This window comes from Aythya fuligula, chromosome 2 (assembly GCF_009819795.1).
Source record: "Aythya fuligula isolate bAytFul2 chromosome 2, bAytFul2.pri, whole genome shotgun sequence".
Lineage (NCBI taxonomy): Eukaryota > Metazoa > Chordata > Aves > Anseriformes > Anatidae > Aythya > Aythya fuligula.
In genome coordinates, this window is record NC_045560.1 from 17,221,248 (window position 1) to 17,293,336 (window position 72,089).

Sequence of the window (72,089 nt, forward strand, 5' to 3'; positions counted from 1 at the left end):
TCACATCTGAGTCCACTGATCTACAGAAATCCCAGCAGCTGTTGAGGGTACTTTCCTCAAGGGCTCCAGCTTCTTCAATAAAAGCAGCAGCATCACTTGTATGCTGCAAAAGACTGTCTGCTCCTCCCCAGATATCTGCATTCCAACCCACAGAGGGAGATATTACAGGCCCTGGAGGGTGGTCAACAAGTGTCCTGCTTCTGTGTCAAAAGTGATCAAGCAAGCACTTGAGGAAGAGCCTCAAGTCCCACGGAAAAAAAAAAAACCTCTCCCCTGTCCTTTTCTGCTACACATCTCCATTTAAGTCCCACCAGAAAATGGGGAATGTATCAAGAATGGGGTCTCCTCGGACCACTGGGGGTGAATCAGCAAAGTCTGCCCAATCTTGGGTAGTTTAGGTGGTTTTAACACAGATATTGTCCAGAGAAAGATGATTAAAACCCTTTACCAGGCTTTGCCCAACCCTAAAGTCCATAGGCCATCACTTGATCTGAGATCCTGGGATTCATATCCCAAGGTTAGATCCATAAACCCTGAACTAGATCCCACAAGCAGCCTGGCAGACTGCAGCTTGCCAGAGCTGTATTTTCAAGCTTTGGTTCACCCACCTCAGGAAAGGTGCTGATGCCTCATCTGTCCTCAGAAAGAGTCATTTCCTCATGAAGAGGAAACACGGGCAAACACAGCCTTAAAACACGGCATGTTGCTTCAACCTGAAGGAGCAGGTGGAGTCCAAAAAGGCTCAGATACCCCGTGCTGTGCCCTGGGGAGCACCCGTGCCAAAGGTTTTGGAAAGCCTCGCTCCAAGCACCTCTCCCCTTGAAGAGCAGACACAACCCTTGCTGATACACGTCGAGACCTTCAGGGCAGAGGGGCTGAGTTGCAATTTGGGCACAGCACGCATTTGGGCTGCCGTTTTGGGAAGAGTCGGGAGCACCTCACATTACTGCCGTGGGTACCACTACGGGATGTGGCAGGCACAGCCCACGGGGCTGCCCTGGCTTCTGCAGGGCTGCTTGTATGGGGCACATCTCACCCAGGAGGAGAACACACATGCACGTATATATGCACACGTGCACATGCACACGTGCATGCACACGCACACGTGCACACGGAGCAGCAGCAGGCTGCAACCCCATGTCCTGCTCGCACTCACTGCCAGTATTTACCCTGGCAGCGAGGCAGGTAACTCTATCCACTTCTGCTACTTTGTGGAAACACGCTGAGGTGACTGGCACCTGAATTCGTTGACAGCTTTCAAGGAAACAATTTAATTGTGCAAACCTGAGGCTGATTCTATCCTTATGCCCCGGGGCACCAAATCATCACTCGGGCACCCAGTGCAGCAAGCACTCACTGCGTGCTTATATCACACCCACGAGGAGTGCTTGCAGAGCCAGTGGAGTAGCCGGTGGGACAGCCAACATTCATGCATACAATCAAATAATGTGCAATTTAGGTCAGAACGCTCTGTCATATTCTTGGCGTGTGTTTAAAAAATAAAATAAAATAATAATAATAAAAGATGAAAACCCACAAATCACATTTAACCTAGCAGAATGATTTATTAAGAAAAAACACTGAAGTACTGAAAGGGATGAAATAGTCTGAATAGAATAAAAATTGACACAAATTTTTACCACAATGCAAAAGGAACTTGAACTATTCTAATAGGAGTTTGCTTTAATGCTCATGCATGTCTTCACATCCTGCTTTTGGCAATGGCCAGGAAAGAACTACCGAAATACTGTGAGAAAAGCTGTTCTCATGTTATTTCTGGCCCTGCTGTAATGCGTGAAATCAGGACATCTCATGAGAGAGACTGATACTCAAGATTTTCAGCCTATTTTTCAGACAAAAAAAAAAAAAAGAGAAGTCTGCATATATATCTAAACTTCTGGTTTTAGTCATGGCTAGATCTAAAAGCAACAAGAAAAGTATCCCCAAGGTCACAAGTCAAACAGTCGTATTACGGGAGAAAAGATAATAGTTACATTCAAATAACTTAGAGGAAAAAAAAACTACAAAGGCAATATTCACTTGACATGCTAGGGCGGACAACACCTCCTTCTCCCTTGAGGACGTTGAGGGATTTCTGAAGATTGTTCCTAGTGTGGACAGGGGCTGTGATTAAGCCTCAAAGACCCCAGTGAGTGTCCCAGGACTGGCACCATGTGTGTGGGGGGCTGTGCCCTATCTGAAAGCCATTCCTGATAAACACCTTCAGGATCCAGAGGAGCGCGGGGCTTGATGAACTGTATGGTTTCTGGTGCCCCTGCCAGCTCTGAATAAATACGCTGTGTGTGGAGCCAAGGTCTTGCAGAATTATTTCCTGAAAACTACTTTAGAACCAGAAGGAATTAATGAAGATGTGCCAGCTATTTCCTTTGCTGGCTCGCCTGCCTCAGCCTCACCAATAATAAATATTAACGGTTTGTACGCGAGTTACACTGCTGCACCGAACATTTTGCGCCCTGCAGGACCCATTTACCCCGTACATAAACAGGAAAAAGCAGAACATGGGCTTGTTGCCTCTCCGTGGGTACTGACTTTAGAGGCTGGCGAGAGCTACCAAAGCCAAACTGCTTTCTGAATCGCTGGCTGCAGCCTCGGCTAGCACAGCGTTTGTGCATTTTAAAACTCTTCACAGAGCTTTAAATTCAGTTCTACGAACAGAAGATAACACAGCTATCTGCACTGGTTAAACAGATTAATAGGATCAGCCTGACTTTTTAATCTGCTTGAATAAACATTTGTTTTTATTATTACTGGAAAACTCCAAGAAACCATCTAAGGCATCAGAGATTTATGAATGATCAATTATGTGAAAGCTAGAGCGACGAGGGAGACATTTTTATGTGACTGCAAGTAATAAGGAAGGAAATTTTCAAACTTGGGCCAAAAACATTAATTGCAAAGCATCTTTACAAAATCTTTCCGCAACCTTATTTTGTCCCCAGACTTTCTCAGGCTTCCTCTGCAGGAAACCAACCCACTGCTGGGGGACTCCAAGCAGAGATGAAGGGATCCCAGCACCCTGGAGGGACAAGCGCCAGCAGCTGGCCCCCTACAGAAACTGGTGTGTTACCTTAGGGGTTTCCCTTCAAGACACAAAAACCCCTCGATTACATCCATGTTGCCCTGTAGCTCTGCCTGTCCCCTCTCAGACCTGACACCCACCCAGCAGCTTCCAGGCAGAACATCATCAAAACCCTGCCTGAACTGAGCAAGGTTTTAGGCAGTGCACGCAGCCAAGAGGCTGAGGATGTTTCGGAGCTTTTTATGCAGCGACTGGAGGGCCATCAAACTGAAGCGTATTATGACTCCGTCTCTCTGTTTAAAATCCTGAAAGTCAGAACGAATTGTGCATGCTCTCTGTCTTGTCTCCGGAAAGCGCCTCAGATTTGGGGTTGAAAGGGAATACAGCCTGGGCTGACACGTCGGGAGCCGCTGCCCCGCGCGGAGCTTTGTCAGTGCAAAGCAAAGAGGAAACGTCTCTGCTAGTATTATTAACATGTCAGTAGCACTGATAGATTCCAACTGAGATCAAGCCCTCTTGTATTCGCTCTGTGCCAAAAAACAGAGGAGGAAGCAGGGAAAGGAGAGGAAGTGTTATTATTCCCACGTTGCAGCTGCAGAATAGAGGCATGGAGATTGTGAAATCCTGGAGGTCACGCAGAAACGCGTGTGGCTTGAGTGGGAAACGGGGTCCCCGCCTCGCCATCGTCACTTCCATTCCCTCACCCCGCTCACACCTCCTCGGCATCACCAGCTGGGCTCACATTTTTGGTTATCATGGGATGCCTAAGTGTCCTGGGGGCTGGCTCCAGTGCCCGTATGCATCTCTGCGAGATGCTGAGCTCCCTCTGCTCACAAGCACCTGCTCGTGCTGCTGTCAGCATGCCCAGGGCTTGAGCAAGAGTTCCTCGTGGTTTGAGCCAGATGATTATTTAAAATGGTGGATTGACCTCTGTATCTGTGATGCTGAAGAATATCGGTGGAAAAAAATGCCTGACTTCATAGCTAGCTAGACAGGAAAACAGGAATAAATTGTAGAGAATTCAATAACACAGTGTGCGATGTTTATTTTTGCACAGGTGGCTGAAGAAAAATTACAATTATTACTATTATTGTTATCAACTATTCAATGTTTATCCTTACATTTTCAAAGCAGATAGGAAATTTCTGCATTGTGACCTGTAGCCTTTAATGTTAAATCCAAACAAATCCACTCTCATTTTTCAAGTGCAGAGCAGACATCATCTATTTGAGACACTGCATTAAATTCAACTGAGTCATTCTCTGACCAGTAAAAGCAGTAAAGAAGTGAATTGCCTCGGCGAAGATGAAATGCAGATTTTAAAACTCAGCTAAAAGCAACATGGTTAGGAAAAGAAAAAATATATACGACAGCAAGTTATCAATGTTGTGTATGTTGCTATATCACATTTAATGAAGAAAACCACTCATTTGGGGATGAATTTCACCTCCTATTTTGTTGTTTTTCTGACTGTTTTGGGGGGTGCAGCTAGAAGTCAGAAGAGCTGGGTTCTGGTCCTTGCTTGGAGATGCTGTTATGTTTTTGTTTATTCATTCTCTGGATGAAACACACAAAGAAGATGCAGAACAGATATACCTCTACCCTCCTAGATGAAGCAACGCTTATGGGCTGGGTTTTTATTTTGGGGGGTCTGTGCTTTGTATGGGGCTTTTTGCTGCCACAAATCCCAGTGCTTTTCCCAGTTTGGATGTCCTCTTTGGTCCTGGGGTTTAACAGATTTATCAGGCCACAGCATTACCAGCACAGCTGGCTTAGGGCTGGTCACACACGATGCCAGTGTGCTTGTTTCCTGCACACAGGTTCCCATTTCACCATGTCCTCCTACCAACGTCTCCAAACCAAACACCCATCCAGAATTAAAATAAACCCATGTTTTATCTTTTAGGTGCTCCTTCAGGTGCTGCTGAAAACCAAATCTAATTTCTCCACAGCTTTGTGCATGTGAGCAGGCCTGTGTTAAGTGGTGACTTCACAGCCTGTCTGCTTTCTAGTAGGCCAACCCAATTACCTCCCCCACAGATGTCCTATGAGGTACAGTGACCCCGCTGCTGTATGTTCTCCTAGGCGAGGTGTCCAAAGGGGAAGATTCTTCCTTCCTTAGGAATATGGTAACAAAACCCCACTGTTACAAGATTTGGCTTCATCCCTGCTTGATGTCTCCCCGGTGCTTTGGGGGCTGACAGAGGCTGGGGCTCTGCGGGGCCTGGAGGCCAGCCCCTGGAGGTTCGGCTCTCTTTGGTGAGCATGTTGTCTGCATCTGCCTCTGGACTGAGCTCAGCTGCTTCCCGGGATGGCAACAGGCCTCTTCCCTGTGAGGGTGGATAACTTGCAGTGTAGATAAGCCCTCGTTTTGCATAATGTTAAACAACTCCTCACCCACACGGCTTCTCAGGCCCTTCGACACACAGTTACTGAGCCACCCAGCGTGCCACAGCGCGGCGTACCAGGGACATGGGGAAATTCTTTGAATTTCAAACATATATGTTTACCGTGAAGGAATCTGCAGCTGGAGGGGGTTGCTGTGAGAATGCAGTGCCAAGGAAATACTTGCTGAAAGCATTTAGAAAACAACCGTGAAGTCATGGACAAAAGCAGCCCCTCCGCTGGCTGCAGCGGGGATGGCACCGGGGAGCTCCACCGCTCGCAGCCTCGGGAGCAAATCCTCCTCTCAGCCTGACAGCGCCGTTGATTTTTTTCCTGGCTTCTCTATGAGACAGTTCAGACCCCAGAGCACCACTTCTAGGCTCTTTCTGCACGATATCCCTTGGAAAGGCGCCTCGCTGCCGCTTTCTGGCGTGCCAGCCCAGCCTGCTGCCTGCCTCAGGCTGGGCACAGGGGCTGGCTTTACCAGGGGAGCACAGAGCTCCTTGCACCCCAATCCTGGCAGGTGCCCCAGAGCCCCCTGTCCCCCAAACCTGGCCCCACTTTGGGGTATGGGGGACCCCTGGTGTTCCCATCAGTCCTCGGGGAGCCAGCCGTGGGCTGCAGCATGCGGCCAGCAGCCATTGACTTACTTTTCCGTGCGTGGTGGGGTAAGTAACCTTAATTAAAACCATGAAGCCCGCAGTTTGTATCACATTCGCGATGTTAAACAAGCTCTTGAAATAGAAACCCTGTTTTCATTTAAGCTTTTCAACTGTGATCTAAGTAATAAAATATGGAGGGGGCGGGCGCGTGTGAGATTTACATGTGATGATTTGGGAGATCTCGCTGCTTTAGAGGCTTGTAAGGCGCCGCGGTGCCAACTGCTCCTGCTGCTGCCTCGCCGCGCTTGGCAGCGCCTGCCCCGCGCAGGCTTTTGGTTTTTTCCAGAGCCGCTTTCCAAATGCTGATTCTTGCCCTCGGCTCTTGCTGCTGCTGCGATTTATTCTGGGTGCGGGTGGGGACGTGCCAGGCCCTCAGCAACCTGCTGCCCTGGCTGCCCGCTCCTCGAGGACAGCCAGGTGCCCTGCACCTCCGCTCAGCGTGGGAGCACCAGCAGGGGACACACCGGGGGGAATTTCTTTAACTGAACAGTTCCCACGTAGGAGACCCCTTTGCTGCCGTGGCACTGGGGAGAATTTGAGTAAAGGGGTGCTGCTGTCCGTGCTGCCCCCAGCCCAATGGGGCTTGCTGCAGGCAGACCCTGCTCACCCACTGTATGCGTGGGGAGGCAGCTGTGTTTTTGTTTTTGTTTTTGTTTTTGTTTTTTTCTGCAGAACAGGCGTCTACACCCAAAGGTGTCCAGAGGGAAGTGGAAAGGAGCATCTTGCCACCGAGGTTCTCCCCTCCTTGTTCTTCCCGAGCCACCACACAGGCAGTGGGTTTCCCTCCTGCCACAGCAGGCAGGCAGGAGGAGGGAGGAAAGGGAAGATAATGGGGCAAGGACTGGCGTGGGGCTGCAGGTGGCTGAGATCACCTTCCCATTTCACTGGCCAGAGCTCTCGGGAGCTCGGTGTCGATGAAGCCTCTCACTTTCTCAGTCCTCTCGCTGTAATGTAATTATAACAAACCTTCCCAGGTCAGAAACGGTTCAGCCAGGCACAGTAATAACCAGAACGGTGTGGTTTGCAGCAAGCAGCTAGGCACTTCAGCCCAGACCAGGAGGCACTCCTGTCCCCGTGTCCCCATTTGTCCCCCAAAGGCTGTTCCCAAGCACTCCGACCAGGGCACCCAGTGCAGGGGGGCTTTGCCCTAAAGCCCCTTGTGCTCCTGTGGTCCCTGCCACCCTGTTCTCATCCCTTCTTCTGGCTGAGGGCCCGGCAGCCGGGTGATTTTTCGACGGGGCGTCCCCAGCACGTTGCTTCTCCCAGCTTCCCTCTCGGTGAAAGGCTGTGGGGTCGGGGCCGTTGAACCCCGTGCCGGGCTGCCCCTTTCCTCCGATGACCCCTTCCAAGACACGCAGGGCTGCGTGACGTCATGGCCGTGACGTCATGCAGCCTTGACGTCACGCTCCCTCCCGAAAGCCGGTGCCCGGCATCGGCAGCCTCTGAATGGCATCCTCGGGAGCGTTGCCCGGGGACAGCTTTTTCGGGTTTCTGCGCACGGGAACAGACACGTTAAGGCCGGCGGGGGGTACGGAGGGTGTGGGGGGCGTGGGGAGGAGCGGGGGGGCCGCAGCACACCCGTGGGAGCGGGCCGGGGGCGCACGCAGGGCCAGCATCGCCTCCCGGCGGGGGCGCGCCGAGGATGCTACAGGGAGCGGGGCGCCGCCCGGCTCGGGCTGTAAGCCTTGTAAGGCGGGGGGGGGGGGACAAAAGGAGGGGGAAGAGAGGAGCTGGGGGGGATGTTTCCTGGTGCAGTCTCATTAAATACTGGCGTTAATGAGCGGCGCGGGGCTGCGCCCTCCGCCGCGTCCGCTGTGCCCCGACGGGGTCCCCGCTGTGGGTAGCGGGACCCCCCCGTATCCTCCGCTGCCCCCCCCCCGGCTCCCAGCACCCCGCAACGCACCGCCCCCCGACGGTGGGGTCCGTGCCCTTCCCGGGGCTTTCGGGGTGCCCTGGCCGGCGGTGTCCCCCCCCCCCCCCCAAAAAAAAAACCTCCCCCCTCGGGAGGGGAGCGGCGGGCCCGGCGATGTGAGTGGCTCTGCGCGGCGGCTGCGCCTCCGGGCGCCGGCTCTGCGCATTTGGTGGTCGTTAAAAACAATTTGTTTCCCTCCCCGTTTGGGGAGGGGGGAAGGAGAAAATCATTCCGGGGGAGGGGAGGGGAAGGGAAAGGGAAAAAAAAAAAAAAAAAAAAAAAAAAAAAGGAGGGAGAGAGAGAGAGAGAGAGGGAGGAAAGCACCAAACCCAACAGAGAAGCCGCGCTCCCAACTATTGCGACACGGAGCGAGGAGCGCGGCGGAGGCTGGCGGCGAGGTGCGAGGGGGAGCGGGCCGGGGGTTTTGGGGGTTTTGGGGGGGCTTGGGGGCGGGCAGGGTTTGCGGGCAGCCCCCCGGGGGTGGGCAGGCGGCTGCCGGTGCCTCGGCGCTGCCCCCCCGGCGGGCTGCTGTCGGCGCTCGGTCGCGGCTGCCCGGTGACCGCCGCCGCCTGCCCGCAGCGCACAGCGAGCCCCCGCACCTCGGAGCCGGCGGCGGCCCCCAGCCCCCCCCCCACCATGAACACCATCGTCTTCAGCAAGCTGAGCGGCCAGGTGCTCTTCGAGGAGGACGCCAAGGAGCGGGAGAGGGGCGGCCGGCCCTACGTGGGGGTGGTGGAGGGCCCGCACCACGCCGAGGTGCTGCTCCCCGACAGCCCGTCCATCAAGGAGAGCCTCAGCCTGCGCAACCGGCGGACGGGGTACGTGCGTGTGTGTGTGTTTGTGTGTGCTGTGTGTGTTGTGTGTGTTGTGTGTGCTGTGTGTGCTGTGTGTGTCAGTGCCCGGCGCTCGGCTTCGCTTTAGGACCGCCAGGTGGTCCCTAGGAGGGCTCCCCGCGCCCCAAAACCGTCCTCCCCGCGACTGGCATCCCGCTGATGCCGGCACCGGGCGGTGCAGACGCGTCCCGACTGGGGGCATCTCGCCGCACAGAGCTCCTGTCTGCGTGCATTTAGCCTCCCTCCTTCCCTCTGGCTCGGGCAAAACCAGAAGGGGGGCACCGCGTTTATTTTCCTCTTTATTCACACCCCCCAAGCAGACGCGCGGGGCTCCCCTTTGGCGAAAGCGGCCCCGGGCTGAGACCCGCGGGGCTGAACGGGACGGGACAGGACGGGACGGGACCGGGAGAGCCCCGGCAGCCGCTTCGGGGCTGGCTGCGACCCCCGCACTTGTTCCGCGGTGCCCGCAGCGCCCGGAGCCGGGCTGGGGCTGGGAATGGAGCTGGAGCTGGAGCTGGGGCTGTGCGCGCACTGCGCTCCCCTCGCCGCCCGCCTCGGCGATGCTGAGAACGGGTTCGTGCAAAAAACACCTGAGGCTGAGCCGTCTGCGGCTGTTTTTTTTTTTTTTTTTTCTCTTGTTTCCTTTTTTTTTTTTTTTTTTTTTTTTTTTTTCCGGTAGTTGTTGTGGAACAGGTGAAAGGGGAGGTGATGGCAGGACCCGGTAGCTCCGGCGTGCTGCCGGCCGTAGCTCGGAGGGTTTGTACCGGCACCAAGCAACCCGGGGCAGCTTTGGAAATTAATGTCCGAGGAGACGCGGAACGCGAGAAAAAATCCCGAGGAGCTATTTTTACTCCCCGTTTCCACCTTAACGATTGCATCAGCTCATACTTTCAGCGGCGCGGCTGCTCGGTAGCACGCAGATTGTGTTTCATCGAAATGTTATTACCAGCTCATCGCGGCGGAATTGGGTTTCCGAGGGAGCCCTGGGCGAGGCGGCGCCCGCGGCCGCCCGGCTCGGCCCGGCACGGCCCGGCCCGGCTCGGCACGGCCCCGCGGCGCCCCCTGCCGCCGCCCGGCTCTGCCTCCCGGTCCACCGGCTTCGCTCGCTTTTCACTTTCAACCTTTTTTATTCAAAAAACAAAACAAAACAAAACAAAACAACAACAACAACAAAAAAAAAACATCAAAACACCAAAACACCTTTTTACTTTTTATTTATTTATTTATTTTCCTATCGGTACCTGAGATCCTTTTTTCCCCCTTCCAACCTTTTTGTCCCGATACGGGCCGTTGCGAATTTGGGAAGGTTCCTTCCCGGAGGCGCGCTCCTCGCCGCGGGGCTGAGCAGGGATGGAGCGCCGGGGTCGCGGCACTTTGCTCGGCCTGGGGGCTGCTTCCCCCCGGGGACATCCCCTCAAGGAAAGCCCCTCTGCAAACACACCGAAAACATGCCCGGCAGTCCCCGAGCACCGAGGGCATCTCGCCCCGAGGCTGAGCCCCCCGCACCCTCCGCAGCATCCTCGCTCCCCGCGCCCCCCGACGGGCAGGGATCGGACACCCCGGGTTCGGGTCACCTCGGGGCTGGGGCCACCCCCCGGGACATGGCACTGGAGAGGCTGAGGGGGGCTCAGGGTGCCCGGCATCCCCCTCCTGAGCGCCCCTTCTCGGCGGCAGGGCTCGGCAGAGCGGCGGCAAGGTGCGGCACAAGCGGCAGGCGCTGCAGGACATGGCGCGGCCGCTCAAGCAGTGGCTCTACAAGCACCGCGACAACCCCTACCCCACCAAGACCGAGAAGATCCTGCTGGCCCTCGGCTCCCAGATGACCCTGGTGCAGGTAAGGGAACCCCCCCGGCCGCCCCGACGGCCCCGCGGAGTGGAGGGATGGGGACCGCGGCCACCCCAAGGTGGGCAAGGGTCTGGTGCCCGCTGTCCTTTCACCGGCCCGGTGATGTAGGGGACATTTCTGCCAGTGCCACCTGCGTGGGAAGGAGCTGGGAGGCAGCAGCGAGGCCGGGGGCCCGGGCTCATCCTCCCCCTGCCCGCCCCAGGGCTCCCCCTCCGTGCCCCCAGAGGGATTTCCCACGGCTGAGCCCTCCTGGCTGGGGAAGGGCTGAAGACAGGCAGCTAAACACAGGTGTCTTCCCTCCTTCCCTGCTAGAAGATGCCCGCATCCTGCAGCCTCATTCATAAGCACGGCAGAAATATTTTCTCTTCGTTTAAAAAAAAAACCCTTCAGGTCAAAAAAAAAAAAAAAAAAAAAAAGCCAATAATGGGAGATTTCAGCACAAAACAGGGCTTGTTCAGGAAGTTGTAGGGAGCTACTCGTTTCCCTTCTGAAAGGAGGCTAGAACGGAAACAGCTATATTGCTCCGATAACGAGCATCACCTGCTCCGCACTATCAGAGCTGCCGCACACGCTGCGCTCGCTGCTCATGGAGCAGCTTCTGCTCCAGAGCCCTGCAGCAATGGTCATCACACGGCAAAGCTGGGCACGGGGAGCACTTGTTTCCCTCGCAGGCACAGCCCCCCTGAAATGACTGGCAGTCGTGGTGCAGTAAGAGGTATAAAAGAAGCTGCAAATGTTTATAGCTCGTACTTCTTTGTTTCCTTTGCCATCTGGCACCCTATTGAAACGCGTGGTTAAATGCTATCAGTTGCTGAGTGATTCTATCTCAGGTCTGGGTGCTGCAAAGATTTATGCATCGTGAGTAGTCTGATTTCCTTGCCCGGAGCTACTGCTGGGTGCATGAAAGGAAACACATTTGCAGGATGGGTCCTCGGTGCTCTGCCTAGCACAGCATGTGTCACTTTGCAAGGGACGTGAACATACCAAAATAACACCAAGTATTAGAAAAAGACATTGGAAATATAGAATTATTATTTTGAGTGCTCCTTCAGAAAAGGCAGTGCTATGAACTTCGCTTCTAGTAGCATTGGCAAAATGGGATCGTTTTATGCTTCCGTACCTCATTGTGGAACTATTGCACTAGCGAAAACATTATCGCTTTGACAAAAATAATATTAATGTCTCAGAAAATGCCAATTATAACTGGAAGATGCTGTTAAAATAACTTCTCTTGCTTTTTAAAAATATACATGAAAGGTTTGCTCAGACTTCTAAAAATATGATTGCATAAACACTGTCCATTCAATGCCGCAATTCAATCTGAGTAGCTCATTGGACTATGGCTTTTAGAATATTCCCATATTTTCGCATGAGATTTAAAACATACATCCAGAATACACGTCTGGAGAATCTCACGTTAATGACATATTGAAGAGTTCTTCTCCTCTTCTTTTATAAATGCCACAGAATGAACATACAAGGGAAAATATCTGGTGGTGTTTTTTACAGTTTTTCTCTCATGGCAGCTTTGATAAATCCTGGTCAGGATATGCTGTGTTAGCCTCTATAAAAGCATCAAGGGAGTCATGGCCATGACTCCTCAGAGCTTTATGATTTATGTAAGGTGTAGCATAAAAATTAAAAAGAGTCTTGGAGGACTACACTTATCCCTGCTAGACCCCCACAACTACTGGATTTACACTGGAGCTGAATTTGAGCAGCCGCATTTCTATGAAATGTAATATTTGAAAGAGTTGTGCGAACCAGCACATCTATCTTCATTTACAGAAGCACACCATCAAAAAGAAACCCCAGATGTTTCTCCCATCACTTGGGCGCAATGCTCTTTTAATCCGGGAGTGCTATAGCATCTGTACGAGAGGTAAATGCCTATGTCTGGCAACAGCAGTAATTCCCGAGCCTCTAAGAACAAAACACAGACCACAGCTCCACTTTTCAGATGCCCAGGGAGAACAAGGCTGCAATCCAGGTCAAAATCCTTATTCTCTGGGAGCAAGAAGGAAAGCACCAGGCTGAGATCTCAGTCACGCTGGGTGCATCCGAAACAGCTTCCCCGAAGCCGGTGCTGGTATAACCAAGAGCAGATTTGGGACTGGGTTTCGGTATCTGGTGGAAAGCTTTGCATCTCTTCCAGGAGGGATGCATTGCAAAGGCATCAAACAGTGTCTCCGGTGATTGCTTCTCTAGCCTAACCGCATGAAACACCACTGGAGAGCCAGGCATCGATCAGTACACGATCTTCTCTCTGGGTTACATGCCTTCATGCTTGCTGACCTGTCTCAGGTTTCCACTCCTCTTCCATTTTCCAGTGCTGGTCCGCAGTGCTCGCGCTGGGGGGAACTCAACCTTGACTACCATCGAGGCAGCTCTGGGCTGACAGCTGCTGCCCACCCTGCATCTCCCCTGTGCTGGTGCTCTGGAAGCACTGAGGGAGGCAAAAGACACTGCTGAAAATCCTCTTGAGTTTCCACCAAAATGTCATTTAGGGAATGGGTGGCTAGGAGTTTTGTTTTGTTTTTCACTCCACGGTCAGCCTTCGAAAAGGTCTTCGGCAGCTGCCTGGAATATGATATTGGCCACAGTGATACTGATAATAAGGCTGTAGCCCCTCTCCCATGCTTTTCGTCTATCTAACAACCCCCATTCCAGTATTTTCCATATTCCAGTACCTGCCATCTATCCAAAGGAGCTTTTGCAGGGCTGTGGCATGGATATAACCAATCCTTCTGTGAGATAAAAAGGTAAACTTTTTTTTTTTTTTTTTTTTTTTTTTTTTTACTATTGTTATTAGGACGGAATCTGCATGTCACATTTTCCACTATTTCATTTTCATTATTTTTGCTCTCACCTGGTTGGCCGATTTTAAATTAATTTCATCTCCCTCAGCAGTACTTTGGCTTAGACCTCTGTTCCTGGGTGCAGTGGGGCAGCAAGGGGGCTCTTCCATCTTCAACAGGAAAGTCAAATTCTTTCAAGGAGGTAGGATTTTGCAGGAATCCTAAACCATCTTATTTCTTAACAAGCAGTAGCAAAGCCTGGTGCAAATTCTGGGCTGACTTATTCATGAGCAGTCCAACAAGATTTTCAGGAGTCCTCAAGGCAAATGTTATTGCAGCTTGCAGTCCAACAGCCCAAAGTTTTCTGCTTCCCAAACTGCCAAAGCAGGAAACCAAAAAAGCAATATAGCTTGAAAAAGCATTTTATGTTTTACTCCAATTAGATTCCGATTCAGAATCCAATAATTTGTCCTATTAATATGCTATTAATATGCTACGTTTTCATTTGTATCGTTACCGCAGTGCTTGATTTATTTTATTTTAAATTTTGTTTTAGAAGTTCTTGTGAAATAAAAAAGAAAAATGGCTTGATGTTCCTTCCAGAAAGAAATATAAATGGTTGTATTGTAGAAGAGCAGCTTTTTGCAATACTGGGATTAATATACTGGTCATGTGCTGCTATGGATTTAATGGTATTCAGATCCATACCGGCATATCAGGACTACTGGGGGAGGAGCATTGGTTGATTTGTTCCCCTTCTGAAACCTTGGCCGCTCTTAAGCACTGTAGCAGAACAAATTACAACAAGTTTGAAGAGGCTCTTCAGAAGCAAAGCCAGAGGGTCAATATTTCTTGATGCTGATATAAGTACTTGATGCTCTCTGGGCTGCTGTAAAGTACAAACACAGGGAAGCACTTCTATTATTGTTCTCCTTCGTTTCTTTCTTTCTTTCTTTCTTTCTTTCTTTCTTTCTTTCTTTCTTTCTTTCTTTCTTTCTTTCTTTCTTTCTTTCTTTCTTTCTTTCTTTCTTTCTTTTCCTTCCTTCCTTCCTTCCTTCCTTCCTTCCTTCCTTCCTTCCTTCCTTCCTTCCTTCCTTCCTTCCTTCCTTCCTCTCTCTCTCTCTCTCTCTCTCTCTCTTTCTCTCTCTCTCTTTTTACTTCTATAGAAGAACTGTATGATTGTTGCTTTGTACAAATAATGAGTTTCATCATGTGTTTTTTCGGGATACTTAGTTCTTGAGAGGTTTCAGAGACAAAAGTTTTCCCACTGTGTCTTGTATGTAAATCATTGTAGATTTTCTGTTTGTTTGTTTTTTTCCCTCTCTCCCCTTCCTGAGATTTTTGGAGATTGCATTAGTGCAACTTAGGACCCTTGTAAAGGGTGGGTGACTTCTGGCAGCTTAGGTTATTTCTTTTTGTAGCGGGTCAGACCCTGAGCAGTAGGCTCACAACTTTTAAAGACTATGTGGATACAAAAGGTACCACTTGGGGATGGTTGAAATTAGTGACAAAACTCTCCTGGGCTCTAAAGGAGCCAGAAACAGCCCCTCACAGCTTGAGACAGGTGAGTGAGCCATCTGGCAAAGCTCCTGGCCCTGCAGCCTCTTCTCAGTCCACATGCCTGGATGGTGGCCAAGACTGAAGAGTTGGGGTAGATGTTGAACCTCTTCATCTCTTGGAGATCTGCAGTTTGCAGCAACATATGCCAGTGCCCAAGGGTAGGAAAGCATCCCAAGATACCACACCACAGATATATCCTAAAAATCTCCTGAGAGGATTTTCCTAACTTACCTTCATCTTCAGCATGCCTTGCTTAAATGGCATTTGGGATAAGTATCTAGTGAATGCTTGCTGCTTTGTGCTTTGGTAGAAAGCCTCTCTTGTAAACGCTGACTTAAAGTTATTTCACAATGATCAAATAACTACTATTGCCTCCTTTCATAAGAGAAGAGAATATGACTCATCTTGTCACATTGATATGCAGGATGCAAAGAGTTGGCATGGGAAGAATGAGCCCAAAATAAACCAAGAGTACCAGGCAAAAATCACTTTTGCTAAATTTAATTGCTTTTATGTATGAGTCACGCTATACTACCCTTTCTTTCTTTTCTGCACATGGCACTTCAGTGATGAAAGATTTCAATGTGTAATGAAATGTAGCATAATGAAATCTTTCTCGTGAGATGGTGGGAAGCAGTTGGCTTTGTAAGATGCTGATCCATCCTGGGCTGATCCATCACGATCATTGCATGTTTGATTTCAGAGCTCCACGAAACCACACAGCAGTCAGGTGACTGCTGCTTCAGCTGAGTGCTCTGGAGTCAGTTTGTCAACGGCATTAGAAAGTGGCTGGGTGCCAAGCCACCCTTTCTGGTTTACTATAATGACTGCTGTGTCAATATGATGAATATAAACAAGTAGCCTTGGAAGAGAATGAAATTGCTTACTCTTCCCTGCCAGCTGGAGTTTTGGTCTTCTAACCTGTCATAGTGAGCTACATGGTTTGTAGAGTTCTATGTTTGGCATTTGAGCACTGATCCAGGGCTTGCTGTGTTTTTGGTGGAGCCCTGTTTCATGTAAACGTGATTTTAAGTAAAGTTGAAGTGACAGGCTTAAAGTGCCACTGCTAGCTTCTGGGTAGGACTCTGAACTGAAGTTCTGTTTCTCCTTCAGCAGATAGTGTTTGTTTTTCTCATAATCACCCCAGAAGAGATTATCGATCCTGAATAATTAGCCAAACACTTCTGTGCAATTTAGGAAGCCTTCACTGCAATAGGCAGATGACAAGACTAGGGCAAAGGTTCAAATTTAAGGTCCATGGCTTGGCTTTCCAGTAGGCAGGGGGTAACATGTGTTGATAAAACATGTGTTAGCTGTCTTTGCAGGTTACATGAGTTAAGCTGTGTGATTAATCCCAGGTCAGAAGATGGCTTCAGCAATCTCCAGCCTCCTTTGCATGCATTTCCACCGCACAAAAACACATGTGGGGCTGTGGATCACCCTGAAATTCTTCGTATTCTCCTTCTCAAGCAATGCCACACTGCCTCCTCCTTGCGGAGGTAGTGTCAAAATACACTTATTCCTACAAGGAACAAATAGCATTTTTAAGACCTGATTTATCATTAGATAAATATTGTTAGAGCTAATGTAGCTTGCCTCTGCTCTTGCTCATAGTTAGGTTACGCTGAGGTCACCCTGTCAGTACCGTATTTTCTATTTTGTATATTTTTAAGTTACAGTAAAATCAAGGCCAGCGTTTTCTAAGGTACAGTTTCAAACAACATCACTGAGAACTGAGAAAATCCATAGCTTCCCATCTTTAGTAGTCCCTTTGTAAGGAATTCTTATTTTTGCTGTTTTTTTTTTTTTTTTTTTTTTAATTTATTTATTTAGGATTTCCATGACAGAAGGAGTTTGTGAAAGTTGCTAATCTGTAGAGCAAATGGATGATTTCTGCCGTGACTCAATGCGTGCAGTGATCTGTGTTGGACTGTCCTGATACTCACTTGCTGCTGGTCTTCATGACCTGATAAAACACAAGGAAGACTTTTATATAACCAAATGCAGAATAGGTTTTTCTGTTCAGCACATTTATTGTAGCCTACATAAATGTCAAAGGCAAATTACCTAACATTACTTATTAATTTTCATTTAGGATGTTATTAATACTTCAAAGATTTGTATTGGAAGATCAGGGCAATATCTGTAAAAGAGGGAAGATGAATATAAAATGAATACTTGAGGACACCTTAATTAAACATTTGTTAATAAATTGTTGAGGCTTTGCTGACACTTGTGAAGGACAGAAAGGCTGAGCCTGCTGAGTTATCCAAGGTTTCTGCTCTGCTCAGTGACAGGTTCACAGACTCCTGGTGCCCCATGGTTGAGGGATGTTTCCCTTATTTGCTGTCTCCTTAGGGCACGCATAAAACTAATGTGAACTGTATGGGTTGGATTTGTTTATTTGCATTGTTTTCAAGGGGAACTAACAGATTCATTTTTAAGCAGGTGTCGAACTGGTTTGCCAACGCAAGACGTCGCCTTAAGAATACGGTCAGGCAACCAGACCTCAGCTGGGCTTTACGAATAAAGCTGTACAACAAATATGTTCAAGGAAATGCTGAAAGGCTTAGCGTGAGCAGTGATGACTCGTGCTCTGAAGGTTTGTTGAGGCTTTTAAAATCAATTTTACACTGATTAAGATATATTTAGAGAGTATCAGGTACCATAAATTAGCTCTGATTTCTCACAACATGCCCTCAGTGGAGCCACCTGTGTGAATTAGGGGCCATTTTTGGCTCACAAATACTACTGGGAGCAGTTTCAAAACACTTGCAAAATGGGATTGTGTAGGTTATTCAAGGGTAACAGTCTGGTTGCATGTTATTTGCCTGCTTTGTGTAGCTTTGCTACTAGAAAGATAATTGCCAGTTCATTCAATTCTACAGGCATGTTCTGCTTTAAAGGAAAAAATGATTTCATTTGTCAGTGTAAGGAAATGAGAAGTCTCTGGGCAGTTATTTTCCTAGATGGAAGAGCTACATCAATATCACATCATTGAGAGAATCTGATTAACTTCAGTGGGGCTTATTGTGTGCTTAACTAGAAATTACTGTATTTAGTTTGTATTTTACCAGCAAGCCTTAAAGTTTCTCTGAAAAATCTCTCTTGCCCAAATTAATGAATGTAGGAACTTTTTAAATAGTAACCTATATTTTTTTAATACAACTTTGTTACTAATCATGTCTGTACTCTTTTTTGCCAGTTGTGAGGAAAAAAATGCTTCAGAACATTGCCAGAAATGTGTATGTGAATTTTTAAAAGAATGGTTCAATTTGTACTCAGCTTCAATTCTATTTGTTCCCATTTCAGTTTGTTCTCACATTTCTTTGGTATGTACTTTCCTTTGAAAAATTATTTGCAGGACAGCTAAAAGAGTACAGTTTAAGAAAATATGCTTAAATTTTCCCCAGTATTCAGGAGAAGCAAATTCCAAGTTATGATAGTAAGAATTAAGTTTATTCAACCAGATATTGAAAGGCTTAACATTGGTTTAGGGCCCTTCTCTTCTTTTTTTTTTTTTTTTCTCTTTTTCCATTTTTTTCTTTTTCCTACCTGCTCTGTCATTAGCCAAGTAATTGGCTAATGTTGAAGTTTAAAATATATTTGTCTAGTTTTAGTTATATTTATAGCAATTTAAAACACATAGAGAGTGCCTCTTGTTAAATATTAGGTATTTGACGTATTACTGTATCTTTCTGCCTTTGTTTTCAGATGGAGAAAATCCTCCAAGAAACCATATGAATGAAGGGGGATACAACAAACCAGTTCATCACACTGTGATTAAAACTGAAAGTTCAGTCATAAAAACAGGAGTGAGACCAGAAACAAGTGCCAATGAGGATTACGTGTCACCCCCCAAATACAAAAGCAGCTTATTGAATCGCTACCTGAATGACTCGTTGAGGCACGTCATGGCTACTAACGCAGCTATGATGGAAAAAACAAGGCAAAGGAATCACTCTGGTTCATTTAGTTCCAATGAATTTGAGGAGGAATTGGTGTCTCCATCGTCATCAGAGACAGAGGGCAATTTTGTCTACCGGACAGGTAAGGGATCCTTTCTGCATCATTTCTAATACAGCTTTGGTGGTTGGAGTTGCTGGGAATGGTGTCACCTGGCTGGACCTTTTACAAAAGTAACTCCTGTGCATCCTCTCCTATAAGAGTGGGAAACTCCTGTCCTTACCATTGTATGAGAGTGGGTAACTCCAGCCTGTCCTCTCTTACAAGAGGGGATAGCTCCTATTGACCCTCACGTTCACTGAAGAAGTCCTCTCTGTAGTGTTGGAGCTCTGTGCTGTTACTGACTGCTAAATGGAGCTACAGGGTGGGTTTTTGAAATGACACTTGTGGGCCTGTTTGTCAGCACTGAGGCAAGCCTAAAGAGGGAGAAAACTTTAAAGTATTCTGGAGTGAAGTACCCTGTGGCTCCAGCTGGAAGGGATAGGACTTTGCATTTTCAAGGTGGCTGTTTGTGGCACCTATATGAGCCATATGTCCCTTGGTGGTGTGCACATGACTTTCTTCCCCTGTTGTACATCTTGTTTGCTGTCCTTAGGGTGCCTTCTCCATTGTGTGGCCCTTCCTTCTTATGATTATGTGGATTAATTAGTTTGGACCAGTTTCTGTACCACTCTACAGGCACAGTGCACTGAGCTAAGGAGCCACAGACTTGGCCATTAAAGATCTTGGTTTAATGCTTTTGAGAGGTTACACATGACTTATAGCTTTTATTTTATCAATAAAAACATAAAAGCATGATTTCTGTCATCTGTTGTGTTACCAGTCAGAGGAAGGCACATGGGGCTGCTGGGTTCATGCCAGCAAATTGCTGTAAATCAGGGCAAGGTCAGGACCTGCTTGGGTCCCTGTGGGTCAGCGAGTGCTGGAAGGCTCCTCTTGCAAAGCTTGTTCTGAATTTCCCTGGGGACATAAGGCAAAGGCTGTCCACTCCTCTTTGAAAAAAAAAAAAAAAAACAAAAACAAAAAACGAATTTCTGCTTCCAAATCTCTGAAGGTCTCAGCTGGCAGCTCAGGATTTCCACTCATCACAGCAGCCCTTTGTATTTTCCCTGTGAGACTGGCCCTTTCACAGGCATCACCACTTCTGGGATGGATGGATAGACATTGCTGCAATGTGCTGGAGGGCTTTGCACTGAATTCACTGTAGATTTAGATGTTGTACTTGGTTCCTTGTGGCTTCCCTGGCAGCCAGGCTGGGTTGCCCACCTCCTTTGCAGCCTCTCAAGTCTGCAGCCTTTGTCTGCCTCCTCTCTCCAAGCATATTTCACATGATTTTGGTCCCTGTGAAGGGGCCACCAGCTTTTCAGAAGGCCAAATGCTCTGGTGGGCGTAGAAGAACGTTGGTACGTGCAGGTTGTCAGGAGATGACCGAGGCAGGAGTGGAGGCCCCATAGAGAAACAGAATCTTGTGGGGAGCAAGAACACGTTGCATGCACGATGAATACATTTCAAAATTAACTCTCTCTATTCATTTAGGGATTTTTTTTTTCAACATACCAAATGCATTTGGTCTGCATTATGGGTGTGTTGTCTGCCAAGTTTTATTTTTAAGTGAAAAGTTACTCAAGAACAGATGCAGCAGCTCAGATATGTAAACTTCTGTTTTTCTGTACTTTTATACCGTAACTTAAAAATGGACACAGTGACTTTTTAAAAATTGTAATAAATTTGCTACTGGATTAAGTTCTTCTTGCCAAGTTCCAAGCTGCACTGAAAAATATGGTCTCTAATGAGAAGGCTGAGACAGGCACGTTGTAACTGCAGTGAGTTCACAAGCTGGGTTGGAAAGACTAAAAACCAGTATATTTGTCCTTAAACTTCATAACTGGCATACATGGAACTCCTCTTGAGATCGTAATTAAGTCACTTCTTAAACATCTTTGTTAATGCTTTGCAGTGCCATGGCCTCTGGTGAGAACACACTAGCAGCTCTCAGGATGTAGTTTTATTCTTTTTACACCCCCAAAGCAGACAAGCAGTAGCTTGCCAATAGAAAGAAAAAGTTCATGTGCATGCTGTATATTTTGATATATCCTACCCATATGTGAGTGCACATGCAAGAAATAATAGGTACAGCAGGCTTTTTTCAGCTATGAGGTTACAACCCCACTAATGGTTTTCTGATGATGTTGTAACATGCAGGAATTGACTCCTTCATGAAAAAGTAAATATTTTTAAGTTATCATCCCTTCATAAAACCTGTTTAGAAATAGATGAAATCAAAGAAATGATTGCTAGGATGGGAGAAAATAAGGGCATTTTATTTTTGTTGTCTTCTCTGTGTAATTCGAACACCTGGGATTTCAGCTCTCAGTGCAGTCGTACAGCATACTTGTGTCCGTGTTCTCAAAAATAGCTGCAATCCATGTTGGTTAAGCAAAATAACAGCGTGTGTCCGACTGTGCCTCTCCTGGTAGCAGCAAGTGGATTTTTCAAGCGAGGTATCTGTGCTTAAAATGACTTTGCCTCTGTAGTCCTTTGTTACACGAAGCAGCTAACTTTTAACAGAAAGGGACTGAAGTGGAATTTTGAAGTTCCTGATAGATGTTTTAGTTTATGAAGATATTTTGAATAGGATGTCAGAAAACAGAACATCAAAATTGATTGACATTTTATTTTTGAGAAATGTTTGACTGTGTTCATAGGAGCGGGAAGTCATTTGTTTTGAATGAAATTCTTTATTGTGCTTTCCTGAAAAAGCACCTTTTTGTAGCAGATTGTGAGCAGAAAGTTTACTGGCGGGGTCTGCTCCACACCATGGGCCAGGCTCTGATTTCGGTCGCTTCAGTGCCTGCAGTGCTTGGGGTCAGCCTGGCCACAAGCGGCTCAGTAGCCTGCACCAAATTAACAGGATATGAGCGCAGCGTCCGGTGACAGAAACAAGAAATTGCAGTTTAAAGTTTATAAGGAAAAGGGGTAGTACAATTTCCCATTTCAGTCATTAACATGCTTATAAACACTGGACCATATGCTACTCTGGGTTCATGCAACCGGGAAATCCCGTGTAAAGATCAAGGACAGGCTGTATAACTGGCAGTCGGGAGAATGGCCTCACTTTGTACCTCTGCACGATTCCCGTGAGCTCGTGAGAAGCAGCTTTAGTGCTGGAGCAGAAGCAGCAACCACAAAATCTCTGTCCCTGCACAGACGGTGTCTGCACCGCTGCCTCCCCCAGTCCTGTCCTCCCTCTCAGGCTGCGGAGCTCATGCAGCAAACGTGCACAGAGGGGATGCGGTGTGGGATGTGGGGGGACAGGGTACAGCCAGCTCAGAAAGAACAGACCAGAACAGGCTGTGAATATACTTGGATATGCCACATATGTAAGCGGTTCTGTCGTAAGCTGATACGCTTATATATATATAATGTGGCATACATGAATGTGTTCGCTTAAGGCAGAAATTTTCAGTTCAGATTAATCCTTGTGCAGGTATAATATATAAATATATATAATTGGCCAAATATGTCTTAAACTGACCGCTGAAAGGCTTGCTTCAGTATTTTTGTTTAGTTAAAAATCCATGTTAGAGAAGAAGTTTTCATTAAGTCCTTGGCAGGCTTTCACTCGCAGCAGGTTCTCTGTATGACAGGAATAACTAAAACCAGACTCGCCTATCTCTATTTGTTGCCCAAATGCACATTGAAATTACAGTCCGGCTGCAACAAGCACTTCAAAAAATATATAGCAAAAAGACCTAATAATGTTTGTAGTGAAGGTGGATGTAAATCTGAAACACCCACCCCATTCTTTGTTTCATGGATTACCAAAACACCGACTTTGTTTTTGTGGTTATGGTCGGTCGGTGCTCTGCAAGTCCTGTGTCGTTGGTCACCTGCAGAAACAAAACACTCTGCATTGTTACAGTTTGAGGAAATGAAAAAGCCCAACTTTCTGAGATATCGCTGTCTGGTGAGCTGTGTTGTGTAAAAGAAAGCAAAAATTAAACCGAGAGGGAGAGAAAGAGAGTTGAAATGGCAGGACAGGGAGCTCTCTAACTTCTTTATGCAGGCAGTTTTCGTTGATTTCACTTTATATGTTACTTAGCACAGCAAAAAAGCCAGAACAAATAAAAATAGTGAGGAAACTAAAGACTTACAGGCCTGGGAAGGAAGGTGGCTTTAAAAAAAATCTTGAATGGCTGTTTGATTTTTGAAGATGTTTGATCTCTATTTTTAGGCATTTATACTCAGGAGTGTGTTTAGTTTCTGATGTTTTCATTACTGCTGCCTTTTTCTTTCCTCTCGCCTTCCTTTTTTTTTTTTCTTCTTTCATTTGGATCCTGCAAAGTCTGTGATTTATAAAGCATGACCCTGGGATGCTTACTGCAGCACACTGAGCATCTCTGAGGCGGCGCTCAGCACGCTGCAGGAGCAGGCCCACAGAGAGCCCCACTCAGATATTAGGGTGTAGGCATTCACATACACACTGTGCAGACACAAAACTGGAGAACAGCCCTGTGGTTTTGTGTGGTCCTTGCCAAATTTTCCTCTCAATTTAACATTTTTAGAAATTAACATGTAATTTAAAAACGAGCTATAAAATTTAAAAGCATAATGTGAGCACAATGGAACCTGTTTTCAGAAATGACTCGAGGGACCAGCAAAAGCTGCGAGCATTAGTGACTTTTGCAAGTTCGGTCTAAACGGTGCTGGAGACCTTGGGGATACCTTAAAATAAATGCAAACCTGGGAGAGCTGAAGGAGGTCCTTGTTGCAGATCCTAATGCTCTCCAGAAGTGAAATTGAAAAGGGGAATGTCGAATACAGTACTAAATGCACAAAGCAGCGCAACTGCGATTTGAAGGTTGCGCATTTAAAATTGTATTTCTGCAGAAATTTTCTTATTACATGGCCAGATTCATCGACACTGAAATAGTGTGGAATTGAGAACTGGGCAGCGGATTGCTTTTAATTTGTTGTTCTGTTGTTTTGTTTTGTTTTGTTTTTCCTAAAGAAATATTAAAAGGAAACTGCTTTGCTACAAGGACAGTGTCAAGTTTAATATTTATAATGATAGCCCAAACTTGAGAATTTTAAAGATCCTGCCTGCTCCCCTCCCAGTTAAGTTGGTTATTTGCTTCTTGCACTTCTTTCAGTCTGAACAGCGGAAATCAAATAAGTCCTTCTTTTTAGTTCTTTCCAGCCTCCTCTAGTTTCTTGATTTCTCAACATTTATCTTGCAAGTGGAATGGGTCATTATTTCTACATGACAGAATCTTTTTTTAATTTTATTTTATTTTTTGGAAATGTATCGGTTTCAACCAGAATGTCTCAGGTAGCAGCATGGAGGAAGATCATGCTGTGTCGGGCAGCTCAGCTGAGAGCGCAGGGGCCGAGCATCCTCCCCAAAGCCTGGGCACAGGGGCTGCTGTGGCAGGGGAGACCTCCCCCTCTTAGGGACGGGGGAGAAGCTCCTCTGTTATTAGCTTTTTCTCAGCTATTTTTCTCCACTCCCTGTTTTGAAACAGGCAGTTCTGTGGGAAATTCTTCTTGTTTTCTCAGAAGTGCTCAGTGCAAACACCGTGTATCCATGTTTTTTTTGTGTGTTAGTTTTCAGATGCAGATGATTATGCATGTTTTGGGCTCTGTTTTTGTTTTTGTTTTTCTAAAATCCAATGTTTTAAAAATTCTGGAGATTGGGTCAAGTGTTGGACTTCTGATAGCATGTTCGTGGATACAACTGGATGTCATTGCAGTGCAGACAGCAGGGAGCAGGGAAAGTGCCCGTGCACCTCTGCTGCTGGTTTTGCTTCAGTTGATGCTGCAGTGAATTTTCTGTCTACTTTGGTAAAACCGAGCTCACGGCAGCTGCTTGGCTGCAGAGCATTTTCTCCAATGTAGCTTACTTTAAGGCAGCAGCACACACACACAGCAGCTCCTGACAGCATCACAGAGAATTGCGTGAGTGATTTGGAGTGGAAAAAATTACAAGATTTGACAAAAAAAAAAAAAAAAAAGTGAGATTGAAGAACAAGGGGGTTGGCTGTGTTTCCATGGCCCAGCATTTCTGCTGCCTATGCCCTCACAGCAGCTTGCTGGGGCTTCTCTGAGACCATTAATATTTCCCCAATGCAAATATTCTCAGCAGCAGCCAAAAAAGCCGCACATCCCTGTGCTTGCCCAGGACCTCTCTTAGACATAGCAAGGAAAATGTATGGTGCTGTCACCAGTTGCTAACAACTGTGTACTTTAATACTCCTCTTTAGAGTTAGGAAATGCTCCAGGCCAAGCCTCAGGATTTCTTCATTTAGCAAAGGTGTGTTCAAGAGAAGAAAATATTTATCCCCATTTCCCAATTGTTCAAAACAGACTCAAAAGTATGCTTTATCTTAAAACCTGAGGTCAGCCCAAATGTGAATGTTGCAGGAAATTGTGTGTGTGGAAAAGTACATGAGCATAAATCAGAATGTTTTCCAGTTTAAGCTGTAGGCTACATGACTAATAATGAATATAATAGGGAAATTAGTGAGAAAATTAGCAGTTAATTCAATGAATATTTAAAGACTGTGTGTGAAACTACCACCTGGGAAAACTGATTCAGTGAAATGGATGTGTCTCCTTCTGCCTTTCCAGTGCTAGAGCAGGATTTTCTTGGGTAGCCAGATTTCTGAGCAGGTGACTTAAACCAGGAACGCCAGGCTCACATGCTGCCTCGCCAGCACGGCTTCTGCCCTGGTGCCTACGAGCGCCGGCGGCTGCAGCTGCTTCTGCTGGGAGTGGTGGTGGGCTCTGCAAAGGGAGCACTTTCCTCCCTTCTGGGGAAGGTCCTCTATAATCACACATTTTACTCAATATATCACTGACAGGAAAGTGATTTTGAGTGTACAGCGATGCCTGGAGGCAGATGGCCCCAGTACTGTGTTGTGAAACGTACCCGCTCTGCACCTTGCGGCACCTGCATGAAGAAAGAGAAATTCCAGGGACAAAACCCATCGTTTTTTTTGCCCAGTGAGTTACTTTTACATATGAAATACATATCCTTCATGAGCAAGCACTGTCTTCGGTGCCACATATTAACACAGTTATCTGTAGGCAATACTCTGAATGTGAGCAGGAGGGAAGGGGTACGGGAAAGCCAGACGCAGGCTGTTCTTGTCCCATCCTGCGGCAGTAAACGTGAAGGAATGGGGAGCCCATAAAAATTTTCACTTCTCTCTGGAAAAATGTCTGAAGTGAAACTTCATACCTGGCGTGGGGTTCCTGCGTGTTCCTGTATCCCCGCTCTGCTTGGGATAAATACGGCGGCTTTTGGTAACCTCCTGGTGCATCCCGCACGCGGTGTTACGGCGCTGCTGTTCGTGTTGCTGCAGTTAGGGCTGTATCTGTGTTTCCATTAGAACCCTTTTAATCCACAAATTTATGACCCAGCTGTAAAAATTCAATCCAGACTGAAACTTGGCACGGGCAGCGCTCGTTCTCCCATCTGTGGAAGGGATTTAAGCAGGTACATCCCAGTCATAGCCATTGCAGCTAGGCCTGTAAATCTGGAGCATGATGACTGCTGAATAGAGCTGTAACCTTCTTAGTAGTCCCAGAGTTTGAAATAGTTTATGCTCATGATGAGACTGGCAGAAAGCAGCTTGTTTGTGTTCGGTCATATACATAGTAAATAAGGATAATGTTTTGAGTTCAACTGTGTTTGCTCACAGGCACAAGCACATGCACTTTCCTTACCATGTTAATATTTTGACATGGGTGGCAAATGCATGAACGTCTGCAGGATCTTGTTCCAACGCAGGGTCTGATCACTCTCAGGTAGCGCAAGAAGCTACCAGCACTAATGGAAGAATGTATATTTTGATCATAATTAAAGAAAAAATAATAATAATGAGAAATGAAAAGACCAGGTTGTTTTCTCCTGAATTGGATTTTTGACTGAGATTCTCTTAAAATATCTTCAAAACTCTTTCAATATTGAACTGCAAAATTCATTTTATTCACCATCTCTTGTTTCTATTTATTTATTATTATTTTTTTTCTAAAAAGCTACAAGCTGGATGTTGCTTGACCAGATAGACTAGTAATCTTATCTGATCCAGCAAATCCTATTTCCCTTTGCAGGTTTGTGGTTTTTGAAAGTCATTCCACAACTTAAAAAACTCCTTTATGTGTTTAACTGAAATTTTTTAGGTCATTTGTCCATAATGTGAATACCAGAAACGTAATGATGAAAGCAGTTCAGTGAGACCAGACTTCTGATCCTCCGTGCGCATTCACAGCAGAGCCCTTGGGAGGGCTTTGGCACAGTTTGACGAGAGGATTGAGGGGGACCTGGAATATCTGCGTGGGCTGCAGATGGGTCTGTACCCTGCAGCTTGGAAAACTTCTTGGTCGTGTTCAGAAAATGTGGGGATTCTGTGGGTGGTGTGTATGAGATTTTTGCCAATTTGGTGGAGCAAGGGGAATGCTTGTAGAAACACCTGTTCCCCCCCTCAATGTCCTGCATCTGCCTCTCTGAAGTTCAATTTCTAGTTTCTAATTATCCCAGAACAGAAAAGCAGGGCTGGATTATGTTTCGTTCAATCCACTTCACTCCAAATGTAAAAATTTGGGTGTGAGATACAACGGGTAGGCATGGAAATTATCGACGGGTCCTAAAGACTATTGCAGGTGTTGTATACTTCATGGCATTAAAACGGCATTGGACAGACATTTTAGATCTGTTAAAGGAGAAATATGTCAAACAGTCAAAGAGGACAAAAGGCAATAATCTAAGTAAGTTTTATGTAAGCTACAAAACAAAAGGAGCGGGTGTTTAAAGCAGGGAATTACGCTGGAGAAGTAAGCGGCATTGTAGAAAATCTGGAAAATGTAAAAACAATTCAAACAGAAAAAGATCAGATAAACAGCTAGAGCTGGAACAGAAACACACAAAAATAGGTAAAGCAAAATTGCAACGAGCCATGAAATGCGTTTTCCTTAATTTTTCACAGTGGCCTTGAAACCTGATGTTGGAGCCTCTATCTCTGTTCTTTTGCTGATGGCCAGAAGCTGAGGTTATGGTGACCAGATCGTTTGGTATGGCACTGACATTTCAAGTTAAAAGAGATTGCCAAGACTCTCAATTATGACACTAAAATATACCGTTATTTCTAAGGCCAGTTTTCGGTCCCTCCCTCATGCCTCCACATTGATTTAGGCAACAGATGCATGAAAAGCAAAGCAGCATTCAAAATAATCCCTTAGCTGAAGCTGGAGGAAGGCTGGCTAGTGGGCTGTAGCCAAAATTCCTTAAATGTTACAATGTTTTACATTTCTAAATGTAAAAACTTTCTTTCCAATGTGAGGTACCAGCCAAACGTCTTAGTTACGGTATCTCAGAGCAAAAGCTGGCATGAGGCCTTGCGGTCATTTGCGGGTATTGACAGATTTACACCATTGAAGATCAAGTTAAATGTTGTCGGTTTCTCCATCTCCCCTTTACTTTGTCAGGCTTTTTTTTTTTTTTTTTTTTTTTTTTTTTTTTTTTTCTCTCAGTTACTATTTGTCAGCTTAAATCCAGTTTGCTGGAAAAACGAAGGCTCCTCACGACCTGGCTCTTCAGGAGCGAATTGCCTCAAATTCTTCCTGCTCGCCAAGCTATTTTGTAATGCATTGCAAAACAGCAGCAGGATTGCTCTCCCTGCACTGCATGTACTTTGTGGGCTAGACACTGTGGTCAGTTATAATGAGGTCTCGGTGTGCTGGAGGATTTGTCTCTGCCCCTGACTGCAGGAGTTTCATCCCAAGTCCTTTCTCCTCCAGCTACTCCTCCCAACCCGAGGAGCGGGACGTGGGGCTGTCCCGTTGTGGTCAGATCTGTGGGGAGCCTGGATGCTTCCCATTGCTCCAGCGTGTGCATTGCACCATCTGCTCCTGAACATTTACAACAGCTCTGCTCCCAAAGACAGGGGTGACAGATTGCTTGTTACATGGGCACACTCAAACTCATCATCCTACTTTTCTCACTTTTCTGGTGGTTAGCTGGTGTAGCTCGTGGTTACTGCCTAATTCCCTTCCCTGGCACTGACTTCACATTGGTGCTGTTTGTGAGCAGCATGAAGCCCGTGACCCTTTCCCCTCAGCAATATCAGGAGGTGCAGATTCCTAATTGTTGATGCTCGTAGTACTGGATGGTTAGCGACACTTTTTGAAGTGGGGAGAAGCCAAAAAATCTGTTTTGCTCTCAGCTCGAGAGACTATAGTGATGTGTGTAGACTGTACAATCTTTCACATACTTATATATATATTCGTATATTCATATATCTGTTAAATATATTCATACTTCCATATGTATATACCTCTCTCTCTCTATACACACATCTCCTCAGTGCTCAGCAGTAATCTCTGCTGTTTTGCAGTCTTGCTGCATTTCCTCCTTCAGCTTGGAGCTGAGCAGCATTTCACACAGGCAGTGAACTTTGTAACAATAGGGGAAATCAGGCTCCCAGTTGTATTATCCACGAATTATTAGGTATCTCCTGTTCAAATCCAATACTGAAGTACTTGCCCCAGCTCTCCTAGAAAAACCCCAAATCCCGTTCATGGTGGTTAGCAAAGAAAATGAGGCTGACCTGCAGGTAGTGATCCCAGTGGAGCTGATATTTTCTGCAAAGGCCTTTTTTGCGTGCCCAGACTTTGGCTAAACCAAGGTAAAGAAATGCTTGTTTAAACATTTTAAATGGAATAAAATGTCAGGTATCTTTATAAGCCTGTTTTCCTTTTAGTACTGCCTCTAGCATTTCTGCTGCTGTTTTCAGTTCTCATCTAACAAGACTCTGAGTAATAATAATTTCTCCTGGCTACCAGCATGTGTAAGAATTAATTTGTGTTTGTTACACTTGTTGTGGATCTCCATATAGAAAAGATCACTAATATTTCTGAGTCCTCTATACCCCATTCAGTGCACTTACAGATTCATATCCCTGACTCTCTGCCACATTATTTCAAAAGGGGCTAATAATTACATCAGACGGACAATTCAGAGTGCCTGTAGCTTGACCTGGTAATGAATGGACAGACACTCAATGTTTTAAAATCAAGCCCTTAGAAGTGCTTGGTGTTGGACCAAGCAAAAATCCAGTGTGCCAAGATCTGGTCTGGTTTTTTGAGTGTTTTGGCCACAGAGCACGCTACATGGTTTGACACACAAAGTTCATGTGTTTGCAAAGCTTTCCAAACTTCATTTGGTGAACTCCTGCTGCTTTCAGTGGGATCTTTGCTCACAGATCAAAGACTGTGACCCTTGGAGAATGTAAGTGCTTATATTTGGGTACTGCTCTTCCTTCATTCCTTGCACAAAATAGGAAAAATGAAGGCTTTATTCAGCCCCACATTACTGCTGCACTTGCAGAGGTTTGAGAAGCTCTGTCACGTCTCTGCAGGAATCACAGCTGCTTGCAGACACCCCATCCCTGCCCAGAGCAGCAGCAACACCCGGCCCCATATGAGCCCTCCAAAGACCTCTCCATCCTTATGGCCATGTCCTCTTCCCATCCCCTTGTCCAGACTGCCTCCCTGCAGCAGCTCTGCACTCCCACCACGTCCACCCTCACCCACGTTGAGGCTGAGTGCCATCAACCCGCATTACCCGTATGCAAAAAGGAGGATTTGGCAAAAAGTCAAGTCTGGGTGAGTCTGAGAAAAGGGGAGCAGAGGGGGTTGTAATGAGGTGCCTGAAGTGGGAAGGGCAGAGACCTGGGTTCATGCTGTCCATCAGCCCCTGTGTGTCTTTACAGATGGATTATGTCTATAGGAAAGTCAAATGCCCCAAAATCTCAGATAAAGGGTAAAAGTTTATAGAAGAGACCAGGAGATAAAGAAAATCAACAAATTCCTATGATATATTGTATGTCATCTGTACGTGACACTCTGATACCTTCATATGCTTAAACTAAAGACTTAAATATAATTTAGTTTGTAAAAATATACCTTAGTTATAATAAAATGATAATAGTGGAACTTGGCAACAGAGCAGCTAATAAATACTACACTTCTGAAATGTGCCTGGGATCCAAGTACATACTCTTTTACTGTGCAGTTAAAGCATGTGGCAGGACACGCTAGACCAAGATTTTCTTTTTGTCTTTCCAGTGGAAAACTAAAGTTCTTTGTTTAAGTGAAGCCCATTGGGAATTTTTCTTAAGTAAAACAAGGAGCTAAAGAATTCCATTCCTTTTTGCCAACTTTCTTCCTTCTTCAAGCCAAATTATCGATTAATGGGGCATTAAATATCAAATACTGCCTACTTATATTCATACCCATTTTCATTTAGGTTTCTTCAATACTCTCTCATTGGTATTTCAAACACATCTGAATTAAAAGATGAGATACGGTATTGGGAAAACGCTACCCTTTCCAAACCTTTTTGGCCTTATAAAAATAAAGGTCAGAAATATAAAAGTCATTACTTTTGCATACTTAACCTTACTTCTGATTTTTTAAAAAAAAAAAAAAAAAAAAAAAAAAAAAAAAAAAGAGCTCCTTTAAGATCTTCTTCCTGAGCTTCATTCTTTGCCTTCTTCATTAGCTGTCTCCATTTCGGTACCCTATAGTTTTGCCAGCAGAGCAGCCAAGTGAATGCTTGACCATATTTTTGTCTGGCTCTAGCAAAACCGTGATCTGACAATAGAATACTTTTCTCTGGGTTTTCCTTCTTCCCCCAGGGAACCATACTTCAAGGGCAACCTGCTTGTCCAGCATATGAACATGTGGAAAATCCACTGCTATGCACTAATGATTTTCAGATGGGCCATTGTTGCTGAAAATCATCCCAAGAGCAGCAGCTTCTCCATTGTGCACCTAACCGCTTTGGGATAGCATTGCTCATAGCTTATCTGGAATAAACCCTTTGCATTTACGTATAGTGTGCTGACATGTGCTGCAGCACACATACGTAGTAACAACATTTAGGGAAAAAGTGGGTAAAAGTTACTGTTGTGGTTCTTTTTTGGCCATTGCAACATGCATCAAAATCTGACATTTATTTTAGCGTGAAAACATAAATGTAGGAAAAAGTTGAGCTATGCCAAAGATCCACGACAGCAAGGCAGAAGCACCCGAAATACTGTCCACAAATGAATCACTTTCAAGCTTTTGTTTTAAATATTTACAAGGAGACTTGTCACACACTGGGGGAGACAAGAATGAGTTTTAATTTTTAAATAGTTTCTATTACTGTTCTTCTCAGAATTTGCATTCCTTTTAAACAACTTTCACTTTTAATCTGTAATTAAAGCCAAAGTTTTCTTTTAATTTTAAAAGCTTGTCCTTGGACTAAAATAACATGGAACATTTTTAAACATTGATCCAAGCTGCTGTAGATACATTTTATTTAAACCACAGAGCCTGCAGTTGGATTCCTGGCGTTGCCAGATAGACTACGAACTGTAAGTGTGGCAATGATGACTGCGGAGTTCTGGATGCTGCTCTACCAGCAAGGAGGGTTGTTTTTCTGGAGTTGTTCCTCCCTTTGGGTCCTATTCATGAATGACTTAATCTCTGCGTATGATCAAATGTCGTGCAAGTTACTGTGCACAGAAAATCAAGGAATGCTTCTCTTCCCTGTGCTCCTTACATGGAATTGCTGTGCCTGCCCGGCGAGCAGTTGGAGAACAGTAAGGTTGGGAAGTGAACAGCAGCAAAAACACACACCAAAAACCACCAGAAGTAGCGTAAAAAGAGAGAGACAAAGCAAACAGAGAAACCTTTGAAAGATTGGGTGTGCAAGTTGGATTGGGCCATGCACAGGCGGCTCGAGCTTGCCCAGGCAGCACCAGCTGGAGAGGGAGCAAGACTTTTGTGTTACAGGGGCGATAAATTCACCAGGAGAAACAAAAGTGTTCCCCAGTATTTTCTCTGGAGCATTGGCCATAAAGATGCTTTCCAGCGCATGTTTCTATTAGCTTGTTTCATCTTGGAAAGCAAACATTTACTGTTTTGATGGGCAGATCTCAAGAAATTCAGGGAATCAATGCAGCTTAGTCTTTTTATCCTCTCAACCTAACTGCTTGCGTGGTGTAATTCTGTCCCTTCAAGGGATGTTAAGCCAGGAGTGATTTTCACCCCCTTCCCTTGAAGCCAAGACAGAGACAAGTCTCACAAGATTTTCATTAGCTGTGATATTAATTACACTGTACATGTCATACAAGGAATTTTTCTCATGATGGTATGATATTTTCTTAGAGATCCAGCAGAATACAAGGCATGAAGCACTCTCTGTGTTCATACAGACCTCTTCCTAATTCTTTTAAGTTTCAACAGAATTTTAGCTTCTTTTAGGTGCTGTGCTCAGTCAAGAGGGAAGAAAGGACTTACATTATCCGAGTTGTTTTTCTCATCACCAACACCCTGCGGCCACTGCAAGAAATTCTGTCTGTCTTACCATGCCCTGGTGTGGGGAAAGATTGCTATAGCAGGACTTGTGCACAAAACAGTGACTGGTAGCAAATGGGGAATTACTTGACTCAGGTGCTGAACTTCTCCAGCTGTCAGTAGCAGCTACACTTGTTTGTCCGGGGCAGGGACTGGAATAGTCATTTAGCTCTTTTCGAGACACTTTCCATCCCTTTAGTACTGACAATGGACTTAAAAGATGTAAATCGCTTTTCAGGTAGGTTATTGCTGGAGTATCACGTTTGCTCTGTGAGGCAAAAGATAGAAAAAAGGACAGAAAGGAAAGGGAAAAAGGAAAAATTGCAGCCAGGAAATAAATACAGGTGGGAAAATGAAGGACAGAAACTTTTGCAAGGTAGTAAAGAGTGGAGAGTGGATGAGGAAAGAGGAATGCAGAATCAAGGGTAAGAACAAAAAGGAAGAGGAGAGGGAACACTGATGGAGGGGAAGGAAGAAAGAAAAGAGATTGAAGGGATGAAGGTAAGAAGAGAAAATACTGGGAAAATGTTTATGATGGAAATACTGGTAGGAATCTGGAGTGTAATTGGAAGGGCTCTAGAAAAAATTAGAGAAGCATAGGTGATATTAGTATTTTTCACAGTTCAAAATGAGGTTTGACATTTTTCCCTTTCAAAGTGTTTGATATACAAGGACAGATGTGCGTTCAACAGATATATTTTACCACTCTTCTTGGAAGGCACCTTTGAATGTAATTACTATGTCTTGGCCTTTTTTTTTTTTTTTTCATGTTACTTTGGCTAGGAGCAAATTCTCTTCTAGAAAAAGGTATGATCTTGCTTAAAATGCAAATTATTTAAAATCTGAAATCTTAAAATGTTGCTCAAAACTCAGTGAAAAACCTGAACTGAACTGAAGCTGAGAAATACTCTGGTTTTGGTGGTGAAGGGAGGGCTGTTTGTGTGGGGTGTGTGGTTATTGATTTCCTAGTTTCTCGGTACACCCACACTCCCTGACAAGCTGTATGCAGATGTACAGAAGAAATTCCACACATTGGCTTCATCATACCCAACCCAGACGTTGGAGAATCCCACCAAGACCTATTTTGAAAGCTGTAACTACTTTTCAGGCTACTGTAAGACAGTTTGGCAAAATGTGGAGGCTTCTCTGACCCAGTGATCCTGAAAGTTTGAACTTCTCCCAGGGCTGCTTCTTTCTGTAAACTTTTCAGATCAGATCTGTTTGAAAAAATTTCAGTTCACCATTTGTAGTTACAGGCAGAAAATCTTATTAACCTACTGCATAGTTGGCTGGGGACAGTTTCTTTGCGCTCCCCTGAGATGAGCATTGGTCAGTCGCACAGAAAGGACATCACCTGGGATGGACAGATAGTCTGATCTGGCATGGCAAATTATGCATTCCTATATAGTTCGTGGTATATGTGAACCTGAAATATGTAATGCCAGATCAGATTATACATATAATTTTCAAGTTCAGCAAAAGGCTTTGTTTCTTTTTCCTCCATCATTTTTTAAAGAAACAGAATTTATCTGAATTAAAAACATGATTGGTGATGACGAGTGGGTGGTTCTGTTTACCCTGCCACATTATATAGTACCACTTTTACTCCTTGTTTGGATAGCAGTCACAAGACCCAGATATCAAGCTGTGAAAGTATTTTTCTTGCAGCAGCCTTTCTTTTTTTGGCAGGCAGTGGCTTTGGAGATGCCTCGCATTTTGTCATGTGATTGGACTGCTGATGAGGTTTCTGTGCTGCCTCATTTTCCTGGATTCCATCTGAATTAACTCTTCTTTGGGTTGCGACCATTAGCACACTTCTGGATGAGCGGGGTTTTGCATCACAGTGGAATGAGCTCCTAACGCATGGCCTGTGTAAGAAAACAACCCCTATAGAAGGAATTCACTGTTAGTTCCATGTGACAGAAATCTGTTTTCTGTACCTCCAGCTGTCCACATCCAAAACACATTCCATCTTCACAGTACTATTCCTTCCTGAATCAAGGGAAAATGAGAGGAAATGACTAGTATATAATCGTTCCATCTAAAAACATTCAGCTTAGTCTTGTAAACACATAAACTAGTTCTTCGTAAACAAATGTCTTAATTTTCTTTAAACTGAATATTTAGATGTCAAAGATAGAGAAGCTGGATATGTCAAACACATATGGTTCCTATTGCATCAGAGGCTTTCTTAATTTTGGTATTATAATTGAAAAGACATTTCTGAAAGCATTCTAACCTTACAGAAACTAATCTATCTGTCTCTCTGTCTGGTCTAGGTTTTATTCTTCCATCTGTCATTGTACTCTAGAAACATCTTCCACTTTAAATGTACAACAGTTACAGTGTTCCTAATGGACTTTGAATTGCTCTCACTTCTTCCAGGGCTTGATGTGGAAACACTGTTTGGGGTAGTCAGTGCTGGGGAGCTGACAGGGGCTTTAAGAGGAGAGAACTAGGAAAAGGCATCAAAGGAAGAATGGGAGTAGGATCTATACTTTGATTGTAAGTTTTTACTTTATTCCTAGATAATTTATAGCACAAAGTGCCTTGGGCTAAGTAATATTTTTAACTAGACACAATTTCTATCCACACCAGAAAGCAGCAGGTCTGCTTTAAAATATAAGTTATTTTATAAATGTCATGAAACATCTATCTGCCTTGGATAAGGCAAAACTTCAGTTTGGCATCCAGAAGCACGAACAATATGTATTCATTTTTCCTCCTACATATAATAAGCAGAAAGCTATTAAGTTTACATCTGAAATAAGTACATTTGAAATAGAAAACACATTTGTATCTCAGGCACTGCCATTAGGTTTACCACTAGTGTGGGCTTTAATGCAGGTGCATACTCTGAAGACAGCTCAGCACCATGCATTTGTTTGCAGGTTGCTTTGGTGGGATGCCTCATGCAGCTATTTGCAGCACGGGGCTGTCTCTGCCCTGTTGCTGGGAGTGCACCAGATGTGCCATGGGCATTGGATGGGGGCAGGCCTGAATAAATTCACATTTTCCAAACATACAGAAGACTTAACAAAAAATTACTCTTTTTTTTTTTTCTTTATTTTTTTCGCTCAAGTGAACAATGTAAAGTCCACAAGGGTCATAGAGGTCAATTTATTTGTCAAATGGAAATACTGGAATCCAAAAAAACATTATGAATCATTTTGGTGTTTTAAGTTCAGGATGCAAAGTAAATTATTCCAAAAATAATGGTAGCCAAATGTCATTCCCTCCAAACGTTTGTGTAATATCTATTTATCTGTGGGCAGATGACTGCTATGTATAATCAGAGGCAGACTTTTGTCAAGTTGAGACTAAGTAAACACAGCTGAGCACAAGCAAGTTGGACTATAACTTTTTTGAGTTTTGCCAGCACTGTTATGACCTTGAAAATGAGCATTTTTACAGAGCAATCTGCTTTCAATACGGAAGAATTCTTTGTGTTTCAAATTAACAAGTGTTGATTGGAAACTCGCTCTGTTTGTTTTATTATATTTTATTTTATTTTATCGTATTTTATTTTATTTTCCAAATGAATGAAAAGTGTGTATTTGCCCAAAGCAGGGCGTCATTTCTGCTGCTTAGAAATTAGGAAAGTTTTGTAAAGGAATGTGTCTTGCACGTATCTTTAAGAATAACAATGGTTATAGAAAGAGCTGTCAACTCATCTGAAGCTTCTTTGTATAATCAGAGAAAATTTTCTTCTGTTTTCATGAAAGAGAAATGCATATATTTAAAATGTGCTATGCAAGTACACAGAGCATTTAGGCAGCAGATTTTATACCCCTACATATCTAGATACAATTTTAATGAACCTTGAAAAAGTCATACTTCCATTTATAACTTTTGTCCATTTTTCTAAAATTTGCTCTCCTATTTAACATTTTCCACAGACACAATTTTTCTCTAAGACACAGGAAGAAACCGGTCCCATTTTATTGTCAAACAGTAGTACAATTTAAGCCTTCATTTTAATATGCTAATTTGCTATGCCAGTTATTTGAAGAGAAAGCATTTTACTCTCTTGATTTTAGAGGCCACGGCATTTGGAGTCTTGAGGAGGCTTTGGACAGAAGTGAACCATGCAAAGTCTTGCTCAAAACTTTGCCTTTCAGTAATTACAGCAAATTAGTCTCAGCCCTTGCCAGTATCTCTGCTTCCAGGCACTTCTGACGGGATGTTTTAATCATTTTAAGTGCTGTGTATAAGCCAGCCTCGACACTTAATGGAGAGGGAGGGTACAAGTAAGCAAGGTACTATCCCACCAGGTGGTCTTGTATGAAATACTGGCAGTGGAAGTCTCTTCTTGCTTCAGGTTTTTCTATCCCTACCATTGTACCAAAAGAAAAGTAAAAATGCAATTGAAAATAAGGCTGAAGAGGAAGATGTTAGAAAACAGTATGACATGACTGAGAAGCTATCTTAATTGAGAACTGTGAACAGGGGGCGTTCCTGTACATTCCTATACATTGTTCTCTGTACCAAAATGCAGATTTTGGAAACAACACAGAAATTGCTGTTCCCAGGCCTGTCCAAGCAATTCAGCTTCTTAACATTAACCAAAATCATCTGGAAAAGGCCACGATGCCATGTTTTTTACATGTTTTCTTGTTTTCTCTAGGCAGCTCCTCCATGGGGGCTAAGGGTACAGGCACACATATAAACATCCTATTTCTTATTTTATTCTGAAATTTTTGCTTCACCACAAAGACCTGTAAAAAAAATATTAAATCATCTTAGCCAATGGAGAGGGAGCATGGAGTGTGCCAGGCAGGTACTAATTGCAAAGCTTAGCAGCATCATGGAGGACCTGCCACGAGCATTATCTTCCTGCAGCAGCTGGCTGTGTTGGAGGTGCGAGGGGAAGGGAGAGCTCTGGGTGGTCTGCAGCCTTCAGGGGGCTTGGAGCACCCCTCAGGATGCTCCTACCCAAGGTGGGAGTTGCCTAAGAACTGGCTGGGTGGGCCGCTGGGTGGGCTGTTTTTGCCTACTCTTCATTAGTTTGTTAATCTGAAGTAAAATGGTTTGTGGTAGCCAACTATGTGGGTTGTGTGGGTGCTTTGTGTGTCCTGATGAATCTGTACCCTGAAATACAATGTTTGCTGTGGCTGCCTAGTGTTGCGGAAGGAGAACAGGGAGGAAAACAGGCATTGTCCACACGTGGGATTTGCTGTGCCCTCTTTGCAGACCCTTTGCAGGTCTCCATCATCTTTGCAAACTCTGGTGTACAGCCTGTCACTCTGCAGGAAAGCTTTGGCTAACAGGCAAAAATAAAAAGCAAAAACCCTTGCAAACTGAAAGAAAAAGCTTTTATTATTCTAAACATGGAAACAGAAGTACTACTAATAATAGCAATGAGTTAATTAGAGAACATGAAGCATTTAAATCCACAGACCTTGAAGCCTTTGTGTTATAGCTGCCTGGCTTGCATGGCTGCTCCGGGTCCTCCTCTCGTCTTCTGTCCAAAGACTCAGAGCCTAGAGCTGGATCGTGTTGGAGGCATCAAAGCGTCTCTTTTTTTTTTTTTTTTCGTTTTCACCGTAGTTATTCCAAAAATATGAATGTTATTTATGTTTAGAGCCATGGCTGCCTCTCTTACTGCTTTTCTTTATTGAAGTGGAAATTTGGGCTCTTAATTCTTAAAGGGAGATGAGCATGCAAGGCTGTCTGTACAAATATATGATTGTTCCATACACTGGTTACCCTTCTGAAGACATCTAACCAGAACGGGGAAGACACATGAGCAAACTACAGAAGTGTGTGTTACTCTGGGATAAAGTTAATTTTGTTGCTACATGATCAAAAAGACCACAGTGATTTTTAATTGCATCTGTGTGAGGAATTGTATTCTATCAATGCAGACATTTTGTATGTTCTTATACATATATCTAAGCCCACTTTCCCCTGATTGCAAACCCTGCTGGGCAAAGGTCTTTTAATTAATGGTAACAGGTCTGGTTGTTCACCCAAGCTGATAAGGCTTCTGAGTTGATTTTGATCTGCAGATCTTTTGAATTATTCATGTTTTGCCAAAAGACTCATTTTTCAAAGCATGTCACTTGATTTAACCATAAGTACCGTATGGCTTTATCATAAACATGCATGTGTTTTTTAAATCTCTGATACAGTAAATTGTAACAGAGGAGGATTCCCTAATAGAAGTCTCTTGACTTCCAGGAAAACTTGTATGAGCTAATGTAAAATGATATGTAGTAAATGTGACATTTTTGCTCTCTGCATCTGTCTTGCATATTTTTGACGCATCCTGTCTCTGAATCAGCAATCTGACATTTTTAAGAAAAGAGTATTTACTCTATTTGGAGAAAAAATGTTTTGAGGGACTGCTTTTGGTAACACCAACTTTGATCTTGGAGGCTGATCTTTAGAGGAGACTGTTGGTTTTAACTCCCTTAGATCATGTTCACTGTTGTGACTACACTGGTCAAGGTAGTCAGTGCCTTTTGGGGAGAAATATATCTAATGTTGCTGGATAATATGTTTGTCTACTGTGGTAATATTACATCATGCTGTAGTAATTTGTTGGTTTATTAGTACAAAGGCATGGATTCTTTTTTATCACTTGTTATTTAAAATAGATGTGTTATTACTGTCACTATTATTATTACTACTACTCAGTTTCCAGTGCCAGTGAAGCTTTTTCAGGTGAGAACTGTTTGCAGTGATCTCAGAGAATCGGCATCTTCACTCAGAGAAACAGCCTGGGCATATTGCCCATGGTTCAGATGCTCTCTATTTGAAAGCAAATCTGTTTGGCTCGAAATACCATGGCTTAGGGTCCTCTACAGCTCAGCAACTGCATCTATGCAAACTGTTCTTCCTGAGATCAGTGGCTTAGGATCTGACTATACCTTGCTGGTAGGCAATCTATTCTGCAGTTAGAGGAGCCAAGTGGAACAGCAATAATCTCTGCAGCATAACGGAACAAGTTTTACAGGGGCACCCAAATTCATGCAATCCTGCTATACTGAGAGCCACAGGCAGTAAGTATATCAAGGTCAGCATGAACTGGTAAGCCCTGCCTTTCCACAGCAATCCTTGCTACAGTATAGGCCCCCTGATATGGCATAATGTTGCTTTTGTGGCTCAGGCAGTGTCCCCACATGGTGCTGTACTATGCCACGTGGGTAGGCAATGCCCCGCTCTGTGGTGCATGTTTATTCAGGCGTGCCTCATGCCCTGAGTGCTGAGAAGTCTGAATTCAGCCCCATGTTGTTATCAGTTGACGATGCTTCCCTGCTGCTGAAAGCTGGTTTCTTGAAAATTGCTGTCTCCAAAAGCAGCAGTGTGTGTTGAATAACAAACCCCTTCACATTCAGACTCTTCAGGTTTGGGAACGGAGCCAACATTCTTGAAGAATGATTTAGTGGCCAATAAACATCTGCAAAGTCTGTAAGACTGTCAGAAGCAGTAACGTTGAAAGTAAAGATCATATCAGTAGCAATTCCCCTGTCCTGTCAAGGCATTCAGTGCAAATATTTGTTCAGTCATCCTTGCTCTCATTCCCGTTATCACAGACGGTTTCACATGTTTTGCCAAAAGAGCAATTCCCTTTTTCTTCCACAAAGCTGTTCACATCCAAGGCCTTTGCAATGTTAAATGCTGGCCTACTACTGTTTCAGGACCTCCCACACATGCACTTTTGGAGTGCAGGAGCCTCATCTGTCTTACGCAAAGCCTCTGCTGTGAAGGGCTCTTACAACTTTCAATTAGTGAGCATCTGCAGTGTTAAGGTTTTGCTGCTCCTTGAGGATTCGGGCTCAGCTTGGGTGATTTATTGCACTGCACCAATCTCCGTGATAGCCAAGATAGTCTATCAGCTCTTCCTGCTGAGTAACTGAAATTGCACCGCACTAGGACTCAAAGCATTTGTAAATACAAGATGATGTTTCAAGAAGAAAGAAGTGTTTCTTCTTCTTCAAAAATTGTTGGCAATCGGGTACAACTTCCTGAATAATTCTGGGCACAGGGTTCTTCTGCTCCAAGAGCCTTCCCCCCTTTGCCTACTTTGTTGCACTGTCTTTCACTGGCTCGGTGAATAGGAAAACTGGAAACACAGCCCTTCTTGAGATACCTCCCAGTTTACTCGAATCTCTGCGGGCCTGTTCAGAAGGTGTCTGGGAATATTTAGGTTTGGGAAGAAATACTGTAATGGAAATAATAACAGTATGAGTTGTGGTGGGCAGGAGCATGAATGCTGAAGTAGCTTCACAAGGGAATGCAAAGGCAGCAAAACTTAACTAAAAATTGCATTCAAACAGTAGAATATTTTTTGTGCAGTTGGAGAACAATCCACAGGCAACTATTCCCCCTGCAGTTCATTCAGCAACGTTACTTTCTGCTATCTATTCTATGTAAGTTCAGGCGTGTGTGTAACTACAGCTTTCTGTGTAGGTTCCTGTAATTCCTCTGAATGCAGAATAAAGGGGTTTCCATCACATTTCTAGCTAGATGAGGAAAGGGATACTTTTTCCTTTTATATGTGAGGTAGCCCAGTTTCGAAGAAGCATCAAAAACCAGCTCACATCCTCACCAGGTGCTCGTTACCCCTTCTCTACTGGCAAAGCAATAACGTGAATGCAGCTGAGCATCTCTGATGACAGGATAATTAATTTAATGATGTGCTGTTCAGTGCTTTTTGATACATTCCATCTGGTCCTTCACAAACTTGAATAAAGTTGTTTTCATAAGATGTCTGTAGGATCTCACAAATGGGGAATTGAGGCAGTGCAGAATTCTGATTTAAAGTCATTTTGGCCCAGCTTTGGATACCTAAGACTTCGTGGATTCACATAATTTCATGCCTCTTTATACAGTCAAAGCACAACTCTTGTTGACCTCATTTACACCTGCAAATGCTCAGCACTGCTGAAGAAGAGAGCCCAGGCTCTCCAGTCAGAGTCCAGAGACTGGAGAATGTTTAAGGGCCATCTGTGAAATATCTGGTTAGAACAGGTCATCCAGCCCCATGCACAAACTTGTGGCACAAGCAGAGAAGACTGCCAATTGTTATCATGATTTACTGGCTGGTGTTAAAATCACCTGAACATCTTTTATCTTCTTGAATTCCCTCCTGCAATGGCCTTGCAGTGGCTGCACCATGATGCTGAGGTTATGCAGGGAATGGTCTTGGCTCCCACCTTGGGTTTGACCCCAGAGCAGGTCCATCCTGTGTCTTCAGGAGGTGGCCACCATGGCAAATACCATGTGTGGTCATACTGCTGTGTCTCACAATGTGCTTGGTGGGAAGGCAGACTGCTTAGGCATTCTCGTCGTTATGCACATATAGTATAGAAACAGACACAGATACAGAAATGTATAAGAATGCTTCCTTATAGACATAAATTTATATATTTTAAATTTCACATGCAATCCATCGATTTGTTGGATCTTTTGTTGTCTGGGATTACTGTGATGCTCTTCCTCAGCTTACAACTAGTTTTACATCTTTTTGACTGTTGGACACCTATATGTGCTTATGTACTACCTTACAAGCTACTTGATTTTTTTTTGCTTGTGGTCACACAGTAAGTTTGAGCTACAACTTAGGTATCTGGGTTTTATTATTTGGACATAAATGCTGTGTACATCCCAGTGGATGCACAATTCCCTGTGTAATGGCTGGAAGTAGGTAGGCTTAAAAAGATAATATTTTTCTGTCTCTTCTTTATCTTACAGTTGAGTGAAAGAAGCAGTGAATTTCCTCTTTCTTACAGACTTGCCCATTCTTTACTCTGTTCTGCTGGCTAAGTACACCCTGGAAATCAGTTCTGGCATTCATGCAGAAGTTCCTCCACTTGCCTAAAAATACAGCACCTTGTAATTTAAATTGCCTTTGTGCAGCCTATGCCATGTCTGAGATTGCTTGGCAGCCCAAGGGCAGGAGAGGAGCTGGCTCCTGGAGCAGTTGCAAAGAGAGACACAGGAGCCGGGGGGCACATTTCTCCGAATTGTGCAGGAGGCTTCTGAAAATATCCTGTGTGCATGCATTTATATCATAACCTTACACCGCACATGTAGGGTCTGCTCCCAAACCCGCAGCCAACTAGCATAACAAAATCAGATTTTACTGCTGTAGTGTCAGCCTAGGGTTGAAATATGGCTTTGAAACCCTCCCTTTCACCCTGCATTTTTAATGAAAAACAATCGGAATGGAGTGTAATGGTGCTTACCCTGGCTGCATTTGACTTTAGCTTTTTACTTTTAAAGCCTTATTTTAGGCTTTAAGAGCTCCCAATTAAACTTTTCAGATCCAGAGTGAAAGACTGAACGTGCCTGCCTGCACAACAGCGAGATTCCTGGGTGGGAAAAGGATATTTTTATATTAAAATAAAGAAAATGAACACACTGCTACATTTTCTCCTTTCATACTTCTTACTCTTCTTTTTCCTTATGAATTTTCATTTGCCATTTTCTCATTTCCTTTTTTTTTTTTAACATCTACCATTGCCTTTCCTTTATTTCTTTTTTTTTTTTTTCCTTCCTCTTCTCCTTTCTTCTCTTTTCTTTATTTCACCCTCCCCCTCCTTGCTGCCTAACTTGGTTCTTACTGTTAACCCACAATGGTTTGCAATAAGAGGGCCAACTACTTCATCCTTCCAGTCAGCACAGCACGTGCTGTAAATCCCTTTCCAAATAACACCAAAAAATGAAGCCCAAGTCAGATATTTGTTTATCCATTATGAAGTGCACACAGGAGACTATCACCAAGGTATCTGACAACATTACACGATTAATTACATGCCAACCCAATGAGGAAAGATTTGATTTCAGTCAGCTTTGCCGCAAACCTGAAAAGAACATAATACCATATAACCGTCAGTTCGTTAACAACTCGCCTCCAAAGCTACATGGCACAGACTCCCATTATAAGCTGTACTAAAGCCTGGCTGAAAAAACAAGTCTCACACAGTGCCCTGAATCTCAGTAAAGAGAACACACTGTCACTGGTCATGGGAAATTTAGAGCTGGCCATGACAGCCCAAACAATGAAGTGATTTACACCAGGTTTGTATCTAGTTTGCTAACTAATAAATTCTTACATGCAGGTGCATAGCCGAAGACTGTGAGACCATTTGCACCGAGCCTACTATTATGTGGTGTTTTCAGTGCACTTATTAATGCAAATGTTAATATAGACCTGCAAACTCAATTCTATTTTATAGTTTATAAAATATACCTATCCTGGTCTCTGTGGGCATGTACACTCATTTCATAAAAATCACATGCATTAAAATGTAACTAGATGCTTACTCCCAATTCAGCAAGCTCCAGACTACACATGGAAAAATACATCTTCAGGTTTTTAGGTATGCAGAGGGAAAAAAATGAGTGGTACCAGTCCCTCACAGTTAAATCTTATATCTGATATTCCTGTGCAAGAAGCAAATTTCAGAGAGAGATTTCACTGAAAAGCCTTGGTCTGGGGCATGATGGCAAAGTGAGATTTCCAACTTCAGGAAGACCCCACCTATGGGTCTTAACAGAAGAGGTCAGACCAGTGAGAAAAACCCAGAGAGAACCCGAGAAAGTATTTGCTGTTACTCTGACTGTGAACAGAAGTTGTCATTGTGCAGTTTGCTTATCTGAATGGATGATGGCTGGTGACAGGTCAGTCGTTATTCTTGGTCTAACTGTGAAGCCAAAGAAGCGAAGTGTTGGGGTTGTGGGGTGACTTCACAGCAAGCTGCTCCACCACCTCCTCCCAGAAGAAGGAGTGAGCAGTGGTAAATGAAAGCTTTGCTGAAAAGGAGCTTTCTCTAGAGCTTGGGCCTAGAGCTTGATCCTGCAAGTTTCTGACAACTTTTCTCCTCCTACCCAAAAAAAAGGACATACTAATAAATCCTTGTCAGCAGAAACCCAGTGTACCCCCCAAAATGGGACCTGCTTTGATGGGTGCCAGGCATACATGGAGGCCATGGCCTGATGATGCCTCAGCATGACTGCAACCTCAGGTCTTCTGAAACACAAATGGGGACTTTCTTCCCTTTCCTGTCTGTGCTTCTCCGTAATTCATCCTTAACAGGTCTGGTGTTCACAGGGAAACATGGGAGGATGGTGTGAAAAGGGCTTTAAGAGCTGCCCTGCCAGTTGCTGGATCAGATGAGTCCTGCTTATGTCTAGAAAGTCTTTGGTGGGGTGGTTCATTGGCTGAGCAATATCTGCATTCAGAAGTTCCCTTGTCTGTCCACATCAGGCACTCAGAATGGGAGTACCACAAGTGCAAGCATGGGAAGGCCAACTCCTGCTTCCTCCAGTTCAAGCTAGAGGAGCTGAGGCTTGCTGTGCTTGGATTTCTCAGAAGGTGCTACAGTCTTTTACTGAGGCTGAATGACATTTCTCGTAAGAGGAAAGGGCCTGGCCTGGAGCTCTGGGCTACAATTTCCCCTCTCCCGCCCTGCTGAGCAGCCTGTGCTAGGCCACTTTCCCTTCCAGATGTGGGAGAGTGTTTGTGATGTTGTGTGATAAATCATTTACTCTGGGATCCTCTGTGAGGAAAAGAAGGTGGATCGATGTAGAAGAGCAGGGAAATATTAAATACAGCTAACCCAATTTTGTTCTTTAGAACCAGAGATCTGAAAGTCATATATGTCCTGAAATTGTGGTTTGGAAAGTGCTAGACAGTCAAGAGATGGTGTGTGTGTTGTGTGTGTGACCTACAGAAATACCTCATCTCACCACTAATTTACTCACATATGTAAACTTCATTTTTCATTCAGCTGCCCCATTTATTTCCTGTTACTCCCTCTTTTTCCTCCTCTTGCTTGTTTTGAAAATGCTAGTCAACACATGCTAAGCCAGAGTCTCCAAAACCAACAAGAGAAAGTTCAGAAGAGGCAGAGAGAAACAGCTGAATAACACTGCCAAGTTTTAAATGAAGATAAGTTATACAGGACCTTTTATTGAACCGACAAATATTTTATAGTATTCACCATTTGAGGCCAGCAGTTCTTTTTTTTTCCCCTCTGTTTTGAGCTAGAATAAGTGGTGTGTAAGTCATAAGGAATCTGTACATGTTTAAGTAACTTCAAGAAATATTACAGTCATGTGGGACCCCCTTACAGCATCTTGATTTCCATGTCCTTTTTTTTTTTTTCTCCCCACTTTATAATATTTAGTGCCCTTTTCTCTCTGTCTCGTTCTCTCATTCACACATTCTTTCCCCTCTTGGTTTCAAGCCATTTTTGCTTTCTCAGTGTTACCTGATAACACCAAGTAGAGGTTCAAGCCAGTTGTTGCAGTTCAGTTTGAACTGTGTGGAAGTAACACTGAGTAGGAGAGTAACGTGGATGCTTCTTGGTCCTACATAAGTGGTCAGTCTTTCCTTCACTGTTCCCTGCAGGGCCTTTAGCTGAAGTTAGTTCATCATCACACACGTGATATTCTTAAATCAAAATTCCTAGATCAAAGGGATAAAATGTAACTGCAATTAACATTATTTACTACACCCCTAGAGGCATCCAAGTATATGAAAGTTATGAGTCTGGGCTTAGAGAACTATGAGGGTCTGAATTGTTCTGAAATACTTGAACATGCTACAATGCTGTGTAGCCAGAGAGCCTTTGTATGCTGTAAACTGGAGTAGACACATGTGCTACAGTATTTATACACTGGCTTTCTTCTCTTGTACTGGATACAGTATTTAAAAGTGTACTGTGTATGTATACAGCTGTAGATTTCCTTGTAAATTGTTTGCATATTATTTTGATAAATAACAGTCAAATGTAATAGCAGCATACTGAAGGAAAGTGATGTTATTGTCCAGTTTGTGGAGAGTTTGCCTTTGAGAACACTGGAATTTATTTTCCTTGGGTGAGCCTTTCCGATAGCAGAAGAAAATAGAAAAGGTTTTAAATATGGGAGAAAACCTGGAGAAGTCTGCTCTTAAATGCTTTTGAAATGGTCAAAGTATTGCCTAGCCATGTTGTCTTTGGACTTCTGACACTCATTTCCATCTCTGCTAAAATGGGACTGCAAGCTACCTTGTAAGCGAGCTGTCAGGATCAGCTAGTGAATATTTATGAAGAAATTCTGTGGTGAAAACAAAACAAAACAAAAAACCCTACATATATATATATGTGTGTGTGTGTGTGTGTGTTACATGTATTATTAATAATTAAGTGAGTCCTGAAAAATACCATACTGTATCACAAAGCTGGTATTGTCCAGTGACTACACTCTTGGCACTGCGTGCTATGGTAAACTGTATACTGAAAACTCCTACTAATGGAAAGGTATACAGGATTCCATCGGTAAGTGATTTATAGTGACTTCCTATTATAAACAAGAGGGAACAAATATCCTACCTCGTTGGTTTCTTTGGGCGGATGGTGAGAGCAGAATGAGACATTCCTGGCCAGGCAAAACTGAATCTCTGGATGCTTACAACTGGAAGCAGAATGAAACAGCAGAAAGTGAAGTATAAACGACAATCCCCAATTATAGGTGGTTCCATTTTCATAATGCTTTAAGATTTCCATTTTTTAAAGTGATTTCCACATTTTAAAGTGATTTCAGAATTTGTAACAAAAAGATGTATAATGTTAAATAGATTTCCTTTAAGGATGTCAGTATACATGTATGCTAAAAGTCCCTTGCTTTCTGAGGCAGAACAAATCACCTTCATCAGCAGCTGATAGATTTGGGTTTCAGGTAAAAGCACAACTATAGTTTGTTTGGGAATGTTATTATATTAAAGATAACCACAGTGCTTGGGGAGGGCAGCTATGGTTCTACCTTGTATAATAAAACCATACTGGGAATGCTGTTCTTCTGTTACATTCATGCAGCAGTCTCACCATGCTGCTTATACAGTTGAAATACACTGTGTAATTGTTTTACATACACGTAAATGTCAGAAGTTTTAATTATTAGAAGCTTCAATTTGTAGCTGGGGATAGAGCAGGTAGATTGCAGAAGATGAAGACTAAGCTAAATGTTGGGCAAGATTCACATCATTATTTAACTTGATAAAATTTTATCATCAACATTCTCTCTCTTGTCAGTGAAGAGCCAGACATGGCTACAACTCTTCCAGGCTGAGCTAAGCAGTTCAGGCCATAGCTACACCACTGGCTTAATCTCCAGATGTGGTCCTCCTCTCATCTGGCTCACAGTATATGCATGTGGATGTTAATGCTGCCCGTGTGAAGAAGTGGCCATGAAGGAGAGCTGTGCTGTCTGGTTTTGCAGGAGAGCTCAGGGATGTTGGACTGAGGTGTTAGATAGGTGAGCTGAAACAACTTATTGGAGGACATCTCTCTTATTTGTGATTGGAGTCCAGGCAACTAGCATAGATAAGGATATATAACTTTTTGATGGCATGTTAATGGCAAGTGAGATGAAACCCACGACTATCTCTTCATTCTGAATTGGATCAAGTTGGCTTGACCTGCAAGATCAGGTCTAGGAAGATCAGTTCAAGGAAGGCCTAGGAACATGGGCAATGGTCTTTTCCCTCTGAAGTCAAAGGGACGTGGAGATCAGTGTTCCCTGCAGAACCATTTGCCTTTCTCAGTATGGCTATCCCCATCCACAAATGGTGATAATACTCATTTCCTTCACCAAGGGCTGTTCAGACAGGTGTGGGCTCCTGGGACAGTATGGCAGTGCCAATGAAGATATGCTGTCATAGGTTTGGTATAGCTGAAAAGAATTTTTGGCAAGCAAAAGGGGCCCTGTGCATTTAAATGATGGATTTTCAGACTTCGTTGTACTAACATGCTTTTACAGCAGTTATTAGCAAGAGCTTTGCAAATTATCAGTGATAGTTTTACTGTAACCTAGTTTCAAATTTCTTTGACATAAATTATTTGTTTAAAAAACATAAAATCTGAATGGAATTAAAAAAAAAAAAAAGTCCTCTGTCCTCCAGCAAAATTAAAGAAGGTGTAACTCTTTGCTCCTGGATTGTATTTTTTTAGCTTTGGTACTGCTTTTTTATACTGTGGGCAAGTCGCTTTCTTTTGGAGCTGGCTAAACACCACTAAAAAATATTTGCAAATACTCCTTCAAATAAACGCTGGAATTGGAATGTGTGTCACCATTCACACCTACTTTCCTCAGAAGTTTGTACAAGCAATTTTTTTGTTCATAGGAAATATTTTCCAACAGCAAAAGAAACTGACAGATGCTTGAGAGAGGTGTATTTATATCCAGGTTTGCTCTGGCAATAACATTCTCTATTACTTGCCATTTCCATTTCTATACCTACTGACCTATTCAATCCTAAAGCTCCTCTTTAAAATTGTCTCTATTTAAAAAAATAAATGGAGCAGGGCTGAAAAACAATTTCTAGCCGAGTACAGCATTAAGGAGGAGATTTTTGGTGTCATTCAGTATATCTCTGCAGATCAAATGTTTCTTTTTTTCCCCTTCAATCTCTCCTCTGCATAGGTTGAACTTCCCCCCCCCAAGCATTGATCTAGGGTAGCTCAAGAGATACTGACTTAAGATGTGCTGTTTTAGAACAGAATATAAACCTGAGGACTTGGTCATTTGTGGACATTTATAACTCTGTTTTGCAAAAGCCTGGAGTCCTGTTAAATCAAACAGCTTGGCAAACATCTGACCTCTGAAATTGCAGATGGTCTGCCTGCATTTCTTCTGGTGAGCCTGCGGTCTGTGTTGCTCACCTGCAAGTGCTGAGGAGCGCGGCTGTGCCGAGGTGTTTGGTATGTTGGCTGCATGAGACAACTGGCTGCTCTTGTGGGGTGCAGCCACTCGTAAAAGTAGAGCTAGCAAGGGCTGCAATGTGCTTTGGGACCCACTCTGCTGGAAGCTCTGTTTAAAGAACGGATCAGCTTTTAATTTATAATCCTGTTCAAATCTAGCAATAAGGTGAATTTACAGTTGGGAATCTAGCCTCGTGAAGTGGTGTACTTCTTTATGAGATTTAGGGGCCCTTTTGGTTGTGTAGCCACCAGTGTTCATGCCAAAGCTGTTTCTTTTGTTTGACTCACTCTCCATAGGTATTGCAGTTAGGCATCAGCTTCTCAATCCCCTATAATGCGTTTCTGTGTCAGGATAGCAGACCCACTGAATAACGCTTACACATTTCTGCCCGGTAAATATTTCTGGCTTCTCTGCGATGCGAGGACTTAATGAATGAACAAATGTGACTCTTGATGGGAAAGTGTAGCTTATGCCTGTGATGCAATTTCTCCTTTGAAGGCTGTTAGCCACGTGTGCTTGTTACTTGTATCCCTCTCAGCCTGCCTTTGGGACTGAGTTGCAGCCTGGGCAAGGGTCGCCTTAAAAACCACACACATCATCTGTGTATGGGTAGAAGTCCTATTTTTAGTGCATACAAGAGGGCATTCACTACAGGGCAATGAAACTGATTTTTATTTTTAGTTTTTTAATTCCTTATGTCTTTGGGATTTATGGATGAAAAAATTCACTCCATCACCCTACAAAACTTAAGTGAACCTCCAAGACCGGCTTTATTCTCACTATTGCCAATATAAGTAAAATACGTTTCCCTGGACTGGGCTGGCAATAGACAAGGTTCAGCACTGGTTCTACTGGTGTGGTGCTGGGAAGGATCAGTGAGGCTCTGCCTCACCAAAGCCTGTTTTTATAAGGTCATGGCACAGGAGCCTTCTCATGGTAGAAATTTCCCCAGAGTGGGGTTTTTTGACATGTGCTCTGCTCCAAGCTCAGCACGAATTTCGCCAGAGAGATACTTGGGTGAATTTGACCCTTTATGTGTGTTCAAGCAAAGATTTTATTTGGTATCTATTTTGGAATTAACCTTGGATTATTTTTCCATGTGACCGTTTTATGAAATTGCATGTTTAAAAAATACTAGAGGAAGATGGACATAATTTTTTTTCCTTCTGTTTTCAGAAACTCTGGAGAATGGACCAAATAAGTGTGAAAGGTGAGTAAGGAAATTTGCCATTTTCCAAAATTATTGTTATTACAGTTTTATTAGCATCACATAGCCACTGTAGGTATGTAAGCTATATGTGTAAATATTTGTTATTGCTTGAATCTAGCGCAGCTAACAGAAAAGGAACCAGCAAAGATGAAACATACTGGAAGGAGATCAACGCAGCCATGGCCCTAACGAACCTCGCCCAAGGGAAGGAAAAACTGCAGGGAACTACCAGCTGCATCATTCAGAAATCATCACATATATCAGAAGTAAAGACTGTCAAAGTGCCATTAGTTCAGCAGTTTTAAGAGATGGGTCCTTTTTATTTTTCCTGTCAAGCGGACATTTTCCTTACAGGATTGGTTTTCAGCAAAATCAGATTCACAGATATGAGGCAAATGTGGAAAATAGGCCCCCTTTTACAGTATGGTCAGTTTAAAAAAAACAAAACAACATTCCTTCCGACTCAGACGTTTTCATTGTATTAAATGAAATGTTCAATTGCTTCTATAAAAGGCATGTAAATTATAAAAAAACCTGTTTTTATCAAAACATTAACTTATTTTATGTTAATCAAAGTGCGCATAAGATGTTTGCATTGCTATTACAGTAAGTGCCTTGCTTTCAAAAAATAAGCTATAACGTGGGCATAGTACAACAGTATTATGCCTCAAAATGACAATGCCATAATGCTTAAACTTTGTATATTATTCCAAGTGGGCTTAAGCAGCCTAGGGCTAAACACATTACTGCTGGAAGCCCTGGAGAATTGTGCTTATTAGACTTGAATGAATTGACAAGTCTTAATGAAATTGTTACATCATTTTCTCTCTCTCTTTTTTTAATCAACAGTGTTATAAAAATTGTACAGTATGTTTTGTCAAAGTGACAATGAGGTTGTTATGCATGTTTCTTACCTGTATATGCAGTATATTAAAATACCAAAATCATTCCTTTGAAAAGTGCAATACTCTAGAACACACAGATTTAGGAAATAAGTTAATTGTTCAGATTATTTTGAACTTCTTATACATACACTCCCAGACATGTTGCTTATTAAAGATTTCTAGTTGAGGAGGTTCTAGCCAGACTAGCTGTAAATCCAAGTTGAATTTCTATTGTTTTAAAGCTTTGCTAGTGACTTACTGAAGTTTTTATACAAGTAAACAAAATCAATCTCTTCTTGTACAAAACTGAATTTATAGTGCCGTTTATTATTTGCAGTAGAGCTCAAAAAGTTTCCATGGTGGAAATTATTACTTCAATGTGTTCTGAATGTTTTTATTTTGTAGGTACCGCATACATGAAAACAGTTGGTTGACAGTTCACATTTCAGTGAGAAAAAGCTATAGTATACACTATCAAAGCCCAAACTAAAAACACAAATGGGACTTGAAGCATTGAAAAATCCCAGCATTTAATGTGAGAGGGTTTTAAGTAGATACTAAAATGTATTAAATGTCATGTCTGTAAACTTGACTGCTGTTGAGCATAATAACTAGCATAAAACCAGGTTTATGTTTAAGGGTTTTCTAGGGTGTACAAGTTATTCTTAAGTCATATAACAATAGTCTAATGAGGTTTACATTGCTTGAGTGGAATTTACATGAAAGCAATTTACAGTGGCAAAGCCAAATATGATTTATACTGAAACAGTTACAGAAAACTGGAAAAGAGATGATTGTTGCTAAGATCTGGATTCTTTTTTTCCTGTGGGTATCCTGTCAGGTGTTTTCCTACTTATTCCTCTCCCCTTTTCTCTTTTTGGTGAGCCATCAATGAACAAGATAAGACTTCAGTCCTGCTCCCACTGAGTTTAATGGCCAAATTCCCACTTCAATGGAAGCAGGACTGTGCTAACGACAAAACTAACTTGCAAGTATAGGCTGTTCCAGTTGCACTAAAATAATCAAGATACATTGCAAATATCAGCCTTGGTGTGACTTCTTAGAAAACTTCTTGATGTAACATAACATGTTGTTGGGTTTATTTAGTGTACAATGAAAATGATTTGATATGAAAATATTTTGTACATATATATTTTTACTTTGTTTTCTAAATTGCTGATTTGCATTGACTTAAAGTGCCAAGCAAGAAATGTATGTCATGACTGTATGAACAGTTGAAGTATGTTTTACTGACTTGCATCATTATGTGTCTAAGATACCATGCATTAATTTTTGATACTTTACTGGATTTTGACATAATAATGTGAGTTTATAACTAATAGCAGAGAGTTAATACTTCACTTTTGTTCATACTATTATAAGTTATTCTGGTATTAAATATTTTATGACAATAAATTGATGGTTTTGAAAAACTTTTCTGTTAGGAATACTCACAGTGTTTTTGTCTGCATAAATGACAACAAAATTTGTTATGTAAAAAAGGTACCTATGGTGACTTCTCTGGAGTAAAACTGGAGAAGACAAGCCATAGTATAAATAACTTGTTCATGGTTCTTTTTTCAAGTGATCAAAGCACAAAGAATAATCTGTAAAACACACCAAGTGGGTTTTAAATTTAAGAATACTTGGCATAATTTCTTGTTATCATTTCCTTTAATTTATTTTTTTTCTACTGCTGCTTTAGAGTTTTCTGAAAACACAGATTCTAATGAATTACTTGTGTGTCTTTTTTTAAATAACAAGAATCACGATCAGTGCTGAGCCAACAGCTAATGAAGACTCAATAATTATTTATGATATTGGAAAAACAAACATTATTACTATTGCTCTTCTTTGTTTCAACATATGTAACCATTTTAGTAAAATAAATAACTGCAAACAACATCTTGCTGGTTTGAATTAAATATTCATTTATCTGTCCTTAGTCATTTGCATTTCTGGCTTCCTGTTATAGGCAGGATTACTCCATAACAGGATATAAGCATGTGATAGGCAAAGGCAAAAGAAGAGTGTTAGCCTTTTAATACAGCTTGACAGGCACAGTTATGCAAAGTAGTTTAGCATGTTCCCGATGAAAATGCCCACCGAGTTTAGGCTAATGACTGCTAACGACAACACGGCATGATGCTGAAAAATCCTCCACATTTGAGGACTGCAGAGGGAAACCATAGCTAAACACTGTCCTGAGTCATTGGAGAAGGTTCACAAGTTTGGAAAGGCCTTAGTCATACAGGGTATTTTCTGAATGTGGACTACCTTTGTCCACAGTACCATGCATGGATACACTGTGGCTGTGGGGTCTTAATGACAAAGGAGGTGCAATCAGCCCATCTAGAAGTTCAGAGCTCACAGTAATGACAGCCCAGTGTAACCAGCCTCCTAAATTTTGTGCCTCAACAAAGTTGCTCCAGTTACATGGGAAGGGTGATAATTAAAGTTTTTGTTGGCAAGTGGCACTTTAAGGTTTTATGTCCTCCTTACCTCTGATATTGGTATGCCACCGTAACATCTGTGGCCATCCAACACAACAGTGGAGATTCCAATATTCAGTTGGCACGTGAGTTCCTAAGGGGATACATACAGCCTGATTTTTGCTGTTGGGAACACACAGAAACTCCCACATCAAAATGGTGCTCAGCTTCTTGCCATCTACTTTGTGTCCAAGTCTGAGGTGATGAAACCGACTCATTCTGTTCCTGCCTATTCTGTCACATCATTTGCAAGATCAGAGCACTCCTGGCCAGAGCATTCTCAATAAAGCAGTGAAAGCAAGGGGAGCTCCAATTCTGCCAAGCTGCTCAGTAGGTAGCGTATAAAATGGGATCAGTACAACAGTTTTCTCCTCCAACATCATACAAAGGCTACAACCTCTAAGCAATAGTTCTCACTTTGTAGCCTCATGGTGAAGCAGTTCCACCAGAGATACTGAGAGCAAGTGCCAAGACAACACATAGGCCATTGGGAGGACATCTGATAATTTGGTGTCTTGGATTTAAATTCTAACTGGGAGTTTGGTAAAGGACAGCACCTGGACTTGGATGCCCACATGTCACATGCATGAAGTAATCACCACACTGTGGGTTTGAAGGAGAAGGTGTGGAAGAGAAGTTGATAGCACCCCTATATTGTGCAAAGAAGAATGTAACTTAGCTTAGGTACAGACAAGGCTGTATGGGCTTAAACCTGTTTCTTCATTTTCATTTCACTAAGGTTATTTTTCATTATGTGCCCTGGTATTTTATCCACCTAAACTATCCTTCAGAGGAGATACACAACACCAAGCATGAGATGCTATTCCAGGAAGCGGCCTTGATTTAAAAAATGGGCGGGATCACTGATAATCATGAGCATCTGGAACTCACCAGAGCTTCACACATCTTATTCACAACTTCCACATTCAAAAGAGCACTGAGGACCTCAGGGCAGCTCTAGCAACGCCAAGATCCCAGTACTACCAGGAGAGAGCAGCAGCTGCAATAGCAAAGCTTTTACTGCCCCAAATGCATGCTTACATGTAGGAAAGGGAAAGGTGCAGCTGTCTTCTAGCACAGCCAACTTACTCACACACATTAACATTTTTTGCTGTGAAATCTCAACATTTTGCTATGAAGCCCTTCATCTCAAGGTGTCCTTCATCCAGTCCTTAGGGCAACTATGCTTTCTTAAACCCTGGCCTTCTGCTTGAAGGAAAATGGAGTCTGGACTCAGCGTGGACTGAGAATACCAGACTCTAGTACTCCAGAAAGCTCTGAAGTCCAGTGGGGACCAATTCAGTGGTCACAGCAATAGTATTAATCATGGCAGATCCCAGTTATGTTTCTGTTTTACTGCAAACAATCTGTGAGACTCTTGGAGAATCAGAAAGAACCTCAAAGGGAATGAGGCTCCTAACCTAACAAATATAACTATTTCTGAAGATCTGTGGGCCAAGGCATGTTTCCAGGGACAACTGCAGATTGCCACATGCCTGATCTAAGCTACCTGGGTAGAAATGTGTTCTAGGTCAGAAACTGGGTAACTACTTTAGTATGGCATCAAGCCTGCGCTGCTACACCAAGGTCCTTAGCAGAGCATGGACTGGAGTCAGTACAGTATGGTATATCTGTATAGCTTTTGGACTGTATAGCTTTTGCTGTATGCCTGCACTTGTCCACAGCACTGTCCTCAAGTTTCTGTGTTCTTTGGTTTAGCATTTGAGAGGTTAGTACCACAGCTCTGCATGGCTGAGTTGTTGTATGTAGAAGGGCATTGCCAATTGGAAGCTGCTCTGGTGAAATACCCACCTAGAGAAGCTAGCTAGGGCAGGAAAGTGAAATAAAACCTGATGCAAAGGGCTGAATTGCCTGAGAGCACTGTTTTGACACTGCAAGAGTCAACAAGAGTCCAGCCTGGATGTGAGTTCATGTTGTACAAGCTGGTTTGCCAGTATCTGGGTGTACTTGGTCTGTTAGTAGCAGAACTGGGACTCAAACCTGTGGCTTTCACAGTGCGGACTTGCTGAGCCAGTGTTTAGGTTTGGGCCCCATCTTGAAACTCCTCTTGTTTAACAAGAAGGGAGGGGGCTGGCTAAAATACAAGTACTTTGTGAAAAAAAAAAATGTGGAAAAGAGACATGAATGCCTAATGCAACAGAAAAAAAAAAAAAAAAACTAATCCCAAACCTCCTTAATGTTGCTGTTATGTCAGCTTGGGTTATTGGCAGTGGAAGTGGTTATTGGCAGCGGAAGTTAGACCTGGCTCGAGGCTAATATAACTCGCGCACCTGACTTTTTAAAAGGAGCTGAGATCTGGTTTCTTTATGGATGGGCTTTTTTTCATTTGTGGTGTTGGTCCCTTCTTCAGGTTTCCTTAGCCTTCCTTTCAGCCTGTTTTGGACTTGGTTCTCCTTCTATCTTTCTTCCTGTCTGAGAAGTCTCCTGTTACATGCAGACAGCAATGGGATCCTTCATGCCAAAGCTCATACTTCTGTCTGGCTTTGCTGTTTCTAGACCTACATAGGTGAAGGATGCATGAATCAACAAACTGGTGTTCAGTGACAAAGTCTGATATCTCTCTTCTCCTAGCCCAGGGTCAGTGAACATATGAAGTCTCAGGAGTGTGCTGTAGAGGTTCTTCAACCAACAAGCTCTACCATCTATCATTTCACTCCTAACTACTACTGCTTTTGGCTATCTTAACTCCCAAAAGGACTGTCAATTTAACCATAACTACCTAGGAACTGCCAAGTCTCATTTTATGAGCTGCTGTTGAGAGTTTAGCTATTTAAGGCTGATTTTAAACAATTTTTATTGGTACTTCGTGGCATGTGCCTGATTTACAGTGCTGTAAATAACCACAAATTAGGGACATTTCTTTCTTTACGGTAAACATGCATTATCTCGAGTGTAAGAAAGATACCATGTTGGTGACTACAGGACTACAGGCCCCATTCTGCTGCAGGCTTCCTGTGTGAGTCCTGGCAAGCTTCATCCAGGGTTTGGTCCATGTGGAGGGGCTGACACTTCCCCCTGGGGCTGCTCTAAACACTGTGGAATGCCAGGGGGTGGTAGGATGTGGATCGCACCTACAAGATGTTCTTTGCAGCTCACTCTGCTGCTATGAGGCTCTGAAAGTAGGAGAGGGCAGTGCTGTTTTGTATGTGGCACACTCAGTTTGGTGCAGTTAAGGAACTGTTGGTATCAGATGCTACCATAATTGAAAGCTGTATCTTGGACACATGTCCCAGAGCAGGCACACCTTCTGCAGCATTTCCATCTCTTCACTTCACTGACTGCAGCAGGAGAATAAGCTGCTAACTGAGACCAGAAGCCCAAACCAGACACAGCTAAAGTCAGGAGAGACAAGAGAAACAGGTCATTATGTCCTACACCATGAAGCAGCCTGCTACACTCAGGCCAGCACTATCTACCTTTCTCTGCAACGTCAACTGAGAAGCACACTGATGCAACTGAAAAACCTCATCCAATGAAGGGGAAAATGTCTCTTTCCAGCTGAAAAAAAAGAAAAAAGGCCTTTGGCCATTAAGGACTTTGTGGATGTAGTTTAGATGTAAGATGAGATGTTTCACTCAGAAGCATCCCTGTGACTTGGGGATGTTCATCAAAGCTGTCTCATCTTTCTCATGGTCTTCTTTTTCATTCCTTTCTTCATGGTCATCTTTCTCATTTCTCATCTCATTTATCTGGTGTGAGGATGGTAATCTTCACTCTAAAGAGTTTTATGTTCCTTTTTCATGCCCTTTTAAGAAATTGTCAGCTAGATCTGAGACCCATGGTCTAAGCTCATTACATTGAGAAGAAATGCATAAGTCATGCAGCAAAAGACAACTCCACTCTGTGCTGGCATCGTGGGAGAGGACAGCAGAGCTATAGACAACATACTGGGGCCTTCATTGCCCCCACTACACTGTACAGATGGGTTCCACTTCAACAGTACCTTTTCTATTTATGTTTGATAAGTCCACATGCAAAGATAAATGAAGCCAGACTATTCAGAAGGAGGCATGGAGAGGGGTATATCACTGATCTGGACAGCTAAATGCTTTGGGCAGCAGTTAAAATATGAATCTAACTTTGGTTAGAAATGGCCACAAAACATGTGGCTAGATATTAAAAATTTCAAATACTCAACAGCAACCAGTGTAGACATCAAAAGTGGTCAGCATCGTTTCAGCTAGACTTTTGCAAATTAAATGCCAGGTCAGCAAAATAGATTATTTATTTATTTATTTATTTTGTGGAACACAACTACTTCATTTAACTTCTTTGAATTTCTTTTAAGAAAGCTTGGAGATGATCAAAGCTCAGTTTTTAATTTTTTTTTTTTTAAGAAAAAAAAATCCATTTTTCTGTGGTTTTTTTTTTTTTTCTTTTTTCTTGCAATGTAATATAATTATAGTAAGAAAGGTTGAAATCAAACCCAAATAGAAATCACTGAAATGTATCAAAATATTGAGGTCACCATATTATGTTTACTGACTTTTTTAAAGTGTTTTTTTTTTTTGGTTCTTCGTACTCATTTGTTTATATGTTTACACTTTCCAATACAGTTTAAAACAAGAAAGTTTTGACAGCTCAAAAATTTCCACGGGATAGAAAAATAAAGCCCCCCAGAGTGGCATGGAAGGGCTTTTAATGCTCAGCGTACAGAAAATCAAAGCAGTTTTACATGGCGATCTGTGGATATCTGAGTCTACTTCCAGGTACTGTTTTGAGAGTACTAGTTTTGGTGCTGAATCATTTCAGCAAGCACAATGCTGCTTTTGCTGAAGGACACGCTTGTGTCTGTGTCTTGCTGCCTTCAGAAAAATACTACTTTAGGGAAACCATGAGACTTTTCCTGTTGTTTGGGCTAATTAAGAGAATTTGCTGTGACCAGAAAATGAAGACAGCAGGTAGAGACAGCATTTACTAGTACTCCTCATCCTTGGATGATAGGTATCTGGTGTGGTGATGGTTGAAACTGTGTGATGCACGTTTATGCCTGTTGATTGCAAATAACAAAGAAACTAAGAGAAAGTAGAGATGTCTGACTAAAGATGATATCCCCATCTCTAAAAAAGAGAATAATAGCAATAATAACTGCATTTCTCAGCTGGCATTGAACATTGTAAAGGTAACCACAAAACTCAAAATTGTCTAAGATTTGCCACAACATTTCACTAGCAGTGAAATGTAAAAATATGGAAACAAACAAACACAAACAAATATAGCAGTGACTCTCCACATTTCAAGATGTACAGCAAACAAAATCTCAGCCTCTTCCAGTTCCTCAAGCCCCTGACTACATTTCTGAAGCTGATGTCTGCTGAACAGGACGCCTATAGTTGGGCAGCAGAAGGGTCTTCCTGGGAGCAGCCTGCCCAGGCTGTCACCAGCATGTGATGCCCAGGGCCGAATCGGAGGGGATTCCAACTGGAAAGTGGTGCTTTTGTCACTTTGAAGTGTGAAGTGTTATACAGTTATAAGTTGTATTTACTCACCCTCCCTCACATTCTTAATAAAAGCTTTCCTTTGATCTAGGATTTTTGATCCTAGAAAAACACATTTCTGTAACTGCTATCTCAAACAAGGCTATTTGCAATAAAAGTGTTTACTATGCAAACAACTATAAATACTTCTTTATGTAGTGCAGTTGATATTAAGCATCTTTTAAGAAGCATCAATCAGATTCCCTTTCAGGAACAAAAATACAAAAATGTTGCAAACTTTTTAAATTTCCTAATGGGCAGCTGAGGTGGGAACTCTATACCCACTTTATAAGATGAAATACTCCCTGTATCTGTTTCACAATGGCATGTACCAGCATGAGAGTGGGATTTGGTAGAGCCTAGATTTACAACTGGAAATTAAATACAGGCATGTAGAAACATTACTATGTAAACTAATACTTAGCTACTTCTTGCTCCATTCCCTCAACAGCAACAAAATGGTAGCATGGAAACCAAATGCCAAGTGTAATTTTTTTTAAACCTGTTCTGTGAGAATTAAAAGAAAAACAGTCCTATGTAGAATGGGGAGGACTTGTTGCTTTTTTTCTGTGAAGTCTTAAATGTCACAGCCCCTGGGCTGAATTCTTTTATCAAAACCAATGGAGCTTTGATATCAGTAGTTTGCTCTGCTGGCTCCCATTGCTCAGGTAGGTCACGTATTCCAGAGAGGCTGTAGTTCAGGGACAGACAGAGCCACGAGGCCCTGGGTGCTGGTGATTCGGCATCACTCTAGCCTGAGGCACTGCTACACCAACCCAGACAGAAGGGCAAAGTGCTCTAAGATGCAGCCAAGTTCCCTTCATCTGTGTTTCACCTACTTCTTCAGTCCTTGAAGATCAACCAGGAAACCACCAGAAAAAAATCCTTAAGGCTCATCTGCAACCAGGATCTGTTCACACCTCCTCTGCGATGCAGTTACAGACAGCCTCTCTCAATTCTATAGGTCATGTAGGCAGACCCATTTTAGAGAGCAGCTGCACTGTACAAAAGTGCCTACTGCCTCTCCAAAACATGTTCTGTCTATCTGCATATGGAACAAACTGGGGAAGTCCAGGGAGTTGGCTGCTGTCTCAAGAAACTGCAGGAACATCCAGCCAAGTGGTGTGTAAGCACCTAGAGGACAGCAAAGTGATAAAAATAACACTCATCATGGGCTTCTCATAAGCAAATCACATCAAACCATTTTAATTTCCTCCTTTGTCAAACTATGTGGATGGAAGAGTCACAGTACACCAAACAACCACCCTGACTCTAGCTGGCTTTTGGCACTGTCTTACCTGATATTTTCATAAATAAGTGGAGGAAATATCATGCAGCTGAAATTACCATTGTGAGTGTATAAAACATGTTGAAAACTCAGAGAGCTTATTAGGAATTCATGGTCAAAATGAATATGAAGTATAGAAAAATGAAAACAAAGTATATATAGATCAATGAATGTATAGAATGAAGTATAGATCAATGAAATTAAAATTAAGTATAGATCAAGGACTTCCACAGAGGTCTGTCCTTGATTGGTTTTGTTCTATATTTTCAATGGTAGCTTGGCTAGTGGAATAAAGCAGAGGTTCTTCAGCCGCAGGTGTGGTGCCACTGATGGGCATCTAAACTCTACGCTTGCTTGCTTCAAAGGAAAACAGGAAGAAAATGCAATGAAAAATTGGCATTGTCTCAAGGGTTGAGATAAGGACAGGGAGATCACTCACCAGGTACCATCACAGGCAAAACAGACTCAAAGTAGGGAGATTAGTATATATTTTTTGCATATTAATAACTGATAAGAACAGTGAGAAACTAAAAACAAACTAAAAGATCCTTCTCTCCATCCATCCTCTTCTCCCTCTTCCCACTGAGTGGTACAGGGGAACAGGGAATGGGGGCTGCGGTCAGTCCCTGACGCTTTGCTTCTGCTGCTCCTTCATGGTCCCTGCTCCCCATGGGGTCCCTCCCATGGGATGCCGTCCTTCCCAAACTGAGCCTGCAGGAGCTGCCCATAGGCAGCAGCTCCTCAAAAACTGCTCCCACACAGCTCCGTCCCATGGGGTCCATCCCCCAGGAGCAAACTGCTCCAGCACGGGTCCCCCATGGGTGGGGGCAGCTCCCCCCAAACACCCTGCTCTTGCGTGGGCTCCTCTCCACGGGCTGCAGCTCCGGCCCAGGGCCTGCTCCTGCAGGGGCTCTCCATGGGCCGCAGCCTCCTCCAGGCCACATCCACCTGCTCCACCGGGGGCTCCTCCATGGGCTGCAGCGTGGAGATTTGCTCCATGTGGGACCCATGGGCTGCAGGGGGACGGCCTGCTCCACCAGGGGCCTCTCCGCAGGCTGCAGGGGAACTGCTGCTGAGTGCCTGGAGCACCTCCTGCCCTCCTGCTGCACTCACCTTGGGGGCTGCAGGGCTGGTTCTTACTCCTCTCTCTCCCACCTGCTGTGGCGCAGCAGTTGTTTTTTTTTTCACCTTTCTTCAATCTGCTCTCCCAGAGGCCCAACCATTGTCACTCACTGGCTCAGCTTTGGCCAGCAGCAGGTCCCTTTTGGAGCCTGCTGTAGCAGGCACTGATCTAACATGGGGCAGCTGCTAGGCTCTGCTCACTGAGGCGACCCCTGCAGCCCTCTGCTAGCAAAACTTTGCCATGTAAACCCAATACAGCAGGATATATGCTATTAGTTTTATAAAACCAGTTCATAGGGGGCATATAGCCCTGCTAAGACCTCTGGCTGCTATTGCCAGGGCATGCTCCCTCTGCCACTGCTTTTTGCCATGGTGGTCAAGTAGAGCTGTTCAAGTAGAGCTGCTGCAATGCAGAAAGCTGTTACATTTTTGTTCTCAGGTTAGTGTTTCTTGCAAGTACATCAGAGGTCAGGGTTATCAAAATCATCTTGACATAATGAAGGTATGGCCTAAAAATAACAATATGGCCTGAAATAACAATATGGCCTGAAAAATGAACAGTATTGGAAGGGCCTGTGGAAAATATTGATGAACTGCACAGAGCAGTGTTTTGCAGGAGAAATTACAGCTGATCACAAATGGAACATGATCCAAAACCAACCTGTTGTTCCAAAAAAAAAAAAAAAAAAAAGGAAAAAAAAGAAAAGAAAAGAAAAAAGAAAAAAATGCAACACTGCAACAATGCAACACTGGATTGCATTGTTTAGGTGTATAAGACACGTAAGTTAATTCTTCGGCTCTGCAGAGTTCTTTTGACGTTGTGCTGAAACGTGTTGAGCATTGCACTTAAAGGAGATATGAACCAACTGGAGGGGCCCACACTCATGAGATGAAGAATAAACATGATCTGGGAGGGAAAACTGATTGATCTTGGGTTATTAAGCATAGGGAAGATAACAATCTTCAAATATATGTGGCCAGCAGAAATATGAAGGGGATAATCTGTTCTTTGAACCACATCACAGCTGAGTGATAATGGGCTTTAATTGCAGCAAAGGAGACAGTAAGTTACTGGGTAGGACATGCCAACAGAAGAGGGATTAGATGGAGAAGCACTGGAATACATTGCCTGCGTGGGTGGTAGACTTTCCATCACTGAAGATTTTTTTAAAAACAAGTTAGAGACATATTAATCAGGAGTTAAATAGGTGTAATTGATCCTACTTGGGGGCAGGTTGGCCTCTTGAGGTTGTCTCTCCACCCTTATTTTCCATTTCAGCAGCCTGCCTTATAAACATGGCATGGAAGTCTGTTGCTCAATAGATGGTTAAAAGAGTGAATAGCAGCTGGTTTATCCCTCTGTTTTTAGGAGGTATGTTTACATTCCAGGCGTAAGAGTGGAGGGGAAGGACAGCGAGTTCTGATCCCACCAGCCAGCCAGCAGAGGAGACCGGGCAGCCATCCATCAGAGGCTGTTTAACTTTCCCAGCCTTTCAGAGCCTAACATAAAGGACAAAGGTGGCTCCCAGATGGAAGACAACAGACTTGAAAAACATGGAAGCTGACAGAGAGGGATGTACATTTAACATGAAAGTTAAAATTGCCAGAAGAAGAAAGCTAGGAAATTTCCAGTTAGGTGCAATGGAACGACTCCTGAAGGATCTCTGAGCTCTGTAAGTGTTTTTGGCCTCCATAGAAAATACTTGGGCAGAAACCCTCCAGAAGGTATGTTTGTTTTGAGCAGAACCTGGAGTTCTTGCACTGAGCTTTCTGAAGGCTGCACTGCAGTACTAGCCTATATTCCCCCTATTCAGTGTCATGGGAGACTGAACATTTTCACTGTGTTCTGGAGTCTAACACAGGCAGGCAGACCACAAAGAAAAACACAGGAATAGATCCTATAAGCTGCTTCAAATAACACTTGCTCCAGAGCCTCTGGTGATTGCTGAGAAATTCTAGTTTCACAAAAGACGCCAACAGGGGAAGAAATTATTTCACAGTTTGCCTCGAGCTTCAAAAGGGGTTGCTGAACATGGTAACTGACACCCTTTTTGACAGACTGGTTTGCGGTCAATGCCGCTAACTAACAGGAAAACAAATGCCTGTAGTCCAAGTCGGCAATCGCACTGCGCACCACAAAGCCAAGGAAACTGCTGCGGGAGAATCCCCAGAGCCACTCCACGAAAGCACGCTGGCCAGCAGGATATTTAAAAAACATCAGGAATGTTCCTCATGTGACAAGATGGATCATTCAGAAGTAAGACTCTGCTGGGTATGAAAAGGCTTGGTATATTAACTCAAAGGGACACTTTGAATATGTTCCTAGGTATGAGCAGCTTACTGCAGAAAGAAACGAGTGGATAGGGAAATGGGGAGGCGGGAGTAGGAGGCAAAGTCAAACGTTGTACAAAGATGGAGATTGAGCCAGAAATAGAAAGAGGGAAGTAAAATCAGAGTCTAAGAGTCTTGCATATATTCAGTATGATAAGACTTTTTTTTTTTTTTTTTTTCTTCCAAGGACGGGCAATTCCATTATCCAAAGAGATACATAATCACTTTTGATACAGAAGAGACGAGAATTTTATTACCATTGTATCAGATCCAGTGACTAGAGCAAATACAATCCCCTTTCTTTGCCAACTACATGATTCACAAGGTGTTCGCTGCAAAGACTGACAATCTGACTGCTAGTCTGTGCCGAAGGCTGAGCTATTCTTGATGCAAAGGACTCTCATAAGTGGTCAGAAACATTCAGGAGGACGATGAAACGTGAAACGGATCCAAGTGTAGCATGATAGAAATAGGCCTTGGCTTTCAAGGTAGGAAAAAGGAATAAAACAGATATTGCTAAAGAACGTTGATTATTAAACTGAACTCCTGCTCACTAGGAGTCAGATGTCCTAGACTTGAAAGATCTGACCAACACTGCACACAATCTGTTAGTGACAGAATGTGTATTCCTTGCTCCATCTCCACCTTGTGCCAGAGATTAAAGAGACTGACTATGATTGTCAATATTTCAGTGAGTCTATCAGTGAGTGTAGGTCTATATTTTTTTAGGCCAACATCCATTTTCTTAGATTAAGATTCTGCTCCTCTAACAAGAGTTACAAAAACTGACTTGTGAAAACATACTTATGTATAGAAATGGCTGAAATGTCTCATGAGGTCCTCACAGGAACAACACATTATACTGATACTGGTGTTTGTCTCTTGGCACCAACTTTTTATCAAATGGCTTTTGAGAGGACTGTCTTTGAAGAAATTACAGTCTTTGAAGAAATTACAGCCTGGGAGTTTGTAATGGCAAGTTTTTTCTCTATTATTTCTTAGAACTGCTGGACCACCTATTTTTCAAATTGTCAGCAAAAGCAACACTGAATGTTCCAGTTCCTGTCAATCATTATTAATAATTATTTAGTTGATTTCTTAGCACTACTGAATTAAAGTGGTGGCTTCATTCCTCAGTTAACTACAGGTCTGAATCATCCCTGCCTTATAGATCAAGGGAAAATGTGAAGCCCTAAGCCATCACAGTACATTTACTTGCAACTTTTTCTCCCTCACTCCTCATGCTTCCCAATCTGTCCTTGCCACTTTGCAGACGAAGGCTTTTCAGGGTTAGGTTAGCTTTTACAGAGCCTGGTTCTATAGGACATAACGTCACATTAAGTGATTACTACTAATCAAGAATAAGCTATTCCCTCAGGATTTAAGCACAGGTAGATCTTAATTTACCAAACACCGACTGTGCTGTATTTTTCCATTGAGTGGAGGCTGCATTTTATGATGATGGGGTGGGGAGGGAAAGGCTTCAAAGGAAAAAAGCTATGAACACATGGGTAAGATTTGTATTTTGAGTGCTGCTAAGTATTTGTGTGGACAAAAAGATGATGACTGTGAGATAACACTGGAGCTCCATGGAGGGCCTGAAAACATAAAAACCAGCACCAAATGGAGCCTTGAAACACAGATCCAAACCCACAAGTAGCATTCATGATCCAGCCAAGAGTGGCTTTTTAGTTACTTTTGCATGCCATTGGGTACAACAATTCATTTACTCCCAATACATAAATACACACACACAAGACACTAAGTAATATCCTGGTGATCCAAAATGCTCCATGGGCCTCATGCCCTCCCCACCACCTCTTCCGCTCTGGAGCAGAGCAGCCCTGGGGTATATAACTGAGAAATCTCCGCTTCAGACAAGGGAGAAAGCTTCATGAATCACCAAACAACACTTCTCAGGTGGGAAAAGCACATTCTTTGTTCCTCTATGTGGAATTAGAAAAATATGTGTAGAAGTAAAGCCCTGAAAGCCCCAGGAGAGCAATTGGTTTTTCTTTTTTCTCTTTCTTTCTCAGTTTTGTGGAGCTTGTGAGTTTTGGGGTGGTTTAATTAAAGGTCTTAAAATTCTTTAACACTAACAATCAAATGCTTCATATTTTTCCTCCGGTCTCACAGAGTTTCCGTCCTCCTCTCCCTCTCTCTCTTATGTCACTTTCACTCTGCAATAAAACAATTGAATCACACACTGGTACATAAATATTGGCAGTTTTTTAGGTTTGCTGTTTTTTTTCACTCAGCCTATTGGGCAAACAGCCTAGAAAGGCTAAGTTATTTGCCAGAGTTTGAATTTCTGGCAAACAGTGCAGATCCAGTACAAATCTCAAATCATATTTCAGGAATGCTGTGCTTCTACCGCACCTTTCCAACTCTTTTCTCTGTGCACTAATGACTATTATGGGGAAATGCGTTCCAGAAATGTGAAAATCAATGTAGTGGGAAATGTACCAAAACCACCTTTCCACTTATACAATCTCAGTTGTCCAAGAAACACAATTAATTAGTGTTATTGAGCTGTTTAGCTCCCCAATAAAAGCTTTTTGAGTGATTATATGAAGAACCATTGGTACTGGAGACTTCATACTGAAGTAATTAATGGAAGTTGATTATATTCTGACAAGTTAAATACACGTTTGTTTGATATTACACACACATGGAAAACACATGCGCTGTTGAGCTCAGTACATAGGAGTTTAGATTAATGGTGTTGATGAATTATGTGGAGATTATATACTTTGCAGACACATAACGGACCTGATTTTGAAAAGCAGGGTCTCATTTTGCTCCTGCAATTTTGAGGGTGTGAATAATTGCAGGTGATTTTCTAACAGCTAGACATCTCACTGCCTGGTGGAATTCCTTCAAGCGGAGGTCATGCCTGCCTTTGTGCAAGGCACCAGAAGGCACTGTGAGAGCTCGTGCAGACACATGAAGAGCAAACCTGCACTTGTGCCGTGTGTTGGGACCACAGTGACCAGCAAGGACAACAAGTTTCATGCGCACCTGTGGCAGTAGATTTGGAACCTTCAAGAAATATCTTCTCTTTCCACATGTAGGAGCAAGTTATCAAGTTGAGGTTCAACCCAGCTCCAAAAGATGAAGGAGGAAGCTGTCACCAGGCTTTTTCCTACCACCAGGGAGAGGCTGGTGACAGACCCTGACACCAGCTGCTGAAGCACTCTCCATGGGACATCTCTCAGGTTCAGACTAAAATCTTTGCCTATCACTTGGTGTCTTTCTCTTGAGGATCTGTCTGAAGGTAACTGGATGACACTGGGATGAGGGCAGAGGTGGAGGCACACATGAGGGTTTAATTGTTGCAGAATATAGTTGGGAGGTAGAAGGCTAGGTTCAAATGAGTAGCCTGATTCAGGTAGGAAAAGGACTAAGACTTTGGCGTTAGCTGCACTGCTCTGTCATGTAGAGCAACCCGCACAGACTGGTCAAGTCCAGATCTGATGGCTTCCCATCTTGTTTACAGACAGGAACACACAAAGGTGCCCCTGGAAAGCCACAGCTGCTATTACAGGGCACTTTCTGGGTGCTTTGAGCACCATCTAGGCACATTCCTTTGGGGTTTTTCCTAGGAATATGCCCAGAGTGAGCTGGGACTGCAGACACCCCAAACCTGCGCTACAAAGACAGGATGGCAGCAGGCTGCAGTGGGCAGCCTGGCTTCCACAGCACCCTGGGGCCTGTTTCCAAGGTCTTGAGCCAGTCCAGAGTTAGATGAGTCTCCCCTCCTGATAGCAGGTCCCTGCAAGTATAATTCATATCAGGATACCAAACCTGGGAGTCTAAATGCAAGTTTCCATGTGAGGCAGGCACTCAAATTCCCACATATATGAAGGATATCTCATCCAAACTGCCAGTGGAGCATGCAAAGAGAGACTCTGCACCCAGTAGCACAAATTCCTCTTGATAAGATGTCTACACCTCCCCTCTGCCTCCAACACCTGGGGACACCTACCTCCAGGGACCCCCACGTAGGTGCTGGTCACAAAGTGAAATCTGCTCTTAGAGATGTGTGACAGCTTCGGTGCAGAGCCAGCAGGCTTTCTGTTTCCAGGACCGCTGTCATCCCTGCCATACACTGGCTGCTCTGCCCAGGTGTGTTACATAGACAAGGTAAAGGGAAAGACATACAGACCTGCTCTGGCCTGGGTCTTAAAGGCATTGGGGGGAAGAATATGAGGCACCAGGATGTTCCTATGGAGGTACAGTAAAAGGAAAATTAAAGGGTCACACAGCTCCTCTTTTCTGTGCTTGCAGTCCACGAATCCAGTGCTTGGTTCTCTGTGCATCATTAAAAGGTGACCGCTACCATCATCTGTGAACAAATACAGATGTGAATCCTGCATGACAAAAATGATCTCCCAGACACAAATCCCAGAAGAGGTCTGTGTCCCGCTAGGTAGTCAAGCTCCAGGCCCACTTGATGTGGCTTCCTTTGGCACATACCCAGGGCAATGAGACAAGCTGTATGCCTGCCTCCCCACCACTGGGTGGTTGCCTAGCTCTCAGCAGAGATTTCAGCATCCTTTCTGCCTTGCCTGACCTGGGGAAGTCCCTGGGTATGGATGCAGTGGGGCAGGCAGGGCACATTGGGGTGGTGAGGGGTAGAGGGAAAAAGTGAGAGGTGAGCATTGGCAGTGCCTGGAGATGCTGCAGATCTCAAGGTACATGGTAGGCCTACAGATGCCCCAGATGGTGCAGGTGTGATGGAGGAACTGAATGCTGGGGGGCCAAGGAGACTCGCTGTGTGGCTTTAGGACAAGTTGTTCCGTCTTGATCCTTCCACACGGAGGTAGCAGGACCTAAGGCAACAGCACAAGTGCAGGCACTGAACCAGTTTATTTGGCCATATAAATACCTAACCCCTTCCTAAGACTGCTGCGGCTTTGATCTCCCACTGAGCTACAACCCTGCAGGAAAGACAGAATTAGGGCCTAATTCTGCAATTATTTACTGCCTCCATGAAAGAGCAATCGTTGTTGGGGATGGCTTTTAACTACCACTCTCCTGCCTGCTGCAGGCAGTGGTAATCCTGGAGGCAGGCCCCAAAGCTTGCCGTGCCAGTGGACAGGAAGCTGTCCTTTCCGAGGAAGGGGAAAGATCTGGCTTCAGCCTCCAGTTCTTAATTAGCAGCTGCAGGTGGAGAACTGTGCAAGTCCCTCACATTGCTTTTATAGCTATCACATCTTTATGTGGCTGAACTGTTTTTTTCCACTGTAACTTGGCCATTTTTTGGAAGAGAAATATTTTGGGTCACATTATCAATTTTTCCCCCATGGAAAGCTTATAAAAATTAATCTATAAGCAAATTGATGGGAGGAAAAAAAAAGTTAGCAGAAATGTTTTCAAATGGATAAACTTCAAAGGATTTGAGCTCATTCCATTTGAATTACAGAGTCAGAGCTTTGGTCCAGCCACTCTTTGCTTCTCTACCTCTCTTCCCCACCCGTGCTGCTTTGCATCACACTTGAACAGGTCCCCAGTGAGTATTTTTTTCCTAATGATCGAATTTAGCATTGGCAGAAGTGCCTTGATGGGCTGTGCTAGCGGTTGAAGACCCCACTTGCTGTCCACAGCAGGCACAAGAAGCCACAGAGCCGCTTTTCTGACTGCAGTGTGCCAGTCTGCATCCAGATCCTCTCAGATGGGCAGAGAAGGATGCTCCTTCCCCCACACCTACTCATTGCAGTGACCTGCTGTTAGTGGTCCCAGCATAGCTGTCAGCCAGGGCAGCAGTCTGTGTCTGCAGACATCAACCTAACTGGACGGGACTAAATCCACCTCCGCCACAAAGATCCACGACGAGTTATTTTGTGCCCTTTTAGTTTGTTCCAAAACACATTAGTGACACTGAGGTTGAATGGCTGATAAAAACCTACGTAAATGCAACCTTGCCTTTTTGTTGAAGCGAGGTGCCAGTTGCAGTGCCAGGCAAGCACTGAGATTGTCCTCAGAGGAGTCAGGGAGCAGTGTAACAGCCACCATCTCTTTGGGATAAATATGAGAAACAAAACCCTTCAAGATGCTTTGTGGATCCAGAAAACTGAAGCAAACTCTATCCAAAGACATGCATTCCTGCATAAATAAAATAATTACCTCTACTTACAGGTGTCTCATGTCTCGCTGGTTATTGTTTTTGTGTGTTTATGGAAAGAAGACAGAGCAGATCGGAGAAGCCAAGGACACGTCCTAAACAAACATGAGGATTGTGGTTCCAAGAACAGAGAAACAGCGCGGGGGTAGGATGGGGGAATTTTAGCTGATCAGAAGCTGATAAAAGGCAATTGTGACAAGAAAAATCGGCTCCTAATTCCTCTTGCATCCAGGGGATATGGTACATTGTACATTCCTTGTAAACAGAAGACCACAGTGAAGCCTGTCTCTATCATCATCTGCCTCTCCTAACCAGCACAGCCCACAGCACTGAATTTTGGCAAGGGCAAAGCAATATGGTACGCCTCAGGAGCACAGGGGTCCGGGAAGAGCTTGGGAGAGACAGGGTGATGGAGATACCATCAAAATAAACCATGGTGGAAGCAGACGTGACAGCCAAGTGGGAAGCATGGAGCTGACAGGGTACATCTGATCTGCAGCTGCACGCTGCTGAGCCTGCAGGCAGCCAAAGTCCTTGCTCTGCCTCCATCCCTCCTCCTGCTCATCCCCTTCTCTGCCCAGAGCTCCTCTCCCCTTCCATCCTCAGCTCCTCTGGCTCCATGGTACCAAATTGGAGAAGGGACAGGGCTGTCCTGTGTCAGCCATTTGGCTGTCACTGTTACCTCGTGTTACTGGTGTGGTAATGGAAAAGGGCTGGGACCCCCTCAGCACATCTGATCTCATTCAAGACCACCCAGCAAAAAGGTCTCCCTCCACCAACAGCCAGCAGTGTGATGCATTGATAAAGGAGAAAACATCAGATGAAGAAGGGAAAAGCATCCAGAAGTCTCTGGTGCGGAGATGACTTCTAGGTGGAGAAGAAATTGCTTTTGGAGCAACAGCTACAAAATGTCTAGCCAGACTGGAAGACCTGTAGCTGGGAGCAGAGACCTGCCTGCTCTGAACGAGGGGGATTTCCATGGAGCCAGGGAGACTCAAAGATGTTTTGACAGCCCCAGACCTGCTAAT

General features: G+C 43.7%; 1 protein-coding gene across 2 annotated transcripts; it reads left to right on the forward strand.

The window, feature by feature from the left end:
- The first annotated feature begins 8,555 nt into the window (after nt 1-8,555).
- Nucleotides 8,556-53,912, forward strand: MKX (mohawk homeobox). 2 transcript variants are annotated; one of them, XM_032183407.1, is made up of 6 exons: nt 8,556-8,817; nt 10,507-10,666; nt 17,485-17,638; nt 18,751-19,086; nt 51,286-51,319; nt 51,438-53,912. In XM_032183407.1, exons 1-6 carry the CDS (start codon nt 8,636-8,638, stop codon nt 51,622-51,624), a joined length of 1,053 nt encoding a protein of 350 aa, XP_032039298.1. In that variant the 5' UTR covers nt 8,556-8,635; the 3' UTR covers nt 51,625-53,912. The 2 variants fall into 2 exon arrangements, with proteins under 2 accessions (XP_032039298.1, XP_032039300.1); XM_032183409.1 differs by having other exon boundaries at nt 51,443-51,487.
- Nucleotides 53,913-72,089: the final 18,177 nt, after the last annotated feature.

Bases quoted from the DNA above. Each gene is read 5' to 3' on its own strand.
- MKX (XM_032183407.1), top strand. From the start codon at position 8,636: ATGAACACCATCGTCTTCAGCAAGCTGAGCGGCCAGGTGCTCTTCGAG. The intron at 17,639-18,750 runs GTTTGTTGAGGC...CTTTGTTTTCAG, and splicing joins TGATGACTCGTGCTCTGAAG to ATGGAGAAAATCCTCCAAGA. The intron at 19,087-51,285 runs GTAAGGGATCCT...TTCTGTTTTCAG, and splicing joins CAATTTTGTCTACCGGACAG to AAACTCTGGAGAATGGACCA.